Source organism: Schistosoma haematobium, chromosome 4 (genome assembly GCF_000699445.3).
Source record: "Schistosoma haematobium chromosome 4, whole genome shotgun sequence".
NCBI classification, from domain to species: domain Eukaryota; kingdom Metazoa; phylum Platyhelminthes; class Trematoda; order Strigeidida; family Schistosomatidae; genus Schistosoma; species Schistosoma haematobium.
This window is the reverse complement of record NC_067199.1, coordinates 35,116,329-35,188,417: the sequence shown is the minus strand read 5'-3', so window position 1 is coordinate 35,188,417 and position 72,089 is coordinate 35,116,329. Positions and strand designations below refer to the sequence as shown.

Genomic DNA, 72,089 nt, shown 5'->3' with positions numbered 1-72,089 from the left:
ATTGAAATTGATTTGTGCCAAAATAGATTCGAACACGGAAATAGTGATTAATTTTCAGTCAAGATACATATATATAATTACGAGTATTCAATGTCCACTATTTAATAAACCGAGATAAACAATGAACAGTTAACTAAATTCTCAGTTGAATTATTACTTTTTCTTATTTAAACAAACAAATAAATCAATCAAACCGGAATGTATACTACATTAATATTTAGTAATCTGTATAATACTTGAATATGGCACGTGTTTCTTTTCCATATTTTTTTTAAAGAAAAAAGAAAGAATAAATAATATACCGTACTGTATTTAGTTATGGAAAACAGAAAAGAAACAAGAGAGAAAGAGGAAAAAAAAGAAACCCAATCACTAATAGATACTTTTAATAAATAAAACGTGCTTGATAAAGTAAACTTGATAGAAGAAAGAATTCTAAGAGAAAGGAAATGGGTATATACCAAAGATAAAATATAGTAAAGTATTATTATGTTTCTTATTTATTTGTATACAACATATCTCGGTAGGGTTTAAAGAGGTAAACACGCAACAAACAATACGATAGACTTTAGTAAACAGTATTTACAATATACTTACATTTTAAAAAGAAAATCATTGTTTACATTTATATTGTAGTTTAGACTCCATGTTCTTTTTGTTGTCTAAATCAACTATGTCAACATACTTTTTCGACCCCCCCGCGCCCCCAACCCCCGAACAAGATAAATCTAATTCATGAGAGTTGTATTCTATTTCAGATTGTGGAAGTTGTTTTTTTTTCTTTCGAAACTGCTACTCATTTAAATGTAGCTAATTTTTAGAAAAGAAAAAAAAGAAGGGAAAATGAGCATAAAGACAAGTAACAGAAAATAAGAAATTGGAAAAAGAAAGCAACAACAACAATAAACGAACTTAAATTTCAACAATAACAGACGACTCAAGGAATAAAGTTTGCACCTAATAGAATCCTGTCAATCAGAGAATAAATAATGATAATGATAATAATTTTCGGTCTACTTTAATTTATACCAGAAAAATAACTCCAGAACATATTCCTTTTTTTCTAAAAATAAAAACCCATAAAAGTAGAGTAACATAATTCATATTAAAATCATGAACCAGACTAAGTTAGATGATCATTGAAAACCTGAAAGCACTAGACGGCCGTTTTGTTTTAGTGTGGGATTCTTCAGCAATGAGCATTCAAGACTGCACCATAGAGAATCGGACTCAGTACCTTTGGCTTCGTGTATGAACAGTTAATCTCTGTACCTACGAGCTGGCAGTCAGTGGTACCGATATTTACTTCCAATCTACAATATTACGCAACCATCTTCCATTTTCTACCATGGATCACTTTTCACATCCGACACAGTTAAACTTTATCCTGAAGCTAACCACTAGTGATCACATTGTAGCAGTAAATAAATCCCCAAAATAAATAGCTCTGTAAGTTTTCGACATTGGATGCTGACCACATTAGTTTTAATGGACTCACCTAGCTGAAGGCGCTCGGTCATGCATCCGCACCAGATCACGTGTGGGAACGCCATGCTCAACATCTACTGCAATCGCTAGCCAGATTAGATCAGAGAATTCCGATATATTGGTTATCGCCAAATACACTGTTCCGATCTCCTCGATTCTGTCTTTTGATTTCTCTTGGTGGGTACGAGTTATATTAGGTGTTACTGGTAAAAGTGTTGTCAAACACTGAATACCTGTGCCATCTTCAACATAATAATTATCATCATAGGGTTGTAGAGATTGTTGATTTTATCTACAAGACGGTTATTTTTTTATTTGTTATTGCCATCGCCAATTCATTTTGCTTTTATTATAGTATTTAATACAAAATTTCGAATCTGTAAACTATTGGTAATTGTTGAGATACTTTAATTTATACAAAATAGATCCCATCTATCCGAACACTAAATAACCAATCAGCTTATTTGTATTCAAAAATACCATTAATTTACATCAATCATTTTACTTCAGGTAAATTCGATAAAAAAGAGCTTTCATATATATGCTATTCAAAATGATGATGGTATTTATATTCTATGACATCTATATTGTATCATGTAATCATTGGATTGGAATCCTAATGATCTCCTTCAACCATCATTTATTTGTTCTTCTGATTTGAAAGACTTAGTTGGAATAGCAGAGTTTATTTTAATACTATGGAGGTATGATAAATTCACGAACTGGCACTAGGATGAAATAGATGTCCAGTACTTTCTGGTTTAACTAAGATTGATCCACGATACGAACTAGGGAATCTTTTTTTAATTAACTAGCTAATAAACACTCATATTACTGACCAGTTAAGTCACTTTAATAGAAAATTAATTAATAATAATTATAATAGTTGATATAATGAGTCAGTTAAAGCTAGACCGTCATGGAAAACCCAGGAGCACTGGACGGCCGTTTCGTGCTATTGTGGGACTCCTGAACAATACACATCCACGATCCCACCTCGCGAGGTTCGAACCCAGGACCTGTCAGTCTCGCTCGCGAACGCCTAACCTCTAGACCACTGAGCCGGCATCCAATTGACTCATGATCTCAGTTATAAAAATTACTATAATATCCACAAAACCCGCGTCTGGTATTAATAATAATTAATTTGTACATCAGTTACTATGTTCAATTTGCAAAGACTGTTTAGATGAATAAGATTGTACATTTGGTGAGAACTTCCCATTATGAACCATTGAAAATTGAAGGATCGTGGAGTTGTGAATATTCTGGATTCGATTCCATATGAAACGCATAATAATATCTGAAGAAACTCAAACTAGATTATAATAACGTCTAAGTACTTCATTTTTTTCAGTAGTTCTTTAGATTATGTCAATTAATGGTAAAAATCAATTTCAAAGTGTAATTTATTTAAAGCAATCACTTTCAATGTATGTTTGTGTATTTATAAACAGTTGTCTACTCAAGATACTCAATATCCGTTGGCCGGATACCATCAGTAGCAGTCTACGTAGGAGAAAAACAAACCAGGTTCCATCTGAAGAGAAAATTAGGAAAAGACGTTGGAAGTGGTTAGGACATACATTACGGAAATCATCAAACTGCATCACGAGGCGAGCACTTACTTGGAAACCTGAAAGGAAACAGAAAAGAGGAAGGCCGAAGAACATACTACGTCGTCAATTGGAAGCAGACATGAAAAGGATAAATAACAACTGGAAAGAACTGGAAACGATTGCCCACCACATAGTTGGATGGTTAGTGGCCTATGTTCCACCAAGAGGGATAACAAGCATAAGTAAGTAAGTTTTTGACTAAGGTTAAGTGAAACATCCTTATTTTCATCTAATAAAAGTATCCATCTGATTAAACTAGTATTTAAATTTTAAGAAATGTTCATAAGCTTATTTGATTAAAAGAAAGAAGACAAACACTACCCTTTTCAAATTTTTATACCAAGAATTTTCAATGATTTAAAATTTTCGGAATAATCTTTTCTCTCTCCTGTAAATAAGTCTGTTTATGTGAATATCCTTTCCTCTTCTTCTTCTACTTCTCTTTCTTTTTCCTCTTCTTCTGTTGTTGTTGAAAGGGATTATTGACTTTAGTTAAATAAATTCTATCGTATTATTTACAATAATAAAATGATGAGGGTATTTAAACAAACATCATACATGTACACGCAAACATAGAATGAAATTAAACAAGATTTATGCCCTATACTACTCAAAATGGACAATTTTAGTCTTAAAAGGGAAAAACAGGAGAAAAAACAGAAAGAGAGAGAAAAGACCACAATAAACAAGAATTGAATTCAATAAAACAGAACATTAAAAAGAATTCTGCTAATATTGCTACTTTAGAATAGAATAGAAAAGTGTGTATTTACTCTATGGTAGTCTGTAAAAAGGACCCAACTAATAACTGTCAATCATAATATACTACTTAATTAATTTTATCTTTATTATCTTCTTACCTATTTAAAATGTGTTATTTACAAAGAATAATTTTGTATAAAACATTTCTTTTTCTCATTTTTTTAATTGTTCTTTTCTTTGTTTTGTATTTTGGATAGTTGAAATACATGATGAACAAAATTGAAGGAGTAGGTTCCGTTTATTCAGTCAAATTGATGATGGTAAGCAGTAACATACATATATGGATACAGATTTCAAACAATAAACATGTTAACGGAGGTTATTTTCTTCAAATTATTGATTAATTATTTAACAAGTAGTATTGTAGTGAACAAGAACACGAGGGGGGGATGCAATCGAATGTAATTGAACATGAGATAACAAAATATCTCACTAAAATCTGAGACTCATACAGTAAATACTTAATTTGCAAAATACCAATCCATTATCTCAAACCCGATTGTTTCTTTTGCAAATATCAGTTCATCGTCTCAGATTTCATTGTTTCTACATTTTCATACCAACTGTTTCCCATTCTCTTTCTTTCCTTCTCAATCTTCTATTGAAATACATTCAGTTCTTGACTATCGTTATATACTACTTATGTGGATATAAGTAGTGCACATCACAGTATGACTAACTTATTCTTTCTATACATTTGTCATTTATGTAGTATGACAGAAGTATGTACTTAAAGGTTTATATTAAAGTAAATGTTTTCAGTGTTAATATCATAGTGAAGATATTGAATATCTGAACTTAATAGATAATACAATGACGTATTAAAGAGGAATGTACTGAGTTCAAGTTCAAATATGAATATTAATAGATTATGATAGATGAGTTCCAAACCAAATAGAATGCTCATTTTGGACTTAATTTTGAGTGATAGTTTAATTTTAATCAGATAAATATCTTGCCTTAATAAAAGTAAAATAAAAAATAGACGGGTCCAAGTTAATAGACTTAAGTAAATTGATTCTTAGAAGAATTACTATTGATGTAGATTCAATATGATGCTGTGACTTGTGGAATCAAACAGGTAATCATGAAATAGTAAGTTATCAATGAAATTCTATAGGGATCGTACTACAACACAAATTGACTAGGATTGAAAATGTTTAGTTCTGAACTTCATTTGAGTGATTTAAATGGTATCTTGCTTATAATTAAAGTTAAAGGTTTTTTTTAACGTTTAATTTCATCTAAGTTAATGTGTGCATAACCATTGGGAAATTTCAAACTAGAATGGTATACACCTATTCTGTGGTTTTTTTCTCAATGATTATATTGAATATTTATCGTGAATAGTTATAGGCAATTTACGGTAGATCACAATTATTGATTTTATTCATGATGGATTTCGTCAGAATGAGAGTTTTGTAAGGACTAATATCCGTCAGATGGCTCAAACCTAAATAAACTTAAGTCACAAATATAGGTGTTGTCACTGAACTTTTCTGTTCTTGATTAATCTTTTCTAAGATTGAAATATCAACATTATTTGATTATTAAGTAATAAACAATATTATATTATATATATTTTATCAATCACTGAATGGTGACCAATATCATGTTTGTTTAGATCTTTATTTATGATCGAATTTTATCAGTTAGCAAGTTTCAATATGACCACTAGTTAAAGTCATTGAACATCGCATATACTATGTTAAATGATGTAAGGTGGTGACTAGAGGTAATCGATATGAAACCCACATACTAGATTTCATGCTAGTTAGCACACTCAACTAGGACGTATCTGTTATCTTGAGGCCACATTATAACTTGAAAGACAGAATTTGATAAAAATTAAGAGGTCCGACAAACATGACGTTATTTAATACTCAATGTCCAATCAACGTAAATATTCCAGTCTTACATGAGGTCAGTCTTGACTTGGGTAGTCCAGTGGTAATTTTCGAAACTGTGAAGCCGAATGATACAGGTCTAATCTCTGCAAAGAGCATTAATTCCCTCTAGATTACAGTTACATCTTGTTAATAAGGATATCGTATCGTATTTTCCAGTCTTTTATAATAACCAATTTCTACTAATCATACATTAATACTCATTAAGCTAAATGATTCAATATAACGGTAAACTTTGTAAACTACACAACAAATTTATGATCAAATCATACATTTTTTCTTACTATGTTTCCTAATATTTGCTTATAATTAATAATAAATTTTTAGGTATCAATACCAAGGTTAGACTTGATAGTTTCAAATTCATTGAGCATTGGGTCAATAACATTGAGTCAATAACAAAAATATATTTTCAGTTTAAGGGTTGTGGAGATTGTTAAGTTTTTGCTTGAGATCATGAACCGATTGATGTTAGACCACCACTGAAAACCTGGAAGCACTGAACGGCCGTTTCGTCCTATTGTGGGACTCCTCAGCAGTGCGCACCCATGATCCTGTACGCGTGCTTCCAGGTCTTTCAGGTTTTCAATGGTGGTCTAACATCAGTCGGTTCATGATCCCAATCAAAAAATATATTTGTTGTTAACTATTAATAGGAAATTTTTTTTGAAAAAACTGCATTTTCCTTCCCGTTAAATGGAATCATTTCTTAGTTAACGTGATTACTTTATTTCATTTGATTCATAATGACACTGAATGTACTTTTTTCAGCAAATAATTTATACAGTTCAGTTCATAAATCGATTAAACCTAAACGACCTTGGAAAACATGGAAGCAGTAAATGGCCGTTTCCTTCTAATACGGGACTCCTCATCAATGCGCATTCACGATATTAACACTGTTGGATGTTGGTTCAGTGGTCTAGAGGTTAAGCGTTCATGAATGAGACTGAAGGCTTTGAGATGGAATCTCATGTACAGGACTGTGAAAACTCACTGCTAAGGAGTCTCATACTATGACGAAATGGCCGTCCAATGCTTCCAGGTTTTCCATGGTGCTCGAGGTTTAACCGACTCATGAATTAAACTATTAAATTACAACAATCTTCACAAAATCACTTTCTGAAAATAATTTAAATACCTCTTAATCAATCACTAAATTATAAAGTTATATATGATACACTTCATTCAAATGACAGTTGTCTGGTTTAATGATTAAGAACAGAGAAACAAATTTGTTTTCCGTAAAAAGTAAACCAACACAAAAATGATAAGTGTCTTATGAACATATGACATAATTTGTCAATTTGATGACATAATTGTTCATAATTTAAATAAGTAACTATAAAACTGTTGATAAAGCTGTTGCTAATGGCTACATTTCTGTATCTGGCGTTAATCTTAAAATAGTTGTAACTGAAACAAAAGCTTTTCATGATATCCATACTTCTTTTTGTAAAAAAAAGGACTTGAAAATGTCATCAACTATAATTTCTATGTAATAGACACACTTTTCAGATATCCATATATATATTCAGTAAAAGAACACTATTCACAATTGTTGACAGATATCAAGTTAATTTTCAAGTTGAAAAATACATTTCTTTCTATTTTATTTTTAGATAGAAACAAGTGGCACACACGTTACCTTCTCTCTTTTCTTAACTATACAAGCATAAGTGTGAAATGGATTATCTAAAAAAAAGGAAAAAAAAATCACCAATAGTCATAATGGTAACAGATGAATATATAGTTTTAAAACATAGTTGGGGATGGGATCTGTAATTTAGTCAATAAGACATTTAGTCTAGCAACATAGACAATTGAATTCACTTACTATTATTTACTTGAATTTTCCCATTGATGCTTAGGACTGAAATTGGTCCATCTCTTATTGGCATATGTGCATACTGTGTGGATTGCCTCGATATTGCCTGAAGTCACAATATTTTTAAGCAAAGATGGATAGTGGCTAGCAGTGGAATGCAAGATGTGCGTTTCGTCTTATTCGGGACTCGTCAGCTAGATGTACCTGAATCTGAGTTGATGTTCACTCTGGTACTCGAACCTAGTACCGTTCGCTTCAAACACCATCGCGTTATCTGTTTAATTGTTTTGAATTTGAAAGTAAACCACAATATTTTTTTTCGTTCCGATGAGAAACACTCGAGACGTCATTTCATATACGTGTTGCGAATGATACAAGTATACCTTTTGAAACTAAATCATATTTGTGTTAGTTTGAGAAATGATTAAGTTTAGAAAAGTATGCCGTTCGATTCCAACTAGATGATTCGATTTATGGAAGTTCCTAGTTTGATCTCATTTGTGGTCGCAGGTGTTAACCGATGAGATCTACTAAACTAAGATGAAATTGCTATCAATCAGTTCATGGTTCTTAATTATTCTCTGTCTACACATCAAAAGGTATAGTTATATAGTTTATTATAACTTTTAGATAGCCTGTTGTACTTGACTCCACTTCGCAACAACGAATATCGAGACCAGATACAATAATATACATCTGCGATCTGTTAGGTGGTTGATTTGAAATACATTGGAACCCTCGATATAGGTTTCCTTTTTAGTTTCCGCTCATCAAGAAGGCATGTTTGCAATGTTGAGGGAAGTGGAAGTTAACCACACATCAACCAGCGTCTCAGTCGGATACACTATTATTGGACTATTCGTTCTTAAACTGACCTCCTGTAGGACTGATTCTTAGACTAACTGATCCCTCAACAGTAATATTGGGACGTTATCGACAGAATTCGATCATCAAAAACGATTATATAGTATAATATTGATACAAATACCTAAGATCTATCCATAAAAATATTTGTTGAATGATTATCATATGGATAATCCAACTTCGGGTTGTTTAGAACATCTGTTTTGATCGGTTACCATTACCTGCGGAAAAGGAATAGCCAGTTTTAATAACTTAGTCTTTAGAAATTGGACACTCAACAACAAAATAAGTTCGTAGTTCTGATAATCAATCATTTTGAATTTGGGCTAAAGATCACAGACTTTCGTTACATATGATATAATTTGTAAGCAGTCTCTATAGAATATAAACCTTGTGTAGTCAAATTCAACATAATTCATATCTGGGATGTGAAAATTACTAGAAGTAGTAACAAAACTGATCAGCTCCAAGTCCACTGTTATTTCATGTATTTCATCAGAAACACTCATTTATCTTTCTGACTCGTTCACAAGACTAAGTCATGTAAGCGTGATATTTTTACGATGATAATTGCTTTGTAAATAATTTCGCAATACAATGCATGTGCTCACTAGTGACTGGCTTCAAGAGGTATATCCTGGAGTTCTAGTGAGAAGCAGTGACCAGTGGAGTTCAAACAGGATAGTAACTCATTGAAAAGAGTGGTGGACGGTGGCACAATTTCGTCGATTGGGTGAAGTTAGACATTAACACCGTTGGATGCCTGCTCAGCAGTCTGGAAATTAAGCGTTCTCCGGCGAGACCTTTAGGTCCTGTGTTAGAATCCCGCAGTCTGGATCAAGGATGCGCACTACTGAGGAGTCCCGTACTGGTATGAAACAGCCGTCCACTGCTTCCAGGTTTTCAAAGGTGGTCTAGCTTTAATCAACTCAGGAAATCAATTATTAAATTACTAAAATCTTCATAAAACACCCTTCTGATAACAATTTATTACCTTCATGTGTGTCCATGATATTTTACTTTATTAGTACTGATGATGCCACAGGTATTCGGAGTTTGACAACGCTTTAACCAGTAACACCTTCTATTATGAATCGTACTCACCAAGTGAATTCAAAAGACAGAAGCGAAAAGTTTCAAAGGTATATTTGATAAGCTATCAATATATCGTGAATCGACTGATCTAATCTGGCTAGCGATTGCAGGGGTTGTTGAGCACGGCGTTCCCACACGTGATCTGGTGCGGATGCATGACCGAGCGCCTTCAGCTAGGTGAGTCCATTAAAACTAATGTGGTCAGCATCCAATGTCGAAAACTTACAGAGCTATTTATTTTGGGGATTTATTTACCGCTACAGCACGTTAGTCCGTTCTTAGATACTAGAGTGTATTCTGGACAGATTGGGTAATTTCTTTTGTAGGCATTATACTCAACACCACTACCTATTTTTATTTACTATTCATCTCTTGCTCAAAATATAACATCCTGAAAAAAAAATTTAGTGAAAAATTTCAAAAAAATATATTAACTTTCACAGTTATTTTACAATTTATCCCTTTGATGGTGGTTGGAGGTATCCGACAGGAAACTCTGGACCCGGGTTTCGTGTTACTTGGCACTCGTCAGCAAGGTGTACCTGTAATCTTGCGGGAACTGGTGCTCAATGGATCGATAGCATTCGATCTGCACTAATAATAAGGACTTAACACACATGGCACTGGTCACCACCCAGTGATCAATGAATTGTGATAATCTATCCCTATTCTAACAATCTCTATATTTTCCACTCATTGAGTCCTTTTAAACTGATTAAGTGAAGTAGGCACTTCACAATACCACAAGGTCAAGGTTACTTAAACCATGACTAATCTTACTATTAATTAAATGGATTAAGTTACACTTATCATACTCTCAAGTTCGTAACTTATCTTATTGAGACATCTTAAATATACAACAACAACAACAAAAAAAAGTCACGCCAATCCTCATAATGGATAAATAATCACAAGTTAATAGTACAAATCAAAATTAAGAAGTCTCATTTGTTTTCAATATAAAATGTTAATCAGAGCAAGACTATAATAAAATAACCTTTATCTTCATTTACCATAATGATAATGTTTATTGTTAAGTATTAAAATAAAGAAAAGAAAGAAACAAAAAGAGAAAAAAGGGTGGGGAAATAATCATACAAATTAATATAGATGAGAAGATAAACAATAGATGGATATAAAATCTAAGAAATGTTAATACATTAATTTATTCCTTATTAAGCCTAATTAATTGAATAATGATGAACTCATTAGTATATAATATACACTTGTCTAATCAATTAATTAATTAATTATTGATTAAATAAAGATTCTATCAGATCATTATTCGAAATATGCACATGATACTATCAAGCTTGTAGAAATGCAAGTACCATTATTATTATTATTATTATTATTATTATTATTATTATTAAACAGTAGATTGGGTGACTCTATTCAGATAAAAGTTTGCTGATAATAGGAAAGGGAAATACGAAAGTTTTTTTCTTTTTGATGTTTGTCAAATGTAAGCAAATGTATTAGAAGAAATAGATTTGATCACTTCAATAGGAATGTTTTCTTTATTTATCTAAATTGACTCTTGTCAATAATTATCAAAATATATTTAATTAAAAGAGATAATTATTCTATTTTCTATCAAAATAATATTGTAAATGATATACAACAGATGGAAATCACCCCTCTAAAATCATCTTTTAAAGGAATATACTAACAGGTTTATAAATGATGAAATAAATAGTGAACTATTATCACAATTGATTGATCACTGGGTGGTAGCAAATGTCATGTGTATCAAGTCCTTATTATTAGTGCAGATCGAATGCTATCGACCATGATGCAATGTGGCCACCAGTCTAGGTGACTCGACACTGCGTGCACTATTGTGAGATTATGTGGTGGGAAACCCTGGACCCGGATTTCGTGCTACTTGGTATTCGTCAGCAAGGTGTACCTGTAATCTTGAGGGAACTGGTGCTCCCTGACGGTGAACTATTAATTTGTAATTAACACTTTATTATTCAAGAAGCTAATTCAAGTTGAAGATGGTTGTTCATAGAGTAGAATTCCACTCAAACGGGTAGTTTACTTATATTAATCTATATTATTTTTTCATTTTAAGATGTTCAAGCGCCGGATATTCACTTTTCGTCCTCTCAATTTTCTAAATAACACCCCTGCTGCGAGAAGGCAGTGAGTAGGACTTCCCTGACAGTGGCTGTATGTACGTGGCCATGTGAGAGCATTTCGAGAAGGAAAGCTACCTCTCTGTACTCTTGGCCCTACCGGGGCATTCGAGGGCGTAAAATTCATATAATCTTCATCAGTTTGTTTTGTTTTGTTTAAAAGAGAACTATTTTACGAGTATATAGTGGATAATGTATTACTGAATTTAGTGTGTTAGCATTTGACCTAATAACTACTGCGTTCTAGTCTTACTGGGATTATTAACACTGAGATAAAAATATCTTCGAATGATTAGCACCGTATAGTACAAAGTTCATATTTTTTATTCAGCTGGTGGCTATAATCAAAAACATGCATAAACTTATTTTTAAGGTTTGACATAATGAATACACATTCTTATTTTACAACAAAGAATGATTTTCTAATAACGATTTATAGTAGAATCATATAGTTTTATAAACAGTTAAGTATTTGATATCATAAAGGGGTTTTTTTTGTGGATATTCTAGTAATTTGATAGTTAAGATCATCAGTCAATTGAAACTTGACCACCATAGAAAACCTGGAAGCACTGGACGGCCGTTCCGTCCTATTGTAGGACTCATCAGCAGTGATTATCTTTTGAGTTAAGTATTTCTTGAAACTTATGTCGATGAATTATAATGAAAGATGTATTTCGATTATAATTTGATCAGATAAAATGAAATTCATTAGAAAAGGAATAATGAATAAGGTCAAGATAATATCTGATTCATGAAAGAATTGAGACCGTCCTCATTCCGTATCAGTTGAAAGAATATAAAGTTATTGGAAGTATCTGAATTTCACTTTAAATGATAAAGTATTTATCAAATCATTGTATGAAAAAAAATATATTACTAGCCAAATAAAAAGATTCGATCATCTTAATTTCCGTTGAAGTAGTTCTCATCACAGTTGATATCAGGAGACCAGGAATATACATATATAATGGCCGGTAAGAGTAGAGGATATTCGTAGGTTACTAGTATTCGATCATAGATATCTTCAAAGCATTGCTCGTATATCTTGGGACCATCGAGTAAGTAACGCAGTTGTTAGGAAACTGGTACTAGGTAAGGATGGTAAATCAATTGATGAAGTTTCACTACTTCCTCAATTGAGATGGCTGGGACACGTGTTGCGTATACCAAACCACCGACCGCCCCAACGTGCGATGTTTTATGGTGTAGAAGTAGGTTGGATGAAAGATCCATGAAGTCACTAACAAGTGGACTGAGCCATGTTAGTAGGTGTAGACTACCTGGTTGGGATCCGCGAGACGATAGCAACCGATGGTTAGAGACCTTGAATGACATGGCTCAAAATCGTTTGCAATGGCTCAAGTGCATCTACTCTTTGTGTTCTCCCAAATTCTAATCTTCTGAATTCTCCTTGTCTCCTTTTTTCCCTTTCCAAATCTATTTCACTGTATTATACTCCTTGAATAACATCTTCAAACCCTAATCTCTCCGATTACTGCTTATACTCTTACTACTTCTACCACTACGGGATTTAAATCGACAACTGCATCTCTGTTGTAATGTGGTACATACGTACGAAGTTCTATGTTGTTACCGACTGACTGATATATATACTATAAACTGATTCTAAATAATTTAGCCGTTTTGATTAGAATTCATTAATGTTGATATAAGTTTTCATACGAATGAAAACATGATTTGAAAATCAATATTGCAAAAATATTCATTGTTTACTCCTAACTTGTACATTCCTCCATGTTAATTTGATCATATGATATAATTTCATCAGCTCATTTTTGAAGATTTATAACGTGTTTCAGAAGAGATTAATAAGCGTGGGGTTTGTCTATCATAAGGATTATTTTCATAGAGAACTAATGTATGGGGTAATATTCTGTGTAATGTCACCAATGTATTTGATAAGCAATTTTAAATGACAACAAAACAAATTACATTGATATTAATTCATGATAATAATTACTTTTATCAGAAGGGGTTTGTGACGATTTTAGAAATTTCACAGATTGAAATCATGAGTCGATTGAAGCTAGACCAGCATGGAAAACCTGGAAGAACTGGACGGCCACTTCGTCTTAGTATGGGACTCCTCAGCAGTGCACATCCACGATCCCGCACCTCGCGAGATTCAAACCCAGGACCTACCAGTTTCGCGCCAGGCGCTTAATCAACTAGACCACTGAGCTGGCATCCAATGGTGTTAATGTCTAACTTCAACTAATCCACGAAGATGCGCCACCGTACACCATTGTCTTCAGTGAGTTGATATCTCACAACAGACCTGGTTGAACTCCACTGGTAACGGCTTCTCACTAGAACTCCAGGAGTATCTCTTGAAGTCAGTCACTAGTGAGCAGATGATTAATTACTTTTCCAAAATGAATCTTCCTATGATGATAACAATAATCTTTAGTTATATACTTAAAAAAAGAATCTATTTCAATTCAGTTTCTAGTTTGCATCATTTATTGTGTTGCTTTAAGATGTTTACCCAGACTAAGATATACATATTCTAGTATATGATGATATTATCTATACTAGAAGAGTTTAATTGAATGATACCCCTTTCTTTTCTACACCCTTTTTAATATGATAATAATAATCATTACAATATTACTTGAAATCATTTTCATGCTTAATGAAGTGTAACAGATTGTTTTCATTGAATAAAATTAAACACCATTGAACAATTTAATAATCTTTATTTATTCATTTATTTGTAATTCTACACTTATATTTGTTGATTATTTAAAATTAAAGTAAATTATCTCATTCTAACCATAAATAAGTCATAATTATTTTCTATAATGCTATAAAAGAAAAAGAAAAGATATATTAATGATGACTATGATGCCGAAGGCAGTAATAGTTTTAAAAACTTGTTTCTTCTTCTTCTTCTCCTTTCTCTTCTTCTTCTTCTTCTTCTTTTTGAAAACACCAGATGTTAAGTGTATTAACTCTTTGATAATTTTTGATGATGTAATATCATTTTTGTTTTTGTTTATGGAAGTACAAAAAACACATCTTTCATTCCATTTTCTTATAGACCATTGATTTAAATGATAAGAACAAATAATAATTAAGGTAAAGAGTCACGCAAATCATACATTGCTCATTTAATCATTTATATATTTTTAACATTAAAAGATAATATGATTAATATTATATGTAATACATAGAAAAAAAGAAAGAAAAAAGAGAGAAAGAAAGAAGGAAAGAAAGAAAATACATACATAAACACACACACATACACATACACACACATGCATAAATAACCCAACTGTAAAGTGTTCATACTCTTGATTTATCCACTTCAACAATTATGATGATTAGTTTATTTGAATCAAATTTAACTTGGCATTTAATAACTTCCATTCTCTGTTTTCATTTGATTTTCATATAAATGTTTGTTTTATTTTTAAATAATACAAAAAAAATTCATAACAAAAATGATATTTTTTATGTGAAAGTTTATTCATTTCATGTTTCATTAGAAATTTATTTCAATTGAATTTAATGAAGCTAATTAATGCGAAATACTTGTTAGCAGCTTTATCTACTTATGAGTAGGTTAATAAATTAAGCTAAAAATTTAAATTTGCCTAATGTTATTTACCATCATCTTCCCACTGTTGTTTAGGACTGTGATTGATCAGTCTGTTATTGGCATATGTGCATACTGTGCGGATTGGCTTGATATTGTCTTGATTTACAAGTATTATGAGCAAAGATGGACTCAGTAAGACAATGAATAACGCGATGGTGTTTGAAGCGAACAGCACTGGGTTCGAGCACCGAAGTGAACATCAACTCTGAGATGCAGGTGCATCTAACTGAGGAGTCCCAAATAGAAAAAATGCCCAACTTGCATTCCACTGCTAGCCACCATCCATCTTTGCTTATAATGCTTGTGACTTCAAGCAATATCGAGGCAATCCACACAGTATGCACATATGCCAATAAGAAACTGATCAATTTCAGTCCTAAGCATCAATGGGAAAATTCAAGTAAATAATAGTAAGTGAATTTAAACTAAAACTTGTTTCCTTTTTATGATTACTCAAACAGACGATCTCTAATCAAAATAATGGTTATGTCGTTTTCGATCTTTGCTTTGAAACCACTAAGTGAGGATACAACGGTCGTGTAGTAAAATGAATGACTAAAGTTGGAAGTGTGGTAGTAAATACGATATCAAGATTCAGTAGTTAGTGGGCAATATTGGAAAGTGAAAAACGTAGGATAAAATTCATGCACTTTATTCATGATTGTATCTTATTCTTTAAATTCCGTGTCTGATAATGCTTTAATAACATTGTCTTATTACCTTAATTTCGTCATTATAGATTTTTCACTGGGAATTAGTTTCGTTACCTTAGTTTTGGTCTGTTTACTCAGGAACTTATTTCCATTCGTGTTGTATATATGCATGCTTTTTTTGTTGTTGAAAATACCGTTCTAATTTATTTCATATGTATTCTAATAATCTTGTTTGCCTGCTAACATTAATGTATTTCTTATGGTTATTTTAAATATATAGCAGCGCTTAAATGGTATCAAATATATTGAGTTCCTATCTTACCTTCATCTTTAAGATGCCTATTCGTTGTGACGAGGAGGATAAGAAAAGATAAGAAAATATGGGTGCTATTTTTTGGATGTCTGTAATCTGATTTCTTAATATGTAATTAATAAAGCTTATTTCATGCAATTTTTACATTCGCCGGATTTCAAATTTTTGTATGATTTATCAATTTTTCTTACACTTTCTCCCGTTCGTTACTTATTATAGATTGATCACAAGCCTAGCATTTCACTTTTGCATCCCGAGTAACCTACTGTGGCACACATCGTAATTTCTGATTTATGGTGCTTTTTGGTCCCGTAATTCATGCATTTTTTATGTAAATTTTTGAGTCATAAATGCACAGGTTAGACCACCCATCAGATTTTTGTTTTCCCACTGGGTCTTTAAAGAAGGGGAATTCTGCTTGGCCAACCAACAGAATTACCCAAGAGGTCAAACCCAATCGTCAGAGATCCTCTTTGATTTGGTAAGGCCGAAAACAGTCCCCTAGCACAAATAAAAAAATTTGTTTATGTTCAGTTGTCTCGAAGGAGATGAGAAGATATTGGATATAGGGTTAGAAATACAATACAAAGACGTTAGGCAAAAGTCCCTGATTTTACCTGATGTTCCAGTGTCCAACAGTAACTTATCAGAAAGCAGGGCAGCCTTTGATAAAGACATTCGGATAAATACTGAACAATTCTGAGAAATGGTACCACCCCACCCAGACCATGCCACCTGTATCAGAGCCGAAATATGGCGGGCTGCAAATCCCTCCCATTGAGCGCAACTTTATATTCAACACTCGTCACAGAAAGTTTACTGACACCCAAGAGGTCATCGGCTGAGCTATCTGGTCAAATCTAAGTACGACTCGAAAAAATGTGACCTGTAAGAGATGCCACCAGAAGATTAGTAAACACCCAAGAATCAACCAGTGTGGTGGTTCACGGGGGGTCTGAGTTAATCTGTGTTTGTTGGGATGTTGTTATGATGCGACGAGTCAGAATAGACAATTATATACTTCCACGTAAGATCTTATAGATTTGGCAGTAACATCATGACGAATCTAAAATTTTAGGATTAGGTCTATTGTTATAGTAGTACTGATAAGAAACTAGATCATAATTCCACAAACCTACTGGGACAGTAAGAGACCCATTTATACATTGTTATTCGATTTAATAAAAGCCTTTGACACAGTACCTCATGTATCTTTTCTAACGAAGGTTTTAAAGATGAGCTTTACTGACTCAATTTTATTCTGGCTCTGAAACTATCTAGAGAACACGGTGGTACGCGTAGAGGTCAATATAGTGCACACTAGTTCGAGGGTATGAACACCAGGAAATCTTTGGCGTCCCATATTTAGAATGATGTGATGTGTATCGGAGAGAGCGACTGAAACAGCTCGGTTTGGTAATGTGTGACTCAATATTTAGAATAGAACATTAATTTCGGAAAAAAGTCTGTTTATGAGAAGAACACCAAAGAGGTATGTGGTTGACGTTAACAATAAGTAGCGAAGTAAACTTGTACCATATCTGATTGAGTACACTGTCACTTGAAAACAGTATTGAGTAGTTTGTCGTTTACGGATATGGCAGCTGGATAAACAGTGAAGATATGTAATGTAGAATATAACAGAAATTGGTCTGTGGTGCTGGCACAATATTGAGGCAAAGAATAAAGAAATATGAACATGTCCTAATAAGCCGCATTAGAGTAAATAACGTCTGTCAGCCAATAATGGATTGTTACTTACATGGGATAGAGTTTCTGCTTGTAGGATAAGATCAGTCAAGCCGTAAGATGTTAACTGCCTCGATGAATGATATTCATTGCTATACTGCAGTTGATAATAATCATAAAGTGCGAAGTCAGTATACGTTGTCATTCGGGTTATAACCAGATGCATCAAGTTATCGTTGAACATGTATTAGTAGAATGACCAGAGGAACAGAGTAGTGACTGTGGAGACGAGATATACATAGTCGTATTCCTGTTAGGTCGTAAAGCCTAGCGTGGTTTATTTCGCTTGATGGAGATGCGTCCGACCTCGTTTTTTTATGTAACCATACTAAGGCATAATAAAATCGCCAATACATATGATTGTGCACAACGGGAGAGTGAAGCTGACTTTTATGTGGCGAACAGGAGTGTGCCCTTGAGAAACCAGCTCTGAACTATGTTCTGATAAATAATGCGACGAGAACAGAATAATAACTGCAGTTATCAGCTACTGTTTTTGGGTAATAAGTAATGCAGCACGCAGTTATACGTGTAGACGAACAGATAGGATGAACGTAGTCATTACTAACCATACAGTAGTCAAAGGCGTCCTTAGACATGATAGAAGACGATATAAAAATGGAAAATCTGTGGCACGATAACGCAACAATAATCTGAACTACGTGAACGGGTGCAATAATGGAGCCAAAATCATACGAAAAAATGGGACAAACTAACGTTAAGCAGGAAAATGTTACGCATCGGATCAGAGATTGAGTCGTTTGGCTTGCTCGTTGGTTAGTTAAGCCATTTAGTTTGTTTACTGGATGCGTAGAGTTCGAGATGTTCATCGCATGCGTAGTTTTACAGGTTGCGTTAGGTTCGTAGAACATTGGTGGCCCAATATCTGACTCCTATTAGATCGTATGCTGATTGTAATCGAAATATGCATGCTGCCAACCCTCATGCACATTTACCAACTTAACTGTTGTTAGAGAATAACGGAGTGAAATAAGCCAAATACGAGAATATGGTTTGAATATGTGTATCTCATACACACATTGATCTGGGCGGATAATCTGAGAAACGAAACAGTTTGATCCGCAGCGGAGAAGACGAGTGGGGCAGCCCGTTTTGGTAAAGCGTGACTCAGCGTTTATATTCAAACAAAAATAAACTGCAAACACATAATGAATAGGGTGAGCAATTAGCACACATAAGATTACATCAAAATGATCAGGGTTAATACGTGAGTAATTGACAAGATCAAAATGTGTCTTGGGAAGAATAGATAAAGCAGACTATCCAGAAGTTAGAATAACCCACATGGGCCTGACATGATTTTAGATATTACAGCTTCATAATAAACAATCTTAGGTTCACTTTTGTTTCTGATCCTTATGGACGACCCATTACATAAAGTTAGCTTGGTTGAACTGATCTGTGGAAATGACACATAGATCCGGAGATTTATAAAAAGCGAAAAGGGTTCATTTGAGCTTTAAAACAACTTAAAAATTCCACTATGTATTAACTGCCACTGTTGAGGATGCTGTGACTGACCTTACAACAATAAAAGAGTGAGCAACAAACACTGGGTTGAAAACTGACCCATAGAAATGTCAGATCACAAACATTCTGGCCTATTCGAAACAAAGAACTTGTATACACCATGGAAATCCGACCCCGATTGTCTCCTCAGAGTGTGACCACGGGCCAGTAACCACAGAGAACTTGGACACAAGTTAAATCTATGCAGAGGATGAAGGCAATGTAAACGTGACTCTTCGCTTTGACTGAAGACAACTCGACACAGTCATCCCAGAGTTGTTCTTAACCCTCTTCAAAACATACGGCTCTACCTTGAAGTCCACAATTTTTTTGCACCTTTCCTTCTTCAAGAGACATTAATTTCTTTGACCGAATATAGAGACAGGGAACTAAATGGGTGGCCGGTCTAAAACAAATCTTACGAAGACCGACTCCAACACCTGGGATTATTTTCGTTGAGCTATAGGAGAATAAGTAGCCATTTGATAACAGCATATATACTACAAGTCATCCCAACACGAGCATTCTACAAGAATATCTTCACTACTTTCCACGAGGCAACCCCCCTCCGAAAGTGCATGTCAAAGGGCAAAAACCCAGGTACACTCTCATTTTTTCCCATCAGTAGTTGCCTCCATTTAGAATGCTTTCCTAGCCGGAGTGTACACAGCCACCTTTAAAAGAAGATTTAACAAATACTAGCCCACCGGTGAGTTACCATCTCCCTCATGGACCAGCTGTGTTCGATATATGTTTCATAAATCACCACGGTTATTACCACCGAATATCAGTGACCCCTTTCCATCACTGTAATTGTCTTATTATTCGTCTTCATACAAAATAATTATTAACTTCATAATTTTCAAATTTCGCCAGGACAACCTCCTGTCTGTTGATATGAAAGCTAGTGGTATTCAGAGTTCAGGTTACTCTGAAACCAATGCACTCACTCAAAATAGAAAATAAAAACATCTACAAATGACTATCAGACTGATTATTATGCAGTTTCAGTTTGGTAAGGACAGGAGGCTTGATGGCCTATGTTAGTCCTGGCAATGGTGGTCTCTCAGTTGATCCAACTTTCTTTTGAAAGAGTCGATGGATGGAGCCTCAACCACGTGCTGGGGTAGTGAATTCCACTCGTTGATGATTCGATGGGAAAGTCGATAGTCAGCTGACAAGTAATTTGTTCTCGGCTTGTGAACTTTTTTGGAGTGTCCTCGTAAATTCTCTGTTTTGGAAGACAAGAAAAATGAGGACATGTTAGGTGCAAATTTATCACTAAGCAATTTGTAGACTGTAATCAAGTCGCCTCTAGTTCTGCGATATGACAACGGGAAAAGGTTCAGCTTGGCCAGTCGAGATTCATACGGAAGCTTCGCTATTCCGGGAACCAGCTTAGTCGCCGTTCTCTGAAACTTTTCCAGAAGCTCACTGTCTTTTTTAAAGCAGGGGCTAGCCGCTTGTATGCAGTACTCAAGTTTAGGAAGAACGAACACTGTATACAAAGTCAAAAACGTCTTAGCGTCGACATGACTAAAGGCCCTACGTATTGACCATAACGTTCTAAAACTTTTGGCGGCTATTGCACGGCAGTGTGCAGTAGTCTTTAAGTCTTGACTAACGATAACTCCTAAGTCATTATATGTCTGGACGACAGGTAGCTCAGTGTTATTCATCGTGTATGTATCTGTGCCTTGATGACCGATATGCATCACAACACACTTGGAAGTATTTATCGGCAACTGCCGTGTTTGAGACCATTCAGATAACTTCTTCAGGTCATTTTGAAGTTCTAAGCTATCACTCTTACATCATATCGTTCTCCATACTTTGACACCGTCAGCATATAGCAAGACCGATGATGATAGGAGACAAGGAAGGTCATTTACATACAAGAGGAATAGCACTGGCCCCAAAACTGTACCCTGGGGCACTCCACTAAGCACAGTTTCCCAGCTAGATAACTTTGAGTTCACCCGAACTCTTTGTTGACGCCCAACTAAGAAGTCTTTTATCCACATCAATAAATTGCCTCCAATCCCGACTTTTCTTAACTTGTATAACAGCCGGTTGTGCGGAACTTTGTCAAAAGCTTTACTGAAATCAATGAAGGCTACGTCCACAGGTAACTTTTGGTCCTTAAGAGCGCACCAGCTTTCACGAGCCACTAGTAAGTTAGTGAGACAAGAATAACCTATTCTGAAGCCGTGCTGCTTCTCCGAAAGGATCCGGTTTTTATCGAGATACTTAAACAGCTCATTCCGAATAATCTTTTCTAAGATTTTAACAACCACACTAGTTAGGCTAACGGGGCGGTAGTTCTCAGGTTTGTGTTTCGTACCTGTTTTGAAGACAGGACTTACTATGGCGTTTTTCCAGTCTTTTGGTAAACGACCCTGCGTAACGGATAGGTTAAAGCATGTACTTAAAGGGCTTGCAACGAAGTTAGATAATTCCTTCAGTAGCCTAGGATGTAATTCATAGGGCATCGTGGATTTACTTATGTCAAGCTTATTTAGCAGACCAAAGACATCGAGTTCTTTAATGGTCACGCTATCCAGTGTATGTATGGGGGGGATCTGTATACGCTGACGGGAAGGGCGCTTCTATGGTATATACGTTGCTAAAGTAGTTCGAGAACACTTGAGCCTTACCAAAGTCGTCCTCCACTAATGATGAAGCAGTACTGTCTCTCCATAGAGCAGGAATATTTCCTTTTCTCCTTGTCCTTTGGTTTATATAGGAATACAAGCGTTTAGGACATTCTATGGATTCCTTAACAAGTTTTCCTTCGTAAAATTTTCTAGACTTACGGAGGGTCGAGGCACAAGTATTCCGAGCCTTTCGATACTGAGATTTTGACTCATCAGTCCCCAGTAACCTAAATCTATCCCACATTTTCCTTTTCTTACGGAGAAGGATACGGACCTCCCTACTGAACCATAGTGGTGAGTTTTTCGGCCCCTTTGGTACAGTCCAAGGGATGTGAGGTGTGGCAACTTTTAAGTATGAATTTCGAAATGCGTCCCAGGCCGTTTCAATTGAGGACTATGGGTCTATTTTCCAATCTATTAACGATGCTGAGTGCATGATGTCTGGTATGTTTGCTTTCCAGACGTTCGGTCTGGACTGGACTGACGCGTGCTCGTGACTGGCAGTTATATGGAAGTCGAAAGTTAAAACTGCGTGATCACTTTTACCTAGGGGTGGCATATGATGGAGTGAGTCAGCATAAGATCTAATAAGGATGATTTAGTGTCCGGATCGTACATTGTCGCTTCTTTCACATATTACACTAGGGCGCATGTGATAACCCCATCAACTAGTTCCTGCTCGAAAGAATTCTCCGACGATTTAGTTCGCAGATTTTCCCAGTCTACCATAGGTGCATTAAAGTCCCCTAGGATTAGACATCGACCACTTTGGGACCAAGTATTGAGACTGCTTAACAGGATCTCATTTGCCTCACAGCTTGGACTGCGATGGACCAAACCAATCAACAGCTCTTGTCCCTTGCATTTCAAGCGGCAACTAACTAATTCACACGTCCCACTCTCATAGGATACACTATCGATAATGGCAAATGGGATAGCATTCCTAATGAATAGAGCTACTCCTCCTCCTTTGCGCTTTTGTGTTCTGTCGGCCCTTACTAACGTAAAACCCTCGAAATCAAGTTCCATACTATCTATAGCCTGTGTCAGCCAGGTTTCTGTAACTGCGATTGTGTCTGGCTTTGTAGAGTCAATCTGTACACCTAGTTCCGATCGCTTATTAAGTAAGCTTCATGCATTGGTGTAACAGATCCGAAGCCTGTTTAAGTGACTTCGTGCTTCACCCAGAGTGGCTTCGGCATCATTCTCTGTCGAAGTCTTACAACCCGAAAATTTACAATTTTCAGGTCCTTTTCGCCAGCGTCTAACCTTAGTTGTAGTTCTTTCTCGGCTTCCCGTCTTTTAACACGGTCTGCCAACGGTAGGTCCTTTCGGATAAAGACTCCTGAACCCTTTAATTTGTGTCCATTCTGTAAAATTAGGTCACGTTTGTTCGAAGAGCTGAATACTACTTTAAGCAGTTTGGAATGATTCGGTTTCGAGTCCGCTAGACACCCTAGACTGTACACCTTTAGCAAGGTGACCCCGGTCATATTTTGAGGCATGACTTGATTAAGCAGCTGTCTAATCAGTACAGTGTCATGTTGTAAGGAAGAAAAGTAGGGACATAAAAGGGAACCCTGCCTCCGTAAAAGTAGTTGAAAAATCGAAAGCTGATCATAGCGACAGATCAGCTATTTTTCATAGAATCAAGGAGAGCGAAAGCTCTGAACCTAAAGCTCGTTTTGAGCATGACATTGTACTGATTAGGCAGCTGCTTAATCAACTCATGCCTCAAAATATGACCGGGGTCACCTTGCTAAAGGTGTACAGTCTAGGGTGTCTAGCGGACTCGAAACCGAATCATTCCAAACTGCTTAAAGTAGTATTCAGCTCTTCGAACAAACGTGACCTAATTTTACAGAATGGACACAAATTAAAGGGTTCAGGAGTCTTTATCCGAAAGGACCTACCGTTGGCAGACCGTGTTAAAAGACGGGAAGCCGAGAAAGAACTACAACTTATGTTAGACGCTAGGACCAAAAGTACTAACAGATATAGTTGAAAAAGAGGTACTTGTGGTGGACCAAACAATATATAAACGCAAAAGTATCAACAAAGTTAATAGCAATCAATAGTAATATTAATATTTACAAGTTAAATGTTACAAATGCAATAACAAATTAGGGACGTTACTTAAATCGGCTAGTCGTTGCGTGTTCTGTTGAGTTTTGGTCTCAAAATCCACAATTATAAATGCATAATAATTCCACAGAGGTAAATATGACGCCAATAAGTTTCTTTGATGTAGGATATAAAGGGAATGACACTGCAGTCTGAAATGAGGATAATATCCAGTTTAGAACGCAATTGACTTGGTAACGAGCGAGAATAGAACAATGGGTATGTGCGTAATAGTGTATTTGTGAACAACCGAAAATGTGTGTCACGCTATGTTAGAATTACAACGGAAAAAGTGTTCAAGGTCGTTGACTAAAACAACACGTACAGTCATTTAATGATAAATGTACATACAGTGAAAAATTGACAAAACAAATAGAAATAACATTGAAAACTATTTACAAAATAAGGTTGTCAGGTCTATCTCCACATAGCTACCCCCAGAGTGTCCGGAGGTAACACTGGTTACAATGACAATAATAAAAATTTTATACCAAAAAAATATTTACAATAATAACCAATTAACAATGTGGAGATGCGTATGACATGTACGTTAACAATATACAGTGTGTTATTGCGTGAAAATAGCGGTGATGTGGCATAGCATGACAAACAAAAGTAATGAGAATACCGTCATTTAAAAGCTTGGTTTGCTAACAATGATAATAATGTGCAGACTGTTACTGACCCCCAAAAAAATGAACTGCTTATTTTTTTTGTGTGTGTGTGTGTACAACAAATGAATAATTAAATAGAGTTTACTCGTTTATTATTGTAACAAATTTTTTTCTATGAAAAAAAATGTGACAAAACGAATAATTGAGGGAAAAAAATATGGTTAATTATGTACACTGTAAAAAAAAGGGAAAAAAAATCATGGATTTTGTTGGGAAAAATCGGGTGAGTATAATCGTATAGTACATCAGTAATTGTTTGTTTAGATTTTTTTTATTCGGCGAAATGTACATAGCGTTTGGGTTTTTTCTACGGCTCTGCCTGAGCGCGTTAAACAAGTAGGTTTGATACTCAGTTTTTCTTCCCTGTCTGCTGTAGTGGTGGTTGCTGGACGGGGTTGGTTCAGTGAAATAGTATGTTCTTTGTCAAGTTGTGCTTCGTAGAAAGCAGGCTTTATTCTATCGATAGCGATAGTCTCTTTCTTTCCACACTTGTTGATTATGAAGTGTTTGGTCGTTCTTTTAATTACTTGATATGGTCCTTCATAAGGTTGTTTCAATGGCTTTTTAACAGCATCAACTCGAACAAAGACAAACTTGCATGTTTCTAGATTTCTGTTGAGTTGTATTCGATTGTTATGTTCACGAGGCGGTATAGCTTTGATTCGTTGCATAGTTTGCAGCAGTTGGCTAGCAAAACGGCTTGGGTCCGTTGGTGTTAAAGTGTTTGGGTCCACTAGTTGACCTGGTAATGTAAGGGTTGTACCGTAAACTAGCTCAGCGGCTGTACAACCTATATCTTCCTTTATAGTTGAACGGATACCCAGGAGTACAAGTGGTAATGCGTCACTCCATTTTGTCGTATCATCTTGTGCCATCAGCGAGCTTTTCAATTGGCGGTGAAATCTTTCGACCAAGCCGTTAGCTGCTGGGTGGTAGGCTGTTGTTTTGATGTGGTTCACGCCCAGAAGTCTTGTGAATTCCTGAAATAAGATAGACTGAAACTGAGGACCACGGTCGGTAGTGACGATAGAAGGTACTCCGTAATTTGCTATCCAACGGTCAAGGAATACGCCGGCTACTGTTTCTGCAGAAGTATCAGCAATAGGGCATGCTATGGCCCATCTTGTGAACCTGTCCACCGCAGTGAGAATGTGCGTGAATGAATTAGATGGTGGCAATGGACCAACTATGTCTAAGTGGATATGCTGAAAACGTTTTTCCGGCAGGGGATACTTGCCAACTGGACTGATCGTGTGCTTCTGAATCTTGCTGCGTTGACATTGTAGGCAGCTTCGCGTCCATCGTTTTATATCTGAATTGATTTTTGGCCACACAAAACGCTCAGTAACCAATTTGATTGTGGCTCTGATTCCTGAGTGAGAAAGGTCATGCAGTTGATGAAATACCTGTCGACGACATGCTAGAGGTACAAAAGGGCGATTGTTACCCGTTGAAACATCGCAAATGATAGATGTATTTGAGAAAGGAATGGGTACTGGTCTAAGGTTCAAGTTAGACTTCTCCTGGCAGGCCTTCAAATCTGCATCGTCTACTTGTAGTTTTGCGATGGTTTCTAGATCGATGTCTTGTTTACGTAACAGGGTATTTACGTCCTTACGTGACAATGCGTCAGCTACGACGTTGGTGTGTCCTTTGACAAATTGGATATCTGTCGTAAACTGGGAGATGTAATCCAGTTGTCGTGCTTCGCGAGGTGAATGTCGGTCGTACGATGTGTGGAATGAGTAACATAAAGGTTTGCGATCGGTCATGATGGTAAAAGTTCGTCCTTGTAGTAAAAAGTTAAAGTGTTTAACGGCTAAGTAGATAGCAAGTAACTCCCGTCCAAAGGTACTATAGCGTTCATGGGCTGGTGACAATCTTTTGGAGAAAAACGCTATGGAGGTAGTCATATTGTTTACCTGTTGTTGTAATACTGCCCCGACGGCTTTTTGAGATGCATCGGTACACAGAATTAAGTGGGTTGTGGGGTCAGTATTTAGATATTGTAGCATGGTGGCATTAGCTATCATCAACTTTGCTTTTTCAAACGCTGTTTTGGCATCAAGAGATAGGTTGAATGTTTGATTCTTCTCTCTCTTCGTACCTTTTTTGTCGGCTTTCAACAGATCGGTTAATGGCTGTAATACTTCAGCACAATGTGGCAAGAAACGGCGGTAAAAATTACACATACCGAGGAAGCGTCGTAATGACTTCACCGAGGTTGGTTCGGGATAATTGGTAATAGCTTCAACCTTTTCTGGGAGTGGTTTGATGCTTTGAGAGTCAATGTAATGTCCTAAAAACTCTAAGGCTGGGACTGCGAATATGCATTTCGAAGGATTGATGACGACGCCATGTTTTTTAAAACGATGAAAAAGGGTCTGGACATGTTGGATATGCTCTTCTAAAGATGAGCTTGCAATAAGAACATCGTCGATGTAGGCAAACACGAAATCAAGGCCTCTTGTTACGTTATCCATGAAGCGTTGGAATGTCTGCGCAGCGTTTTTTAATCCGAATGGCATCCTTAGAAACTCAAACAAACCAAAAGGTGTTATTATGGCTGTTTTCTCAATGTCTTCCGGTGCCATTGGAATTTGGTGATATGCTCGCACTAGGTCGAGCTTCGAGAAGATGCATTTACCATGTAAATTTAACGCGAAGTCATGTATATGTGGAATAGGATACCTATCCGGGATGGTTTGATTGTTTAATCGTCGACAGTCACCACACGGACGCCAATCTTGGTCCTTCTTTGGTACCATGTGTGACGGCGAGGCCCAGGGGCTGTTGGATGGTCTGATAATACCAAGTTGCATCATATGTTCGAATTCTCTTTTAGCTACTTGCAACTTGTTTGGTGGTAATCTCCTCGCCCTGGCGCTAATAGGTGGTCCGGTGGTAGTGATATGGTGTTGTACCAGCTGTGGGTTACCTTCCTTTTGGTAATCTGATTTCGTAATGCACTGGTATTCTGTTAGAATGTCGTTGAAGTTGTTGTTCACAGGTTTCATTATTCGAACACCATGGATCTTGTAGAATTATGGTCTACTATGATATTAGTACTGCTCTAATAATAGACCTAATCCTAAATTTGTAGATTTGTCATGATATAACTGCCTAATCTATAAGATCTTACGTGGAAGTCACACCATCGACTACACCAACTCACTGTATCGTATCAATTACCAATACATGATGTAGAACAAGGTTAGGCTAGAGAAAGAACAATATATTTAATATGAATAGAAGATATAAAGTAACATTGAGATGGACCACGCCTGCATGGACGAGCCATGCCATCCGATCAAACCCAGTCCATTCAATTCCTTCTCCGCGCCTTCTCCATTGTTAGGTATTTCTCCGTGCTAAATATTGAATATCTATTTTCTGAGTAGTCTTGTGTTCAGCTTTGAAGATTGTGTGGTTATGGTCCAATGCCACTACACTACTCTCCCACCAGAATCAACGTGATGTTGGTTCGATACCAAATTGGATGGGATCGTCGCGCGCTGGAGGTTACCAAGGATAATAAGAATCCTCCGGGTATTGGTAAGCTGAAAGATGAATCAAAAAGAAAGCAGCAGCATCTGGTCGGGAAATACATGTAATAATTTTAAAATATCTGCCTTCATGCTTAACATGCTTGAAATGAAAATTTGGGTGAAGATTATTTGAGCTATCAAAAATGGGGTTACAATAATAATAATAATAATAATAATAATAATAATAATAATAATAATAATAATAATAAAACGATGCGTGTTAATAGCCGTTGGTTAATAACTTAACGTATAGGTAGTAAGTATTTTGTGTTTAGAAATAGTAAAGTGATGAATATTGTAGAAATGTTAATATTGGTATTAGTTTTGGTTTAAATTATGAAATCAAATAACGATTATGCCGGTAAGTTGTCCATATGAGTTGAATTCCAATTGCATTTGTATTAGTAGGCTAACTGAAGGAACAGAAGTATACCGTGGAGAAGAATTCCAACTAGTGTTCCAGTTAGTTTGATACGGTTTATTTAGTTACGGGGAGATTTTCTCAACCTCATTTTTACTTGGCCGTGATAGGATTTAGTAATACTACTAATACACATGAATGTTCATCAAAACAAAATTTAAATACGTGAGTGATGATTATATGAATTTTGGACAGATAGCTAGGAACAAATCGTTAAACATGAGTGTATTCGTAAGAGACATGCTCTAGACTCAATGTTCTGATCTGCGATAGACTATTTATTTGTATTTATACTTGCCGGCTGATTGGGCATACAAGTTAGTTGCAAGTATGCAATTTATCATAAGGCGGAATACGGTTTAATTGAGATATAGTGGTTATAGGTTATTGAAATCAGTCAAGCCTATGTGTCATATTACGAAGTGATGTGGTGCTGCAAGATGTATTTAGCTAAATAAGTTTTTACAAGATGATTAATAGTGAGTGATGCTTATGTGATTATCAGGGAGTACATAAGTTGTAACCAAGGGGAGTACACTCCCAACTCATGTCTATGATAATGGCTTGAACCTTAGTCAGTGTTGTGGTAAATTCGACATTGACGTTTTCAGTTTGCAGGAGATTTGCTCGACTGCTTATACTGATTATTTGCATGCATGATTGTGTCGCTAAACCATCAATTAGACTGACAAGGTTTTGAGATATTTACTGAATGAACAACTGATAGAGAAACATACTGTAATCATCTGTGATGGATGAAGATAAAAGAAAAACAACACTAGTGATAATTATAAGTCAATTTGCTGATCGATTTTGTTAATAGTTTCATTAATTTTATCAATCATATTACGTGATTGTCAAGTCATGACAATGCTTTATGACGATATCCTGAAACTATTATGTTTAACTAGTTATAGTGTTGAATGAGGATTAGTCAGTGGAAAAATAGGTATTGTTGCTTTAGGTGATTCGAAATTATCAGAAATTTGTAACGTTAAAGAATCCGAGACGCCTAATTTAATTATAAATTTTATATCAGAAAGATTCGTTTAGTGTTAATTCTAGTAGGCTACGGAGTTTTGATTTTAAACGTTTATTTAGCCAACAGCTACCTAGGGATTTAGTTATTTTACTAGTGCAGTTGATAGTACCTAAGTTTTTAATCTTATTATCTAAACTATGTTTGCATTTTAGGCTGCTAATATGATAAACCAATCCATAAACCCAAATACGATTAGCAACAACGACTATGATGGGTTTATTGATAAATGTTAAAGGCGATTCAGATGATTTCTAAATTCAAAAGATATGAAGATATAGTGTAACGTATGTACGGGCCAGGTTAACATGCAGGTTGTTGACGTATATAAAAATTTAAAAATAATGAACATGACCAGGAAAAGTAATTTTAAAGTCAAGACTGCTTATGAAACTTCAGGCAAGAATGTAACGCGTTATAAACATTCCATAAGAAGTTACTGCATTTAGCCTAGGGACACTTACAAATATGTGGCAAAAGCAACTGGAAAGCATATACATGTTAAGTACAAAAAATCGTTAAGTAAAATAGTTGAACTCGCCTGGATTATTTTTGAAAATTATATTATCCAGTGGACGACATATATATAACGCCATTCGTGAGTAGTAATGATCCAAAAGTATCCAGAATAAAACATGCAGTATGGCAATTAATTCCATAGTCCTTGATGTTGTTGACGTTTTTGCCACTCGCTCGGATCAGAACAACCGGATGAATCCAGATAATTGTGCGGTCACCATTGAACGAGCCATCTAAAATGACCTTATGATTGCAGAAAACTTATGGCTGAAACTCACCGTATGTTTTTAGAGAAGTGTCATCCTTGTTGTTTGGCAATGGAACTCGAAAATTTGAAATTAGGCAGGCAGTGGTCGGAAGAAAAGATATTACAGGATAGTGCATAGTTTGAAACAGGATGAGGTGATAAGATAAGGAACACTGAATATTAGATCCAGGTAACTATTTAGTTCTTGCTACATTGTTAGTCAATGTATATTTGCGTTATTTACAGGTCATATTTGCTAGAGCTTGGTGCTTAAACAAGTCTATGTCGCTGAAGCATGTAAATGCTATTAAAGCTTGTTAACGAACCATCAAAGCTAATTAGTTAATATAGACGACCAGTTTTTATTGTCGATTGAGCTAGTATGTCATGAGAACTAATCAATATAACATTACCATAATACATGTGAGCATTAATCAGGACTGTTAGAATATTGGGGTAACATAAATACAAAATAGATCAAGAATTTAGAATGGAAGTAAGATTAACAATATTAGGTTGCGTTTCTCTAGTCGGGCTTACCAATGTAGAATTATGGTCTACTATGATATTAGTACTGCTCTAATAATAGACCTAATCCTAAATTTGTAGATTTGTCATGATATAACTGCCTAATCTATAAGATCTTACGTGGAAGTCACACCATCGACTACACCAACTCACTGTATCGTATCAATTACCAATACATGATGTAGAACAAGGTTAGGCTAGAGAAAGAACAATATATTTAATATGAATAGAAGATATAAAGTAACATTGAGATGGACCACGCCTGCATGGACGAGCCATGCCATCCGATCAAACCCAGTCCATTCAATTCCTTCTCCGCGCCTTCTCCATTGTTAGGTATTTCTCCGTGCTAAATATTGAATATCTATTTTCTGAGTAGTCTTGTGTTCAGCTTTGAAGATTGTGTGGTTATGGTCCAATGCCACTACAATCTCGTTGTCGTTGGAGAGTGTACCATTTACCTGTAAACGTGTGTTTACGTCGATTAATCTCTTGTTGGTCATATCAACTAACAGGTTGTACGCACTAAGAAAATCGGCCCCGAGGATGGGTCGTTTGACTTGAGCAACTATGAATACCCATGTGAATCTTCTACGGAGCCCGAGATCTAATATAAGAGATTGTTCTCCATAAGTTTTGATAACTGATTCGTTAGCCGCTACCAAGGACAATTTAGTGCTTGTCGTATGTTGTCTGCGTGAGAGATGGAGTGGGATGATGCTGATTTCTGCTCCCGTATCGACTAAAAAGTCTGAGCCAGAAATACGATCCCTGATGTGGAAGAGGCGGCTGACATGTTGGCCAGTAACAGCTGCCGCTATTACTGTCTGGCCACTTCGTTTCCCTGATGGTCTGGCTTGCTTGCCGTGAAGTTGCACGGTTTTGTGCAACGACGTGCTTTCTCACCATAATTCGAATGATACCAACAAATTCCGGCTGCCCGCTTAGGTGACCTAAGACGATGTCTGGATACTGATCTCCTTCTGGACCTAGATCTGGGGCGTCGAGAATGGATGGTGGAGATAGTCGTCTGCAGTGATGCTAGCTGCCGTGTTAAGTGTGCCATTTGTTGCTGCATGTCAAGAGTAGGGTTCATAGCATCTCTACTAGCGGGTTGTACAGCGTTAATTCCCCGACTATCGGAATATATTTCTATTATCTTATCGGCCATGTCTGCTAAATCATCAAGACTGACAGAGGCTCCTGGTACGCTGAGAATTTGTCTGACGCTATAAGGTAACCTTTGTGACCACATCTGCTTAAGTAATGCTTCGTCTAACTTGCATGAACCTGCTAGTTGTCTCATATGTCTAAGCAACTGTGAAGGTCTTTTGTCCCCTAACTCGCATGCGGTGAGTAGTTGCTGTAAGCGTTTTTCATCAGACTGCGAAGTACGGTGGATTACTGCGGCTTTTATTTTGTCATATGGGTCCGCTTCTGGTACGTTATCTATCAGGTCTCCGACTTCTGCTGCCACTTCTATGGGTAATGCTCCAACGATGTATGCATATTTTGTCGCTTGCGAGCGTATACCTCTCGACAAAAATAATGCCTCAACCTGTGCAAACCAGATCCTGGGATTATTAACACCGTACGTTGGTAATCTTAGTTCCGAGATAGCGTTGATTGAGTTTAAAACATTATCCTCTGGTTGTGGAGAGTTTAGAAGGTTGGTCGGTAAACTATCAATATCAATAAGTTTACCCGGAGAGTTCATAATGACAAAAACAAAAATATGGTGTCGTGCCGATTAATAATAATAAAAAAATTATGTAGATATATATAGTAAATGTCTATAAAAAAATAATCGAGGCTCACCGAATAATTGTGGTGGACCAAACAATATATAAACGCAAAAGTATCAACAAAGTTAATAGCAATCAATAGTAATATTAATATTTACAAGTTAAATGTTACAAATGCAATAACAAATTAGGGACGTTACTTAAATCGGCTAGTCGTTGCGTGTTCTGTTGAGTTTTGGTCTCAAAAATCCACAATTATAAATGCATAATAATTCCACAGAGGTAAATATGACGCCAATAAGTTTCTTTGATGTAGGATATAAAGGGAATGACACTGCAGTCTGAAATGAGGATAATATCCAGTTTAGAACGCAATTGACTTGGTAACGAGCGAGAATAGAACAATGGGTATGTGCGTAATAGTGTATTTGTGAACAACCGAAAATGTGTGTCACGCTATGTTAGAATTACAACGGAAAAAGTGTTCAAGGTCGTTGACTAAAACAACACGTACAGTCATTTAATGATAAATGTACATACAGTGAAAAATTGACAAAACAAATAGAAATAACATTGAAAACTATTTACAAAATAAGGTTGTCAGGTCTATCTCCACATACTCAAGAGTACCAATGACAAAATTAATTGAGAGAACAGTAAAAACGATACTCTAGTCGAATACTTTAACTGAAATAAATTCAATTAAAGTGAAAACAGTAGTCTTGATACGTAATAAACGATCAAAACAAAGAAATTTACTCAGCGAGGAAAAATACAACTGTCATTTTTAAATAGAGCGCGTTAGTGCAGTCGAGTGGCTAAACTAACATCCATTGGAAATTACTGAATACATGGAACGGTACTGAAACAACAGGAAGGGAGTGTAAGGAAATCAACTGGTTTTTACAAGCTCGTGACAAAGATATTGGAGAATACACTACCGCTGGAACAAGCGCAATTTTCGTAACCAGTGTAACTTAGATATAAGCAAGGTATTGGATGCATAACTTCCCATAGTTGAACATTGCAACCTCTCTAGGATATATCTAGAGTAAATAAGTATTTTTGTATTTTCAGAGGTTTCACGGTGAAAACATAATTTATGGATAACCTATGAACGACGCTAAAGTGGCCTTGAGAATGTCCACCTACTGATTAGGGATAAAGAGGATTTTAAACCTGTGTGAAGGATAAGGATTGTGTTTTATGGTTGACGGTTATGGATAGAGATTAGATCCAAGGTTTCCATCACGAACTGACACCAGCTAAAGTGCCAAGACGCTATTTAGCCAAAAGGATAAAGAATTCCGCGCGGAAATCGCAAATCTGATTGGTTCGTCTATTAATCATAGTCTCGTCGCACACAATCTCCCTTCTACGTTTCTCGAAAAGATAGATGAAACTGGTTTTATGTAGGGGCTATCAGCATTGAAAAAGCTGTGTTTCCTTTTAAATTGTTCATTTGGTTCATTTTCAGACTTTTCAAAGTACGTTGAATATCCCGTTGATTATGTATTGGCTATTATCATCATGCGTTGTGCCTGTTTGCTCGTATCTGCTTATAATACATAGTGGGTCTATCAAAATAATGATGTAGAATACAACCGGAAACTTGGCGAAAGTGCGTTTCATTATGTAGAGGAAGAGATTAGTTATCTTCCTTTATCTAAGGCATCCCCTAGACATACCTTTACCGAACATTTTGACTTCGTTGGTGTCCGTGGGTTATGGTTTAGAGTTAGTAGCATTGAACTGAGGAATCTAGCATAAAAAGCAAGAATCTTAGCGAACAATGTTTTTCATATAAGCATTAGAGAAGTTAATAAGTTTGCTGATTTTCGTTTTATGATAGAGTTATCATCTTACCAGGCATCTCAACTTTTTGCAACACGCTAAATAAGTAAGGTTTCACATACTCGGCTTTGGGCTGTGTTTAGTGTAGAAACCTGTGATAACATACAGATATTGAAGCTGGATCTAAACTACGGTCTACGATGCAAACTTTAAACGACTGAGATAGCTGTCTTTCCAAACCAACTCACTGACAGACGTCGCTTTTTCAGAAAAACGTCACCCAGATTCATCCTTAGTATAATCCATCTGTTATTAATCGTGGCATTAATAAACATTGCTAGCAAGTCACTTCATCGTAAACTGTTAATTAAAAATAAGTCGAACTGAGTAGGAAATTGACATTGGGTTGTTTTTAGGAACATGTATTCTCCCGAATATGACTTACCTCATTGTTGTTTATTTACTCAAATTGATTTAACATACAACAAATGTTTCAGGAATGCTATTAGTTCATTAACGATAGGCCTGAATTTTTATAAATTACCATGTTAAATACACCTTGGCGTCTCAAGCTACGCCGAAGACCAGCCAAATTTAAATCCAAATAAAACAGTTAAAGCCGATTTTCATAACTTAGATTATGGGATTTCAAATAGTTCATTAAAAAGTACATCGCTAAAACTACGAGGATATAACTTTATCATCCCGAAGTGCGTTCTTAAGAAATCATAACGTGAAATTTCATTCTATGGAGAATCGGCTTATACCAACTTCTCTCTAGCTTCTTTCAAAACACGGGCTTTGTGTTTGATGTTAGTGATTGTACGTTTTTTCCTGTGATATCAATGATAACCCTTTGAATCTGCAAATAATCATCTCTGACCTTCGGTCTTTTGCTACATACAAGCGTTTTTTATATGCACCAACAAAGATAACTGAATGTTTTGTTGAGTTTTCTATTTTTAAGTCGCTCTGAGTAAAAATCTCAATGTAAAGGTTATCAGCTTGTGTGGATCTCGCGTATTTTCTTCTTAGGATGTCAGCAGAAATTCAACAAGCCGAAGAAAAATCGATACGAGAACTTCTCTCTGAGCGTTATAAGGACTACTTAAACCTTTCAGATGCGGATCGAATTCGCTACGTTAATTTTTCAAAAGAACTGAACGCTGCATTACATGGTGATGATCCATCATCCTTAAAAAGGACGATTGGTAATCACATCTTTTCTGATCCTGAAAAGTTGATTCGCATGAAATTACTAACTTTTCCTTTGCCACCAAATGAAGAATTAATGGTGCGCCGGGTAATGGACAGTTGTCCATTTAAAGCTCTGTTAAGCTGCTTTGGAGGTTCATTCAACTTCAAATAACCACTAAATAAATATATAGGTTTTGTTTTGGGCGGTATCTTTGGGTTGTTTTCGGCCAGTGTGGACCCAATGAGCACAGTACATGGTGCGGAAATTCCAACTACTCGTCAAGTTATGAAGGAAATGTATTCCCGTTCATTATCACATGCCAAGAGTTTTGCTGTGATTGGGACACTTTTCGCTGGTACTGAATGTGCTCTTGAGAGTGTAAGCTATGTTATGGCTTTGTGACATTGGTTTTTTAGTACCGTGGCAAGAGTGATCTTCTGAACAGTACATTGTCGGGTGCAATCGTCGGTGGTGGGATAGGTTTTCGAGGTAATTTTGTGTATATGTGATACTCATTTAAATTTTACTAGCTGGTTTACAAGCTGGTCTTTTGGGAGCTGCCGGTTTCTCAATATTTTCTACTGCCATCGATTACTATTTTAGACACAAAAACTAGTCGTTCTTGACTCAGTACTTGTACAGTTGTAGTAAAATATAATGAAATATTGCACAGAGTTTCTTTTCATTTCGCCCTGTTTATCCCGTTCGTTTATCAAGTGTTTGTTTTCAGATAAATCACGGTCGTTTGTCGGAGATGAGTCATAAAATTAAGTCGGAAGTCAGCTCATATTACAAACACGATAAGGTTACTGTAAATCGCCGCAGAAGTTCTAGCATTGATAGTAACGATGATAAAATGTCTTACGTCAGTCGGTCGTCTAATCATAAACATAGCAAGACTAAGTCTCATAGTTCGATTAAGTCAACAACCCATTCAGAACATAAGACATCCCACCATTCTTCCAAAAAGAAAAGAAAAAAGCATAGGAGGTCATCATCTAACTCATTGTCCTCTTCATCATCATCGTCGTCATATGACAATCGCTCTGATAATGGAACCACGAAGAAACATACATCATCAGCCGCTGTTCCCAAGGAATTGTTATCTCTTTCACTGGAAGAAATACAAAAGATTAGTGAGGAAAGGCGACAAAAGAAGGTAGGCAGTTACCATACATTTCTACAAAATTTTTCTCATTAGTAAAATTGACTAAGGCTATATATATATTCAGTTGATTAATGTCATTCTTAGTAGTTAGCTAGGCAGTATAGATCACTTATTCCCCGATACTACTTGAATACATGGTGAATTAAAAACTATCACGATTCATAACTTCATAATGTATGCAGAAATGAAGCACAAATATTTCAAGGAATATGTACAGTTTGATCACAACAAAAACAATGAGCGTAGCAGAATATATGAATTCATTTTATCTTGTAGTTTCTCTTCAGCCGCTTACAACCTCATATCATAATATCGGAAAATATTTCGTCAGTAGAGAACGACAAAATGAGCAATAATTCATTCGCACTTATTGCTCTTTTCATTCCGACCACAAAATACTTCCTGCAAAAATAAGATGTTTACGCTAGTTTTTTAATGCATCTACCAAAACTAATTTGCTCTTGTGAAGGTTGAGAGTGTAGATCTTTCACCTTCGTCGCCAATTGTTATGTTCTTTTGGCCTGTTAATTATCAAGTTATTTTACCAGATACGGGTTGTTTTAATGAGCCATATGTTTTTGATGACATTTCTTATAAATATGAGAACAATGTGTCGAATGAATCAATCCGTGATCGAAAATCTGATGCGATTTTGGTAGATGCTGGTTTTTCTAATGATTAATTATTCAGCAATCAGATTCTTAATAAGATTGAGGAAAATATTTCAGAACAATCAAATTCTGATGTTGTCATATTGAATGTTATTTGTCAGCATAATGTATTTGTTTCTGGTGGGAAACTTGCTCAACGTGAAGCGCGATTCCTAAATGAGCTCGAACTTAATTACAGTTCGGATGATTTCATATCATCCGTCGTTTATTCTTCTAATGCAGTCAGTTCTAGTGGATTCTTTAGTAAATGTAAGAAATATGCTTCAAATAAAGCTACCTCATTTCTTACTTGGGTTTATGAAGATCTAACATTGTTTCATGGGGGAGGATAATGTCGGAAAATCAGAATTACCTATTTTGATCAGGATATGATTTTACGTGGAAACAGGCAAAACCATGTGAACACCCCCATTTTTAATGCTTCAAAAAAGGGGAGGTGTTATATCCAGACGGAGAATAGGTGGATAGTAACCGCTGGGATCTATTTGTGGACTATTGTTATATTTATATTCTTGTTGTATAACTATTAAGTAACTATATTATATGCATATTCATATTCCTTTTATTATGAGCTTTTATTTAACCTACTGACTGTTATTATAAGATTTAATATTCTTAAGATATTTCCGATTTATTGGTAACAGTCTCTCACAATCACAGCCACTTTTTGGCCTGATCCTGTATAATTGTTATTTTTCATTTTATGGTTTAATGCGATGTGGTTTGTTTGCATAATAACCCAGTATGTCTGAAATATATGATTCGTATGGCGGAGGCTGATGTTGGCGTTCTGGACTGAGTCGGCTGGATTAGGAGAGAAGCTACTATTTCGGAGGACCAATAGAAACTCTAGGCTGCTCGTACTAGTTTATGCGTCATTATTCTGGTCTTATAATTCGAGTCTAATTGGCGATCTTATCAATTGATATACTAACCGGACATAAGAACATAACAAGGTGGTTTAGTAGTTAAAACATTAGGCTAGCCGGTTCAGAACTTGTTCCATCTGTTTATGTTTAGGGGATTTGATAGTGTCGATGGTTCCTACAGTGATTGTGTGGCTCCAAGCTGTGTATTTAATCTTGCACTTGGTAGCTATGTTTCAGACTTTAATATATGATATTTCAATTGTTTACGGAGGTATACCTTTTCTTGAACTGCGGATACGAAGGTTAAATTCAAAATTATAACCACTGACATCTAAGACCAAAATATACTGTATTCTGTGTTAGCGCTTCAGTCGACTCTTGTTACATATCAATGAACTGTCCAGCTTTCTTTAGATTCGCTCGTTTCTACCCTTCTATTTTTCTGTATTAGTACGGAAATAAGGTATACTTTATTGTGGCATGCATGATTTTGTACACACTTTTACTGGTTAATTTTACTAAAACGACTACGGTCAGTGAACGGTGTTGCAAGCATTATCTATTAAAAATACTACTACCATATTATTATATGCTACAATGAATGAACAAAAAATGCATTAAAAACCCAGTGTAAATATCTTATTTTTGCAGGAGGTATTTTGTGGTCGGAATGAAAAGAGCAATAACTGCCTTTCTTCACTGACGAAACATTTCCTGATATTATGATATGAATATGTAAGCTTTTCGGACTGCAAATGGTTTGTTTTTAAATGGGATAAGTTCGAAATTATTAGTCTTTGAGAACACAGGTTGAATGTTTACTAGTGAATATTAAGCGTATGATATATGCGTTGGACTTATATTAAGCTTTTGTTTCGTAACAGCTCTGTTAGTTTACAGAATATTTAGTCCGTTCTTGTTTAGACCTCAACACCTATCCTAATCACTAGTAATCTGGGTGTACATCTTTGCATTTTATTTACCTTATTTTCTAATGATAGTAATTAGATCATTTCAGAAATGTTCTATAAGAAACGCATATTATCATTGGTTTTAATTGTTTGTGAACATAAGGTTATAAGAATCTATGTTGGGAGTCACATTGCATTCATCACTAGAAGTCAGACAACTTGCTCTCAGATCCTAACCCTGTTCCATGTATTTCGGTTTATATAACTGATTAGTATCGTTAGCTCTCACAATTAGTGTGACTCGGGGCCAAGTACATGAATCTGTACCTGTTAAATAAAGAAAATAAAATGAGAACCGAAGACCGTGGCTCTACAAGCTTAACTCTTAAACAACAATCTTGCAAACTATCTTTCATAGTTTTTCTGTATTTAATAAATCTCACAGCTTTGTACATAACTCTGTGGATTGTCTAAAAAGTTAGTCTTATTTGTGGATAATAGTTTAACTTATTTTATTCGATCAGTATAGCGTGACAAAAGCGGTCTGTAGACAAAAATTATAAGTCTGTTGCATTTGAAGATTATTTCCTTGTTACTAATTATTTTTTTTCGTTAAATGTTCTAAGGCTTTGATGAAAATCCTGGAAACACCAGAAGAGAAACGAGCTAGACGTTTAGCTAAAAAGGAAGCTAAAGAACGTTGGAGACGTGAACGAATGGGATGGGATAAAGAGTATTTAGGTTATACAAATGAAGATAATCCATTCGGTGATCATCATCTTTCTGAATCATTTGTCTGGAAACGGAAATTAGAACGACAAGGATTGTCACATTTATCCAAAGAGGAGGTAGGTTTTAAACTTCCTGTTCTTTAGAGATGGTAGTTTTTTAAACAGCTTTATTCTATTCGCGCTGATTACCTCTCGATAGTTAATTAAATATTGTTTCTCAGCCAATTCGAACTTTACATCAGTTAACCATAAACGACTTTAGCGTAAATTTGCATTTACACAAATTGACAGAATTCACATGAATATAATGAGAAATTAGGAAGAAAATCATGAGTCAAAATAATAATATTTATAACAAAATAATGGTATGAGCTAAACATAGAGAATATGGTTTGATAATATCGAACAAAATCACGGGATAAGAAGCATAAAATGATATTAAAATCCAGCGTGTAATAGAAGATAAGAAGAAAATGTATACAACCATGTCACTGCAATTGATTTTGAGCCATTTTACTCACGGTCCTCAACTGTTAACTGAAATTGCTGCACCCACTCGGACCAGGAAGTTTGCATCTTACCATATAGCTCAATCCAACAATCAATGGTCTTATGGAATAATCTCATGTTATTATTCAGTCATCTCTAAACATCTTTCAGTCTCAGTCCGTTAGTCATAAGCAACACAGAGTCTGGTATATATACGTAATACATTTATCAACCACTTTAGCTGTTAAAGATCCTTTCACCCTACTAATATCCCACCGACTATTATATATTTATTGAAAAAGAAGTGTAAATCAGTGACTTATTAAGATGCTTTTATTAAGATATAGGTCCTGTTGATTTTTCATATATCACACGATAAAGCACCGGTAAAGATTCTCGTTGACACATTTTGGAATAGTCTAAACCCAACTATTAGTGTGATCTATTTATTCTTAAACTACATCACATCGTCTTATTAAAAACCCATTGTGTGTAACCCATCTACCATATCCATGTTCATACTTAAGATCTATGTCTAAAGTATGAACTCTAATGATACTATCTGTTCATTTAGATTTCTACATAAGGTGCGGTTATGAAGAACAGGTGACTGAACCATATATTTGCCTTGATTTGCCTTGATCAATTGAAAAGCCTAGAATTCCGGTTTCTGCTTGTTAACACGGAAAACTGTTCTTTTTCAGCTATTCAAACCCAGTTTATTGAACATCATGGTTAGGGAGATTATTTCTATTTTTCTTAGATGATCGTACCACGTATGATACTTACTCTAATGTAACCACGCAAACCTATAATTTTCATTATTTTTGTTAAATGTTTAAGTATTTTTTCTGTTTCTTCATTTACAATCACTCAATTGTTTTTCAATACCAACCTAAACCTAGCTTCAAGTCTTACAAAAAAAGAAAATGCAAGAGAATAAAATGGAATTGGAAGCTGTTCGACGTAGACGTATTGAAAGAGAACGAGAACGTGAACAGCATGAAAAAGAAATGGAAATGATGCAACGAGATAAAGAAGCAGAATATTATCGATCATGGGAACAACAAGAAGACCATTTCCATTTACAACAAGTATATTATATGCTTATATTTTAAATAAGTAGTTATTTGATCCACTGCAAAAATATGTATATAGATATATTCTCTTATTTTTACGTACAATGGTTTCTGTAGTATTATGCTTCTGGGATACATTTAATGAATCCAGTCGTGTATTCTGTTTTAATGTGTAGCGATTTAAATGTATGTTGATGATTATTTTTCATACTTGACTAACTTTATTGCATGATTTTTTACTGAGTGATAAACTAAAATTGGCGTGTCAAATATTTATCTTGTTTTAGTTATCTAAGATATCTTAGTGCTCAACAACCTTTTTTTAATTTGCTGGACTAAGATGGTAGCAAATAATCCGAGCATACCATCAGTGTTGTATATGTTAATCACTAATCCTTTGTAAGACAATAAAACCTAATGTTCATTATTTTGTGTATAGATAAAATCATTCCTACTCTAGTATCATATGTCTCAGCAGTGCACATCTACAGTCCCTATAGGGAGAAACCGCCAGGCCTTCATTTTTCATAGTGAGTATGTAGTATGTGAGGTCACTAAACTGGAATCATATGACCTATAACTGCGACCAGTTCTTAATAATACGGCACAATAATCATTTATGGGTCACGATGATGGGTAAATTCCTCACTCTTGGTATTGATATTAAACTTTACTAGTTTTTATGATCGCTTACTACAAATTCGGGAATCCATGTCGGAGCCAGTTGGTTAGCGTGAGCACACAATGACTTGCTAATTGGTGTCAATGCATGATAAAAATAATCTTCCCATTAGGTTTAAACATCGTAAACCTCTCAATCAAGCATAATTAGTTTTTTGGGCGGTCGGAGGTAGTCAGCAGGGAATTCAAGATCCAGGTCTCATACTAGTCGGACACGGTTAACAAGAATTATCTAAAATCTTAAGGGAACTGGTACTCCCTGTTGTATTCGGACTCGCATAACCCAGGCTCACAAACTTAGACATCACCACTGAGAGTTATTTGGGCCTCAACCAACTTTCCGTGGGACTGAAATCTTTAAAATTTATTCACCACTGATATTGTGTTTGTCTAGTCGTTTAGTACTGGTCGAATTCTATCAATCAAGTTGCAATGTGGCAATTAGTCTAAGTGACTTAGCATCACCTGCAGTATGTTGATATGTTAGGTAGTTGAAACTAGCCGATAGGATACTCTGAACCTAGGTTTGGTTCTAGTTGGCATTCCTCAACAAAGCATACCTGCAAAAATTAATTTCTGTTCGCTTTCTTGCTAAAATAGAATGGAACAAGATCTTATATTCATTTGGTTTCTAAAACGTAAACACATTATTACTTTAAGAAACTAATCAATTCTAAATTAATTTCAGAGACTTCAGCGGTTCTATATTTGTGTATTGAGATTCTTAATACCTTGACCTTAAAAATCATTGGTTAATTTTATTTTGATTATATAACTTGTTTTTTGGTATGATTGTCTTTGAATTCTTTCTATGATTGGATGGATCAGTTTATGTGGTCATCTATAATAACAGTATGCTAGGCTTCATAAATCTTGTTTTGTAAATGATAGATATTTTTAAATTATGAAGTGATTGTTAAGAGTTACTTAGCAGCAGTTATTCGGGAAAATCTTTAGAACTCAAGAAAAATACTGAAAAGAACTTTGAACAAGTAATATCTTTTTGAAAACTTACAGAATAAAGGTAGATACTGACACATTAAACCTAGCTATTTCTAATTAGTTAATTATCAGTCATTATAAATTTTATTACATTTTCCTGAAGATTCTGAACCTAAAACTGTCCTAAACATATTATAATCTTTGAAGTACAGCTCCTTCTACACGTATCAGTAATCCACGTTTGTAGTAAATTTACTAGTCCTCAAGGTGGAATTGTGGTTTATTGGTTAAATCGTTAAGTTCTTAATTATTGAGTATTAGGTTCGAGACTGTCATCACGTTCTTTTCCACCATTGACTTAACCAGTGCTATGAATCCAGTGTTCATCTTGCTGTGCTAATGCGGTATGGCGATTTGGACCGGTGCATATATGTGCCTGGTCCTACGTTGTAGCTGACTGACCGACTGCATGTTCTTTTCAGGATTGTGTTGGAGCGCTCTGATTGGATATTTCTTACTCAGTTAGCGCTAGCGGATAATCGGCGGAGACTAGAATATTCTCGTGCAAAATTATAAATATACTAACGTTTTTCTTGCTGTGAATCCTACTCCCATATAACCTTGTTTATTTGGAATATAATTTTGCTCCTTATTAACCGTGTTCTAATTTGGGGACTAGTTGAGTGAAGTAAAGTGTCCGAAGAATACTAACCAATAAGAGTAGCTTGGTCGTATAAAGAGAAATATTAACAAATTCCTCCTATTAAATTTGATTTAAACACCTAAGAAACACCATTCTTACTCCATACAAAAAGTATAATATAAAGCTGACTACATATATGTGTACTTAGTAAATGTGTTACATAAAAAGGTTTTAAAGAAAACCTACTCCACTTACTTCATTTTAGGCAGCTACACAGTTCCGTCACCATGTCTCACATAAAAAATACATAACTGAAAGCCAAATACATAGACTTTTATTTTTTAAATGAATTAGGTGAAATAATTAATCAAATATTTAAATTAAATAACTGATTAGTCTTATCAAGGTTTTATATCAAATTTTCTTTTTATCACTTATGGTTTACATCATGAACTGACTTTAGTTTGAAAACTACTAAGAACCAGGATCCATTGGGCAGCTACTATTCCTTAACAATACTCATCCGCTACCCCACCTGGGGTCAAACCTAAGATTTTAGGGGAACCTATAGAAGACCACTGAGTTGTCTGACCAAGGTCAGTTCGTGGTATTAGCTTTGAAGTTCAATAGTCTCTACAAACCTATTACATTAATTTTAACATTTAGTTATGGCATTAATAATAAGATATTTGTTCTAGGATATTGAAGTGTACAGTTTTTATTTTTGAGATTTTTCAAAATGAAATAATTTAACATCAAATTAGTACTTACGCCTGTTACTCCCAATGGAGCATAGGCCGCCGACCAGCATTCTCCAACCCACTCTGTTCTGGGCCTTCCTTTCTAGTTCTGTCCAATTGTTGTTCATTTTTCTCATGTCTGTCTCCATTTCTCGGTGTAATGTGTTCTTTGTTCTTCCTCTCCTCCTTTAGCCTTGAGGATTCCATGTGAGGGCTTGTCTTGTGATGCAGTTGAGTGCTTTCCTCGATGTGTGTCCTATCCACTTCCAGTGCTTCTTTCTGACTTCTTTCTCCGCTGGAGTCTGGTTTGTTCTCTCCCACAGTAGGTTGTTAATCGTATCTGGCCAACGGATCCGAAGTATTTTACGTAGACAACTGTTAATAAACACCTGTATCTTCTGGATGATGGCTTTCGTAGTTCTCCAAGTTTCCGCCCCATACAGTAGAACTGTCTTGACATTTGTACTGAAAATTCTGACCTTGATGTTGGTTGACAGTTGTTTTGAGTTCCAGATGTTCTTCAGTTGTAAATATGCTTCTCTTGCTTTGCCGATCCGCGCCTTTACATCCGCATCAGATCCACCGTGACATCAAATTAGTAAAGTCACCGTATATTAGATTCTATTTATGTACTTGTTAGTAGTTAACTATCACTTCGTCTATGTTTGTATTGATTATGAGATTGATGGAACATTAATTATACATGACTACTTTTATAAACCACTTCAATTCTCAATATTTGACAAGGGTAGACGAGTCGTAACGGAAGGAGTGGTAGTTTAATTGAAGTAATAACTTATTATTATATGAAAATAGTTATGAACAATGAGTAGTTCAAGTAAGATTTTCTGAAGTTATATTTCTTTCCTTGTTATTACCATCAATATTCTAGCTGAATATTTGGATGTACACAAGATAAATTTTAATAACCTTGTCAATATCTTACTTAATATAATATGATATTTGTTTTTTTTACTATTGTAAATATTAGGCTAAATTACGTTCTCGTATTCGTATTGCTGATGGACGTGCTAAACCAATTGATTTGTTAGCAAAATATATAGCTGACCAAGAGGAAGATCCAATGGAATTTGATATATCAGGTGTAGTAGAAATTTTGGAACCGACACAATTTCTTGTTGGCTTAGGTATAGAAGATTTAGAAGATTTACTTGAAGATATTAAGGTCTGGTTGTATATTATTATTATTATTATTATATTTTCTTCTTTATTACCATGTTATTCATTATGATGTCTTTTAAACTCTTGATTTCAACAAATGAATTGTTTTATTTACGGTGAAAGATGCCTATTCATCAACCAAAGAACGAGTACCCTGTGCAGCTGTTTCCATTGTATTACTATGTAGCTATAAAACATGGTCTATAAAAAGAGAAGACATGTGTAGGCTGAAAGTTTTTAAACATAAGTATCTTCGAGTCAGTGGTTGCCCATCATGAAACAACTAAGTGAGCAATACTGATGTTAGGGATTCGTACTAGGTAGAAACAGTAAATCGGTTGATTAGATTGTGGATCTTCATCGATTGTGGTGGTTGAAACATGTATTACATTTGCTTAACCATTCCCTACTTTGTCGCGCGATGTTGGTTGGTGCGAGAGTAAGCTGGAAAAAGAACAGGAGCGCCCAAATCAAGACGTAACATCAGTCTATAAGTCGTTGAATGTTGGTATGAAGCACGTTGGTAAGTGCAGAATGCCTGTTTTGAGATAGCGCGATCAATGATTGGAGATGTTGGATGACATAGTTCAGAATCGACTACCATGGCGCGAGTGCCCTTACTTTTTATCTCCTAGTTTCTGAATCCCAGTTACCCTTCATACATATTTTTTCGTCCTGTCTTTTAAACCATAGTTTCGTTGTTCAGTGTTCCTTATTTTCATTATTACTGCAATTATTTCGACCCCTTTGCTATTCATCTTATTAATGTCATCTCACCATGATAATGCGGTATGGTAACTTATTTTTTTGTACAAACCTATATGATAATTATGACTGACCGCTTGAGCACTGAAATGAGAGATTTGTGGAGATTATTTGATTTGCAAATAGTGTGTTACCTTTAGACCACTGGGGCTCGATACGCGATTGTCTACATTTCTAACTCCAGCCAATGCGATATTCCTCGACCATCATCCATTATCCTCAGTTATAGTTACTATCTCACTCTTGATATAGTTGGACCCACTAGTAAAAGTTCCTCGCTGTTACTCCTAGTCTTATTTAAGAATTACAGACACTCATGGGCAGTTATATTAGGATTGAGATCAGTTATCTTAAATGTCAATATCCTATGTACTACTAACTAAACAACTTTGCTGTTTCAACACTCATCTATCCACTTTTTCTACTGACTTTTCTTGGAATACTTTTTTGAACTATAGGTAGTGTATATGGAATTAGAAAAAGGTTGTAATGCAGAATATTGGCGTGATATTACAACTGTTGTTGAAGATGAATTAAATAAATTGCGTCGATTAGAAGAAAATAGTGGAGTAGCTGGTGCATGCGGTGCCGATACCAGAGGTCGTAGTTCGGCTACTATTAGTCAGTCTGTTATGCAAAGTGTTGCTGAAACATTAAAGGGTAAAACATACAATCAATTAAGTGCATTAGAAAAACAAGTAAGTTTTTCATTATTTTAAAGGTTATATAGATGAAGTCTGATTATTTATTTTGTTCATGTTAAAATGATAATTGAAGCGATATTTTCGATAATGTTGAATTCTCTGAGTTGAATAATTTCTAATTGTTAAGTTTTCTCTGTCATTTTCTGGACAAAATCATTGGTGCTTACTTCAGATAAAAGCTCTGACATTGATCTCCAGAACAACAACGAAAGCTTTCGCAATTGAAAAGAAACTATCCAGCTTAGAGCATTTAAGATTATTGAAAATTAGTTCATGTGGTAAAGCACGACTGTTGATAACCTAGTAAAACTTCACTCTCCTTTCGTCAATTCAGATAAAAGAGTAGTATTATTAGCCTATATAATTAGAGAGAGCGGCTCCAAGTACCTAATGAATTAGTTTATTTAAATTTGTTTTTAAATTAGTAAAAATGTCAGCATATGCCTTATATTGGTTTGTATTACAATTAACAACACTACCTTCCGTATTAGTCTAACTGATACTGTCAGGCGTTGGGATACCCTCTCGTTGTCTTTTTTTATTCGTATATATGTTGATTACCAATTGCCTCGAATTGATCCATTAATTTTGGCTTTAAAGTCATGTTGAATTGAGAAGCATATTCTGATCGCTGATATAAAATGTGATTTACTACAATCTTACCTTGTCAATTTTGCTAATTAACAGAATCATCGTTGTAATTCAAAATTACTGACATTTATTCACTTTGGGACACAAATACAATGTTAACGCTATCAACTACCACTGGAGTACTAATGGGTTTAAAAAGTTACTATTTTATAGAATTGTATTTGCATCAACTACACTTTTGATGACGTTTGTGTTTGACAAAAGTAAATAACTCAAAATCATTATTGATTTAAAGATATTTGTCTAAATGACTTATTGAAGAAGGAACTAACTCTACCTATGTTATAGCATAGTGATATGCCCACTAGTGTTCAGTTAATCTATGTACCAATAACTCAGTAGTCATATCACTCTAATCTCAAACAGCGGATTTCACATTCAAACCCAACGACACCCCCACCGATTTCGGTAGCTGTCTAGTATAATTTGCAATGGGAGTTGAGTACATAAACCACTTGTACTTGCGAAATGACTTGATACTAGAATTTTCTGTTAAAACGGTAGTGTCATTAAAAGTATAACAATCATTTGAGTTTATTTCATCACTTAATTTATTTTCAGTTACATTCCATTAATTTTCTTATGTTCAGACCAAAGATTTGACTATTTAAGCAGCTACATATTGTTTGTCTGTATACATAAAATTAAGTGTTTTAGTTTGTGGATAGTTTCGCATCACCCAAGTTAATTACTGATTAGAGCTTATAATTATTATTAATCTGTCTACTATCGAGTCTTTAATAATATTGAATTGTTGGTTAGTAGTTATATGTACCCAGTGTCATGATTTTAAGCAGTCTCAGTTACACCCTGAATATAACCAATTAGTGTTTATTGTTTCAACAGTTATTGATTACTGCGTTTATAATTGTTTCTGTTATAAATTAAAATTAAAGACTAATATTGCAACATCATAAATGATGTCATGTTTCCAACAATCCACGTAACTGGATGTTATGTTTTCGTGTTCAATATATTATGAAACGTAATGAGTTTATATAACTGTATTTAGGATAGTGTACATTCATCTAGTAAGTCATTTGCTACGATTAGTTTAAATAGGATGTTGATCGATTAACTATTCGAATGTTAATGAATGATGTAATAAATTATGAGAGGATCAAAGTAACTCACTTGAATAAACTGTTGTCTAGTTTGTAGAAACTACGCAACCTACACTTTTGACACTGATCTTTGTAGTCCAAGACCATTTATACTAGTCAACGGTAGTTTAAAATTAAGGCATAATAGTGTTGATATCCTTGTTTTTTTTTCTTGCTAAAAGTGTATTCTCGAATTGTAATAAATTAATTATCTGACCTATGTAGCCACTTTATCTTTTAGTGTTTTTACATGTACTTCTAATTCTCATTATAAAACGATAGAGTTCTCTTCATTTTGTACATTATGTCCACAGGCATTCATATAACGCAGACAAGATAAGATAAATTTGATTTGCAAAGGTGAACAAGATAGTTTTCAACACAAATCGACACTAGATAAGTAACTTCTAAAAACGAACAAACGATTGTTTCTTGAAAAAAAGTTATCTAAGAATACAAATCAATAGTTTCCCTCCGTCGATTACTTATTTATATAAGTTGCTTAGGACAAAGAAGTATTGGAAGTTGTTTGGTTCTCAGTATTTAAAGTAAAGGGTAGAGTGTTAGAGATAAGTCTTTATACAAATTGTCTATCCATACATTCTAAAGTGTTGACTGGTTAGAGCTTTTTTTTATTAATTCTCTGACGTTAAATGGTTCGAGGTAGTTGATCGGCAAAAACTCTTAACTCAAATTTCATGCTAGTTGGAACTCGTCAGTTCTGGAAGATTTAGAATCTTTCACGTACCTGGACAGCATCATCGATGAACTAGGAGGATCGGATTCAGACGTAAAGGCGAGGATTGGCAAAGCAAGGGCAGCATTCTTACAACTGAAGAACATATGGAACTCAAAACAACTGTCAACCAATATCAAAGTAAGAATCTTCAATACAAACGTCGAGGCAGTTCTACTGTACAGAGCTGGAACGTGGAGAACTACTACAACCGTCATCAAGAAGGTACAAGTATTTATAAACAGTTTCCTGTTCAAGATACTGAATGTCCGTCGACCAGAAACCATTCGCAACAATCTACTGTGGAAGAAAACAAACCAGGTCCCAGCTGAGGAGGAAATTAGGAAAAGACAATGGAAGTGGATAGGACATACGTTACGGAAATAACCAAACTGCATCACGTGGCAAGCGCTTACGTGAAGGAAAACGGAAAAGAGGAAGTTCGGAGAACACACTACGTCGGAAATTGGGAGCAGACATGAAAATGATGAATAACAACTGGGAAGGATTGCCCAGGACGGTGTTGGATGGAGAATGCTGCTGAGCGACCTATTCTCCTTCACGAGGAGTAACAGGCGTAAGTAATGAAACTGGTCGGTAGGATATACCTGCTATATTAAGACTTACGTCATGCAGATTTACAGTCTCTGAAATGGCAATTTCGTATTCGTTAACAACTTAGATTTTAGTGAATTTGTTTTATTCCGTTACTTTCATTATACAAACATATAATTGTTGTCACTAAGTTTACCAAAACATAAGTTGAAACTTCCTCGTTTTTCACATGTTCTTTTGTTTGCTCTTATAGATTGCTCCAAAGCTACGTGGTGGTGAAGGTGTAGATGTAACTTATTGGGAGACATTAGCTCAATTTGTTCGTGCTCAAATGGCCCGTACTCGTCTACGTGATATGCATCAAGACAATCTTAAACGTAAATTAGAATGTTTACGTCAAGCTCAAGGTATTGTCTCAGAACCATTGTTTCCTAGTGCTGTTGTTGCTAAACAGCCAAATGATCATGTCGAATTGGACATTGAACAACCTGCTCAATCTATTGAAGATGAAAATGATCCTGAAAATTTCATCCCACCTCCTTTACCTCCGATTGAATTGAACAGAGACGTAAGAGGACTCGGTTTGTAATAATTTAATGTTCATTTACTCATCTAAATTTCATAGAAGCAAAGAATAGAGATATTGGAAGTGTTACCTCTGGGGAGAGAACTGCTTAGCTGACTTAATTTTGACACTGAAACTCTGAATCCGACGATGGGTAGTTAGAACACAAAGATTGGTTGATATGGATTTACTTGACCCTTGGAAGTAGATCAGTAAGTAAAAAGGAATGTCAGGCAACACAATCGTAATTGATTAATGGACAGAACGGTGTTGCACAACTTTTGGGTCTTGAATTTCTCCAAACATCCACTTATTGTTATAAGTTCTTTTGTTTTCGATTTGTCCTAATTAACTAATTTTATCTGTCAATTGTGTGTACTTGCACGGCTTTGTAAAATATTCACAATCTACCACGTATCTAATTACTGAGAAACTCAAGAACCGCCAGTATGATGACTCATATATTTCCCTTCTCTTCTGTCTTTTTGTGAAACAAGAGACGATTAATATCGAATTTATACATTAAAAATATATTTGGCAATGAAGAAAAATGTCCATATGGGCAATAAGTTTGATCTTTAACATTTATAGATGAGTATGATCGGGAGCGACTATTATTATTACTTCAAGTCGAAAAGAAACCTATGACCAAATTTGGTTGTAATTTAACTAGAAAGAACTATTGATGTTACCCTACAATAATCATTTTTCTAAAAGTCCATCTATCAACCAATGGCTTATTGATGAATTGATCAACTTCATGTGTAATTTTGCCTGTTATTATGAACTAAAATTAAAATAAAGGTTAACCGCTCGTCATGAGACTTGAAGGTCCTGGGTTCAATTTGTGGTGGGGTTGTGAAAATAAACACTGTTGAGGAATCCCATACATGGATGAAACAACTTTCGAATGCTTCCTAGTTCCTATTGATTGTCTAACTTAGGTTGGTTCGTGATCTCAATAATATCCAATAATCTTCACAAACCCCCTTATACTGAATCATATGTTTTTTGTAATGGGAAAAGTACACACCTATACTGTGTCGCTCATTAAAACAAATTTTCTCCCTCTCTCATATTCTCGCTTTAGGGTAATCCAGTTAGTAATAATGCTATTGAAGACTTACATAGCGCTGAAGCTATCAAAGCTGTTCGTGCAGCTGAACTACAAGCGGCTGCTTTGATTGAAGAAGAATCGTATAATCCGTCGATTTATTCACCACCACGTATTAATCCGGATGATTTAGAATTGGATGCCGTTATTTATAATCCAGAAGATGACCAAGCGAAAATTGAATATCAGGTTAGTCAAATACTGTTAAAGACCATTTATTTAATTTAAGCTCATCTCTTTTTTGAAAAAAATTAAACATTTTAGCAATGTGTAAATTTCAAACATGATTTATTTTATACGTTAATAAAGGTGGTTATATTTGAGTTCGGTTAATGGTAATACATTAATGTTTAAAGTGAGAGATAGTAGGCTCGAGTCTCATTATTTAGGATTCGAGTATATCCAACTGACGAGTCCTAAACAGGACGAAGCATTGGTCTAGACCAACTAGCCTTAATAAAATGAACCAGCTAAAAACACAGTCAAGTACCAGCGCCATTCTAATATCTCACATATCATGTCACTAGTATACTTCCCACACCCAGCTGAATAGGTTATATGATTCTCCTACGGTCTCCTCATTAATATACGGTTGTGTCCAAAATAGTTTTTTTGTTCTTCATTAGCGGTGATTAACTAGATTTTGGTATACCAATGTGTTAGGAATTTAGTATCGGTGTTATCGTAGTATGTTTTACTTCTAACTGAGATGCTAAGTGTTTAAAGGTAGTCACCAGGAGATTTGAGACCTATGTTTCGTGCTAGTTGACATTCATCAGCAAGTAATTTCGATGAAACCAATGCTCCGTGTGGGATCCGAACCCTTGTCGCTCGCCCTCAAAATCCGACACGTTACTACTGAGCTATAAGAATGAGATATCTGCACTAATTGATCACTGAGTAGTAAAGTGACCAATTTCATATTTGTTTTGTCATGCTGTTTGAAATCTATCTACCAAGTTACACTGTGCCCTCAAGATTTCAGGAATACCTTTTTGATGAGTACCAACTGATACATAACCTATTTTCAGGGTCTTCTGCTGACTACTTCCAACAAAGTGCATATGATATCAGGTTACTTTGAATGGGTGGTCACAATGCAAGTTGGCTGATAAAATTCAATAAGCATTAAACGACTAGAGAAGTACGATACTGAACATTATTCAATGATCAATCAATTGCTATTTTATTCTTCTAAGTATGCCTTATTTCTCAAATTAATGGCTGTTACAGCTATAAATGTTTTCACATAAGTAATAAGTTCTACATAAAAAGTATACTTATGTACGCACTGTTTTTCATTATCAGTGATAAGTGATAATCTCATACTTCGCACTCTAATTTAAAGTGTTGTAGTAATCTATTAAACTGTTTACAATATTTGTGTTTATTAATATTAGTTGTCCATATCATTTTACTTACAATCTTGCCTTTTTATTGAGATCATGAACTGATCAATCTTAGACCACCATTGAAAACCTGGAAGCACAAGACGGCTGTTCCGTGGATGTGCATTACTGAGGAGTCCCATACTAGGGCAAAAAGATCATTCAGGGCTTCCAGATTTTCAATGATGGTCTAACACTGATCAATCCATGATCTCAATAAAAACTCAACAATCTCCACAATCCTTATATTGATAATCTTGCATTTTACAAAAATATTACAACTTATCTATTAGGCACATGCTCTTATGTAATTGGCTTTAAACTACAGTTTTATATGGCAACTACCCAAAGTTTGAGAGGCAGCGTTCGAGCCTGAGATGTGATAGTTAGCAATCAGGTGGTTTAAACTAAACTATTTGTCTCACAACCATTTAACGAAATACATTCATAATATATAATCATGTTTTACGTTTAATTTCTCAATAACTATAATTCTTTGTTTTTTTGTTTTTTTTAAATAATAGCGTCAAGAAGTCTTACGTACAGGAACGATGCAAGCTACTGAAGAAGAAGAGCTTATAAGGCGAGCTAGAGAAGGCATGGAAGATGGTGAAGATGCACAATTCTCAGTTATGGTAAGCATGACTATATCGTTGTATTGAATAAATAGAATATGGTCAGTGGGATCCAGGACACGCATCTCGTCCTGCTTGGGACTCGTCAAGTGAATGTAGCTGCATTCTGAATTCTACTACTGGCTATATTTCATCTGTTCTATACGTAAACTTGTGTCATAATGGTTATTTCGAGGGAATCCGCACTGGATGCACACACGACAACTAAGACTGATCAAGGTCCAGTCAAAATATCAAAAAATTAAATAATTCTAATCAACACAAATTAAATTATATTGTTGTTTCGTGAAGATATTTTAAAAGGGTAATGAATGCCTAACAATAATTTCGTGAATTATTTAAAATCAGAACTTAGTTTTTGATCATCCATAGAAATTATGATGTGAACCGGTATACGTGTAAGTGTATTCAATGATCCGTAGTTAATCATTGATTAAACGATTATTTCATTCACTGACCAACATTGCTCAAAGGATAATAAAAATAGTAGAAGGCATCAGGCAGATAGATACCTTATCATTTACGAGAGGGACACACCGTTACCGAGTCGAAAGACGTGTTTTCACTCAGTTTATTTTAAATATGCTTGGAGTATTGAAATGATGGGGAAGACTGGTAGCTTAGAGGAATGTTTTCGGTTATGTTGTGTTCTTTTATCTGGGGTGCTCTAATTGTAAAGCTCTCCTTGTCGTTCTGATCAACGTCATCAGCACTTATTTCATTCAACCCAAGGAACGTAACACATTCCAAAGTCGAACTATTATTGGATAACATCAGTGAGTGTCCACTATCAAATCCAACTTGATTTTATAGGTTTTTTTTAATGAGAAGACATCTATCTATTACAGAATATCCTTGATTTAAATACATTTAGTATTGTTTTAATTTAATCTTCCCATTGATGTTTTAGGACTGAAATTGATCAGTCTCTTATTGGCTATATGTGCATACTGTGTGTATGCCTCGATATTGCCTTAATTTACAAGCATTATAAGCAAAGATGGATAGTGGCTAGCAGTGGAATCCAGGACGCGCGTCTCGTCCTATTTGGGACTCGTCAGCTGGACGTACCTGCATCTCAGAGTTGATGTTCACTCTGGGACTCGAACTCAGTACCCCTCGCTTCAAACGTCATCGCGTTATCCACTTAGCTACTGAGTCCTGATAGCCACTTGCTTGTGCAATGGGGTGAAGTTTAATTCACTTAGTATTGTTTTACTTGAATCTTCCCATTGACGTTTTAGGACTGAAATTGCACAAGCAAGTGGCTATCAGGACTCAGTAGCTAAGTGGATAACGCGATGGCGTTTGAAGCAAGAGGTACTGAGTTCGAGTCCCAGAGTGAACATCAACTCTGAGATGCAGGTACATCCAGCTGACGAGTCCCAAACAGGACGAGTCGGTCAGTCAGTCAGCTACAACGTAGGACCAGGCACATATGTGCATCGGTCCAGGTTGCCATACCGCCACAGTTTCTGAGACTATTAAAATGAACCAGGTAGCGACTTTCCCACAAAATAATCACCTAATTAATGTGTGATATACATTCAGGTTGATTGTAATTAATTAGGTACTTGTATTCGGTGAATATAATTTTAAGGAATGATCCACCTTTATCCTGATACATACACTAGGAATCGATTGTTATGAATGCCTTTTGTTTATGATCACACAAATTATTTTGTATCATATAGTATACTCATTAATGACTAACTTGAAGAATTTCTGAAGTTCTAGTAAAAATCTGTGATCATTGAAGTTCATATGTGTCAGTTGTCTTCGATGGTAATGGTTGGGTTATGTTGCAAATTAGCATTTTAGAAGTATGAAGCATTGGTCGAAAACTAATTAGTTGAAGGTTAACGCATTGGGCATAAGGTCTTGGATTCTGTGGCTGGAAGCGCCTCGACTACTCAGCACCTACCACAAAGAAATTTTGTACTAGAAGAAAATAATTGTCCAATGTTCTTTGGGAGGATGTAGTGATTGTTTAACTGAAATCAGCTTATGATCTAAACCACAACATGTCTTTATTTCACCCATGATGCGTATTATAAATTTATCTATTGTTTCATTCTCATTTTGTCGTCTAGATTCCAGTTGAAGATCAATCTTTCCTTTGGTCCGATAAATATAGACCAAGAAAACCACGTTTCTTTAATCGTGTTCATACTGGTTTTGTATGGAACAAATATAATCAAACACATTATGATCTAGATAATCCACCGCCTAAAATTGTTCAAGGCTATAAATTCAATGTTTTTTATCCGGATTTAATTGACAAAACTAAAACACCAACTTATACATTAACATCATGCGGTGAAGCAGAGAAAGATTTTGCTATTCTACGTTTTATCGCTGGACCACCATATGAAGATATTGCATTTAAAATTGTTAATCGTGAATGGGAATATTCGTATAAACATGGATTTCGATGTCAATTTCAAAACAATATCTTTCAATTATGGTTTCATTTTAAACGATTTCGTTATCGTCGATAATAGAGATGAAAATTACTTTATACTACTTAAACTTTTCAAAAACTTGTATATTCTGTATTTTCACATTTGTTATTTAATAGAATGTATATTTTGAACTTTTTTTAATATTTTGAATTCATATATATTGCATTCAAACTTGATCAATATAGTAACGCGGTTTTGTGAATTTTTCTGTTATCACATACATGTACTGACAACTACATTCTATCCGTTTAACGATAATGCCCGTCGATTACTGAATATAAACAAAGCATGTTGTAAGCAAGTCGTGTGACTGATTCATCATCATTACATTGGTTCGTAATACATCACTTCATGCTTATTTCATTTAGTGGTACCTCTGAATACGTGAAATCCTATTTCAACACTGATGGTTAAACATCTTTGGTATTTTAATGTTGTCCATTGTTATTAGGAATGTTGATTAAATGTAAATTAGTAAGGAATTTACTATTCTGTCATAGATTCGAAGTGGTAAGGGACTGATTTTTTTGTATGTTGATAATCTGTTCTACTTATCAAGAAATGATATATGTTTCCATTGAGAACTTATTAACAAATCAAAACTAAGATGAGTGAATTCATATCTATATGTTGATCTGGTTGAAAAATTGTCAACAGTGAATTACAGTAGCCTGTTTTTTTCACTCACTGTCGCTTAGCCTTCGTTTGTAACGAAACAATATATCAAGACGTATGTCGATTTAGATAGTTGATCTGCATTTGTCAATAAATAAATTACATATAAAAAATTATTTTATTATTTATTTTAACACAGATATTGGTACAAGGAGGCACCAGATACATATGCGTCACATAGATCGCATTTGATATGTGTGAGGGCTGTGATACTGACCGGGTGCCCAAACCGAAGCAGGTGGTTTTCTTAGGGGGCCACACCCGCAGCCTTCGACCTGAATGTCTGATCCACAAGGCAGTGGAGTAACGTAAGGAGATGGATTCCCATAGTAGCCGGTGACCAACGATTGGTTCATACGCCATTTGTTCCTTCAGGACACTGGAGCCCATGTGCGCCATTGGTTCGAAATAAGAATTTTCCAACTCCCCTAGATATGGACTCTCCATGTCCACCAACCCGGTTAAAGCGCCGGACATTCGCTTTTCGTCCTCTCAATTTCGTAAACAACACCCCCGCCACGAGAAGACAGTGAGTAGGACTTCCCTGGCAGAGGCTATATGCGCGTGGCCATGTGAGAGCATTTCGAGAGGTAGGGCGGACTCCCCCTACTCTCGGCCGTACCAGAGCATTTGGGGGCATAACGAGGATGGCCCACCGGATATACAAAATAAGCTGATTAATGCTAGTTCATTAAAGCTATATTTGACTTCAAAGTTTCTATTACTATTGATGAATTACTATGACTTAAGAGAAACTTATCACTCTGTTATAGTTGTCTTATATTAGATTTCTCATTCCCATGGTTGAAATGCTAATATTGACAATTCAATTAGATTAATTACAATATACACTCTGCACGTGTCCTCAGTTCAGTTGAGCGATTTGAGGTAGTTTACGTAGTGAAATGGATCATGCAAATATAGTATCTTGTTGGATATAAGTTAGAAATTGATTTCCATTTCGCCATTTTCATTCCTTAACTGTCCATTTAATAACATGTTGTAAATCCACTTTTGGTTAACACTGAATTATAACGCAAGAACTATGCGTATATCACATCAAATAAATTTGCTTAGTGACATTGAGTTATTTTCACTGTAAGTGGGCGATGAATCACACGATACTGATCACATACTGGCTACAATATCGATGCCGTTATTTATTTAATAGTGGTAGTTTTGAAAGTGAACTGAAAATAGGTTTTCATTGATAGCTGAATTGTATACACGAACAGAAACATGATTCTCTGTGCACCGAATAGATTATCTTTTCAAGTAGATACAATTTGTAAGAATTTGCAAAAGCAGAAACATCAACATGATACCTGGAGGTCAAGTCAAGGAAAACTAACTTAATAATGAAACTATGACAGTAACAAGGTTTAAAAGTACCGATTAGTTTGCACATGAACCTTTGGTACATCGAGAGCTTAACCTACTTCACAAATGATCCATAAAATGATTATTCAGCTATTGAGTGTTCGAAAAAGGAAATTATGTTTACTGAGGTCTAAATCATATCTTACAGGCTAAATGATGGAAGAATATCTAATTTGAAGATACATGTGGTTCGCTACGTTCAATCTAGGCATTTGTTTCTTGCCATTGTATACCAAAGTTGTTATAATTTCTCTTATTACGACCCAGCTATTCCTATTGCTTAGTATTCTTAGACAACAATTCACTCGACAAGTTCCCAAATCAGAACACGGTTGGACAGGAACAGAATTTTCTTTTCAAATATCAAGGATATGCTTTAATTCAAGCATTGTCCCGCTAACAAAAGTAGAGCAGCATCTAATGACATGTTTCACAGAGGAAGTTATCACACATTAAGCTCTTAAAGAGAATATATCTGCAGGTCAAACGAAGGGAATGAGTAACTTGAACGACAGGGCTGATAACATGGAAAAAATAAATAACGCTAGTTGACAATGACAGAATTTACTGATATGCTATTAATTGGTTATAATCCATAAAGATTTTGAGCAAATGTTCTGAATACCAGCGGTGTAGATATTATATTTTTCTGAATGTATATCACAGGAATTACGAAATGGTAGGAATTTCAAATAAATAGTACTATAGAGAAAGCTAACTATACAGAAAATATCTACACGAAAACCACCAAACTTGAAAACTTAAAAAAAAGTAGAAACGAAATTATGTTGATGTTAATAATCCGGATAAAGCAAATCGGTTTTGAAATGATGGATATGGGCAAGTGAGTAGTGGAGTTTTAGTTGAATCCAAAAAACTGAATTTATCATTTTCTTTTTCAGTCTCTAAAGCTGAGGATTTGATAATTTCACGAAGTTCTATCCAGGAAACAATTAAATTAGAATCAAAATATGCATTATTAAAACAATTAGATGATGATTGATTTATTATCCGAGCGAAGGAATCACTTAATGAATAACCAAGTTGAGACTGAACATGTTCACTGAAAACTGAATCAATGGTAGAAAGTAAATCAGTTTCTGTAACTTGATCATATGTATTAGTATCACTGTCAAATTCATGATTACTTAGCATTTTAAAATGATTAGAATCAGAGAACAATGTTTCAACTTTGGATGCTTGTTCAACTTCATCTAATTGAGGCGCAAAACAACAATTCAAAGCACCAGGATCAATGGGATGAGCTTCTGTATTGAAAATGTAACCACCTGATTCTGGATAACATTGAAGTCCTGACGGTAAACGAGAACCTTCTAACGATGTTTTTTCACCTGGTAACTGATGTATGAAGTTATTTTCATCAAATAATAGGTATAAATATTTTGTTGTTTCCGCTAGAAAAAACGACTCCATTCTGTCTTCCAAAGTATGTTTTGTAACATCTGAAACCTAGAAGAACGGATACTGTATAAATATTCTTGTTTACATAATCAATTTAAGCATAATAAAAGAGATGTGTATTAATGTGAGGGCTAGCATAATACACAAGGGCAAAATAAAAGTAAATGGCTTTTTAAGGGGTTTCTCCATGAGCCATTTAACCTAGAAGTTTAATCTATAAAGCAGTCGAACGTTAGAATCCATCCCATGGTAGTTGATAACCAATTTCATAAATGAGTACATAATTGTTTACAAACGGCAAAGTTTGTAGTCAAATTTTTTAGCTGAGAGGTTTAAGTCAATAATCGAAAAATCTAAACCCTGAAATTGGAGGATCTGTGAAATAGAAGTGTTATCACAAGACAATCGTATAGACTTTCTTAAAAACTGGAAGATTATATGTCACTGAAGTGTTAGTTATCACATCAATATGAATTCTAGACTCAGTCAATTACAGGATGAATATCCTCAGTGAAGATATTTGAAATTCATTTTTTTCACTGTAAAAGGCAGTGATGATTCACTGAGTTAATGATATTAAATTATACTAGAAAACTAGAGTATCTTCAACAAACTACTAATGTTTATAAAAACAACAGTAAGCTGATCGCTTTTTACCGTAAATGAATATAACAATAAATAAACACGAAAATATTTACCGTCGCAAAACCACAAGGTGTACGCGCTGAGACTTCAATTGAAGTCAAAATGTCCACGCCCATATCAATCAGAGCAGGATCACGTGTCGCACGATATACGTAGAGAATGGATTCAATTAATTCTATTGAAAAGAATAAATCCATCTATTATTTTAACATTTTAATGAGAAAAATATTTCAAGAATGAAGGAAGAGCACAACCCAGAAAAGAGTGGCGAAAAACGAACACTTTAACCACTAAGTCTCAGGTTCAAACTCCGCTACACTTTGAGCAACTGGGTAGTGTCACCAACTTTAACAGCTTATACCTAAACTAATTTAAAACTATTTTATTTGGATAGCCTTTTATTAGTATGTAGGGTTTGTTTTTGACACATTTGTTTTAGATCCTACGAATTGTTACATCAGTAGTAAAAATAAAAAAACGACTTCTGAACTGAACAATATTTTTTTTACCTGGTCGTAATGGGTATGCCTCACGACCCTTGTAAGCCTTTTCATCAGATAAACTATAGAACTCCGGAAGAAATCCATATTTTCTCCATATTTCATGATAAGCAATCAAATGTCTGCGAGCACACTCAATATCACCTGTAAGTGCCTATAATGATTGTACAATCAAAGTGAATTTGTCTTATATTAAATATTTTAAATTACATTGTTAAATTTACTTGATAAGACTGCTAACACAAAAAACACTTAGAAACTTTAATTACTATAACTTCTTAATAAAGAAACTTAAATAAACTGAAAGTAAAAACATTTCATGGACACGTGCCATATGAGAACGTTGCCTGTCGCTTACTAATCGTCAATCATATTGAAGGTGGGTTCAAAGTAAACACTGAAGACTTTTAACCTTCACTTACCAAGTTCATAAGATAGTAGATTTTATTGTCAACTTTGTAAACATATGGGACTTACTAATATACGCCTCAACATCAAAGCTGAATAAGATTGGAAGATGACCAGTGTGTTAGTTATAATGTTTTAAAATAGTAAAAAAAAACATTTTATCCAATGTCACTTTACAGGGAATATATTCAACGTGTATTCTAATAATTTTGGATTGCAATAAACAATTTAAAGCGGTTCAGAAGACAGTTTACATATATTTAGGACAAGCACCAGTATTTAGAAAGAGTTGGTCAAAAAATCTGTTTAAAGTGATCTCTAAGGACACTATTCGTCTATATGAAAGATCGTGTATTCTAAATAGCCTCATTTAGTAGAAAGTAAATAACTGGTAAAGTAACTGTTTGTAATATAGAATCTGCGAAAGCCTATAGCATGGAATCCTCTTGTACTGGTAAAATATTTCAAGAACAATTTTGCAAGATGGCATAAATCGTTTTGTAGGAAATAAGTAGTGCCTTAATTCATTCACCTTTAGAGGCAACAGTACTGAATTTTATTTTTATTACAGGAGGCTTTGTAGAGATTATTGGATCTTCATGGTTTTGAATCATTAGTGGCCAGGTTCAAGATGAATATCCTGGAGCTTTAGTGATAAGTCATGACCAGTGGAGTTCAATCATGTTGAATCTAAGGTAGTTATCCACCAGAGACAATGGAAGATGGTCGCGCAATATTGTGAATTGATCGAAGTTAAACATGTACACCACTGAGTGTTAGCTCAGTGGCTAAATTGCTGAGCGTTCGAGGGCGATACCGTAGGTCCTGAATTCAATACCCGGTGACAGGGTTGTAGATGCGCACTGCCAAGGAGCTCCATACTAATGAGACGAAAAACCTGTCCAGTGCTTTCCGGTTTTTAATGATGGTCTAGCTAACATTAATTCGTAATTTAAAGCTGTGTATTTTATTTCACAAAAATGGTAAACACTCATTCAGAAGACAATTTTTGGTTCCAATGTTTCTGTGAAAATAAACTATAAATACTTTGAGAGGGATCAATCATTGTACAGGTAATATACTGCACAAATAACAATTTTTTATTGAGTATACGTATCCGGTGACTAAGTAAAGATATAAGAAAGTAGATGGAGATATATACCTTATGAGAAACTACAACATACAAATTTATTCTTGTCTTGCACTAAGCATAAAACTAGGAATGCTGACAATACAGGATAAGACTCACGATGCATGTGCTTGGGAAATCAGTCCGAATTGCATAAATCTCACTAATTTAATGCAATTCGTCTATCACGTACGACTTTAGGCCATAATTGAGTTTATCTAAGAACTAGTAATACTACTCGAGCGAAGATTAAAACTGGAATTCAATCGACTCAACAGAGAAGTCACCGTTTTATATATGTCGCAGAAGTCCTGAATAGTGCTTTTAAAAAAAAACAAAAGAATCAATGATGTAAGACAAAATCCAAATTAAACGAGCTTTTTAATACATAAACAGATATTTAAAAACAAACAAATGAATTACCAATAAACCAGGCCAAAATGCTTCAAGACTCTGAAATACTGCCATTGTAACTCCACCTTTATCCTTGTTTATCATTGGGTTCCAATCACCATGTCGAATATGCTTTTCTATTGCTAATCTGTACTCTACAGTTGTAAAGAAAAATAAGAACGGTGAACACAGTACGTTTATGGCTTACGTCGTAGACATTTTTTGACTGATTGTCTACCTAAGATCAGCTCGTTATGTTAACTCTAAAATCCAACAATATCCACAAAATTCTTATCCCAAGAACACAATTCTCCCTGTAGGATTATCAACGGGTAAAAATTTCACTAATGTTTAGTAATGAGAATAGCGAAATCTATTCATTTTAAGTTAGTACAATTATTGGCACATCAATGAATAATGACAACGAAATTTATCACTAGTAACTATTTCAGTCAACCAGTCAAGCATAACGTAGAACCTAAAGCTTGTGCACATCAGTTTACGTTTTTATACCCCATTAACGCAAAGAAATGAAATTGCTAAGGCGAATTCCAGGATAGTAAAGGTAGTTGCAGTATTATTTGTAATGGAAAAGACTAAGGATCAACTACACGATTCAAGAAAATGTGAAATAAACAAATTGCAACGAATCTAGGAACTTAGGATGTAGAAGACAAAAAGTGGATGCACTTGCGCCACTGCGAACGATTTTGAGCTATCTCATTCAAAGTACCTAACCATTAGTTACGATAATCACGTGGATCTCAACCAGGTAGTCTTCATCTATAAACATGAATCAGTTCAATCGCCAATGGCTTCAAAAACTAGAGCCATGTTTTAGCTCGGCCGCCCTTAGCTTTTTTTCAAGCTACCTCAGGCCAGAAAACACTGCTCATCGAAGTAGGCGGTGGTTAGGTGTACTTAACACATGTCCCGATCACCTTAGTTGGTGGAGATTTACTACTTCATAAGTCAACTTCCCATCTTTACTTGGTACCATATTCCTAACTTCGATGGTCCTAAAACACACGAGCAATGCTTCGAAGACACCTATGATCGAATACTAGTAAACTACCGATATCCTCTGTTTTTAATGACTATGCTTCAAGGCAAGAAAGTGGGACGGAGAGGATTGCTACGCGACAAAAACGTCCTTTGGTTGGTAAACGGACATCTCGCCTCTTACACAAGTGACTCAGGTTGACTATTTCATGATGTACCAAAAATTACTACTTTGTTCGGGATGTTTTCAATCTTTTAAATATTTCCATATTAAATAAAAATAATATTTAGGATGTAAAGTGCGTATCTAAAGAGTTGTATTTACTGCTATTGTAACAACTATTGTAAGGCCAATCAATTTCTCATTATATCATTCTTTAAATTAGTGAATAAATTATTCAACTACTTAATCGACGAGAGGAATTCTTTACGTAACAGCTACATGGACACACATATTACTACAAGTGGGTTGCGTATGCAAATTATCGAAAGCATTTTCAATTTAGAAGCTGAGATGAGTCACTTTCTAGGAGGGATAACGTTAATATCCGGGCTAGCGACGTCACTTTATCAACAAGAAGAGTCCAAATACAGTTTCCACTGGTTCGTTTTAATCGGAAACCATTTTGATTTTCGTAATGTGTAATAAAGATTCTAGAATGTTGTTCATTAGTTGTGATTTGAATTCTAACTCCTTACACATAGCCTCTCTCTTAGGAATGTACATCAACACAAAAGCGAACGTTTCACTTGCAAATATTTTCAGAAAGTGAAAGGTATTTTTTAAGAATGTCCCCAGTGTCCTGGTATGATCGGGGGTAAGGAAAGTCTGCTCTCCCTTTCGGAATGCTCTCACGTGGTCACGTGTATGCAGCCACTGTCAGGGAAGTCCTTCTCACTGACTTCTCGTGACGGGGGTGTTATTTACAAAATTGAGAGAACGAAAAGTGAATGTCCGGCGATTTAATCGGGTTGATGGATACGGAGGGTCCACCTAGGGGAGTTAGAAAAACTTGATTCCAAACTAATGGTGCACATAGGCTCCATGATCCTGAAGGGAAAAAAATGGTATATGGACGTATTTTTGGCCGCCGGCTACCGTGGGACTGCATCTCCTAACACTGTTCCATTGCTTCGTGAATCAGACCTGCAGGTCAAAGGCTTGAAGAGTGGTCCTTTGAGAAAATCACCTGCTACCGTTTGTGCTCCCGAGTGGTATCCCAACCCTCACACAAATCGAATGAAGTGTGGTGCATCCCTGTACAAATGTATGTGTTTAAATAAATAAATAGATAAATCTTCTTCGAATGATGAACAGAGAATGAGCACGACTGAGTTTTTGAGGCGCTTATTCAGGTTATCGTTGATTTACGGGTCTATTAGTTCCATCATGATTATTTATCTCCATGTCATAAAGTGAAGCATCCATCGCATTTAAATGTGATCATACCGCTTTGAAACCTTAAAATATCTTGAAAATTCATTTATGTTAAAATCTGTCGAATGTATTCATAAGAGGAGTTTTGAAGGTTATTTTTCTGCGTAGCCAGATAGTGAGTGTATCTCACTTTCCGAGACAGCATACGGAGCTTGATTGCAAAACTCATTTTCTACCATTTTAGTACGAAGTAGCATTTCCCAATGTATCTCACTTTTGATCACTCTCACATTTATATATAAATGACTTTGTGAGCCGTTTTTTCCACCCTAGCACTAGATACGTTCAAATCTGGCTCCCGATAACTGACACAAATAGCCTCAAACAGCTAAGTTATTTGAACACTGACACTACCAAAATAATGGTGGAAATAGTGAAAGTAAACCACTCCATTACGATTTAAAAACAACAGTTCTGCAAACCTCATACCTCGAAACATGGAATCCAGCTCAGGAAGGCGAAATAGTGCTGCACCTTTAACCAAATATTCGAAATAAGAATCGACTCCTGAACCAATAGTGGCATCGCGGGCTGTCCAACTTCCAGTGATAACATCAATATGGTTTCCCAGTAACCCAAGAGAAGATCTGTATTTCCACATAGCTTTAAGAGCACGTGTTGCAACAGCTTCGTACCTGGGATCTCCTAAATGGAAAATTTATGTTGTATGAGGATACTTACCGAAAACAAGAAAAGTGACACCTTAAAATTTTAGACTAAATTTTACAAGCACACAGTTCTCGATAAAAAAGTACAACCAGAGGAAGAAATTTCCTGGTTTTTCAGCCGTAGAAATAAGATTGCTGGCTTGCTTTTGCTCAGAATGCAGAAGTATGGTAACTTGAGGTGACAAAAATGGGCCAAAGGAAATACAACTTGATTTTTGGGAAAGTTAAAAAAGCATATAGTGGTAAAAGGGAAAGTACAGTGACGGAAAATCTGATTGAAAAGTCGGTCGGCGCATATTCTGTTTCATTGATTTACGTGAAGCAACCGACAACGGGGACTTGATATGCGGGTACATGAATGAAAATCCGCAAAATCTGAATCTTATTGGCACTCATGTGGAAAAAAACATAACATGGAAACAGTGTGGAAATCATACCAAGGAGTTGGTCATTTTAGATAAAAGCCTACTACATCGATAAAATGGATGTAGAGCGGTAGTCTAATGATTTAGGAACTGGGGTCTTAACCATATAGATGCCAAGCGTTCGCATCAGGCGTTATATATAAGCATACGCAGTAGTCATGAATGAACAGTGAGAGCTAAGCATAAGTATGCAAGTATATATGGGAAAATGTTAGACAAGAAGAGAAGAACAAATGTAGATTTCATGTACTGAATGTGAAAATATGTCCAAAAATAACGAAATATAACATGACTCAAACACTACCTGTAAGGCGAGATAGTGCCCCAAACTCCAAAATAAATGTACCAATGCCAGCAACACACGTGACTGTAGTCTCGCCTTTAGGAACGCCACCCAGTTCGAAGTTGACAGTACCGTATGGCATCCCGGTCGGGGTGTCGAAGGCAGGCAAAAGCTTAGAAGCAAACACTTCTGCTTGCCTAAGTAGTGGTCCAGAACACGGCCAAGATGGTTCTACTTCAAACCCGGCTCTGCGTGACAAAAGATGAGCCGAGATGAGCCCGCCGACAACTAAAGGGTATAAAATAGTCAGATTGAAATACCTCTGATGTTAGTTTCGAAAACGGAAGCGTTGACATTTTTTTCAGAATCTAAGTGATCAAGAAGAGCACGTGCAGCACGACGAAACTCAGTAACATTGCCCATTATAACAAGTGTATCAAGTGCATCTACTAGTGTCAGCGAGAAGCTCCCCCATGTATCATGCCCATCACATGAAAGCGGTCTTAACTCATCTAAGGGATATGCATACTTAAGGTAATTATCGTAAGCATGATAAAATATTTTTCTAACGCGGTCCCTTAATGATATGAACAAACTGAAAATGGGAATTACTTGAGGTTTTCCATATTACGTGCGAAACCAACTTCACTGTGAGTAACTGCTAACAGTAGGATCACAACACTAATCCGAAACATTCTGAAGATAAAAGAAGGAAAAAGCAACTTGTGAACCCCTTAGACACCTCTTCTTGATTTCACTAACCAATCAACTATTAACCTTGAGATTGAAAAGGATGACACACTAAATTCAATACCTGTTGGTTAGTCAATAAACTTTCCAATTATACTAGGTTGAACCGTTAGTACTTTTGGTCGTGTATTCAAATTCAAGAATATCATCGTTAGTATTTTGAAATTATGTAATCTGTTCTCACGCGTTGGACATTTGAAAAGGACATAACAGTTATTTATAATCATCGGAACACTTGATAAAAGACGCTCGAACTAATTTTCCACGATATTATAAGAGCCAAAAAAGTTTTTTATATCTCAATTACAAAGTAGTTATTCTTTCGACTCTAGGATCTGCAGTAATAAACGATCTTTGTCTGGCCCATTTGGGAACGGAGTAAGTGACGTCGTTTGCTCATCAGTTATTACTGGTCTGATACTAATGCCGATAATAATAGGTAAGCCGTCATGAAATAAACCTTGTTGGATTCCTTGATTTAAATTTGATGAGTCGTGACAGCTTATGCATACCGAGTTTTGTGTGGCATGTGTGAGTAGTTGACAGACTTATTCGGCAATTATTAACATTTTCTAGCAGCTAATACTAGTTTTCAAGGTCGTATAGGCTGTTTTCGCACCTTAATAGACCAATTTATTCATTCTTTACCGACCACATTCCAACCTTATCGCTTATTGGTTTATTAACCCTGGTTGTTTTTATGTGATCGTATGTGATAATAGCTCGCCCTGTTCATTGTGTGTCTGTAATTTATCTTTGATCTGGCTGTAAATATTGATTAGTGTTTGATTAAACTGAGTTGGCTTGCTCGCCTTCTCCATTGGGCGTCACTTCGTTTCGTTTCCTTCGCCTTGTTTCTCTGATTGTCTGTTCAAATCAATGAGTGCATGAAATATAGGTATTCAAAATCTATTCTCATATTAGTCGTATATAATTCCAATAATCATTAACTTAATAAAAATGCACGAGGATAGCTGGGACGTATATTTCAATAACAATCAGCAAGCGATCTAACTGGAGTCAGATAAAGGGTCTACTAAAGGCATTTTAAACTCGTACTGTACTTTAATTACTATTAATTCATGTTCCAAACGTACAAAAATAGTACATACGAGCAGTCTTAGCGGACACCCTACACGAAAAGCTATGAGGAGGACTTTTAGTCGTGAGAAGATACCAAAAAGGTCGATGGCTGATAATAGGACCAATTTCGCGGAAAAAATTTAACAGCTAGGTTGTGATATTGGATACCGTAATCTAGTTACAGCTCCACAATTACCTCAGTTTAGTGGATTAGCAGAGAAGTTCATTCGACTTTTAAAGCGTGCTATTACATCAGTGAATGAAAGTAATCTTGTGAAGCTACAAAATGCAACGATAACTTTTTGCTTCAATATCGAACATTCAAGAACTCACAGCAGTTCAGCTTATTTCTTAGATCTCGGACATTTCGAACGCATTTAAAGAACAAAATACTATGACAATAACAGTTTCGCCGAGTAAATGATGGTTGACGATTTACGGCGATTATGGTTTGGGGGATAGGTATTTGGATGAAAAAGATTCTTGATCTGAATTATTATTCAATTCACAACAGATATATGTGTAGCAGTGAGTTAATCTATCAAGCAAATAGTTCCGTGAGTCTTCGACTTTGATGCTGAACTAATTAGTTTTGCTGGACACACCCTTGCTGAAGGCTAGGGTGTACATAAACTTTTACATAGGACTCGTGTAACTTAACTTTACTCAAGATTTAGCCATATTTTGTTCTTGCATGATGCTGATCATTACCAATTAGGCCTTAGTTGGCTGAATATTAGGTGACAGCGTTTTTTTTGTTTTCTGCCGGAAACAGTTATTATTCCACCGATTGCTTGCAGACAAATTTAATCTTACTTTTTTGCAAAATTTTTGCTGAATTTCAGGTAATAAGTGGTTATATTTGCTAACTATTTTTCTCTGTACGTTTTTCTCTAGTAAGATAGCTGCTATCAGAAAAACATTTGCATGTATGGTAGAAGCAGTACTGCATCTTTCGGTATACTTTTTTTCACACAAGTACCGCCTAATTTAGGCGCAGTATCTTTGTTTTAGTAAAGCTGTTTAAAACAATTGAGTTAAAGAAGTCTCGTTCATCTTTAAAAGGAAATTCGTTCGTCATAATCAATTAAGCTATGGTTTGCTGATTGCCTAATTTTTCGAACATCTTGCTGAAATCTTGTAAGCTTGTTTCAACATACCGCTATCAGATATTAATGTCCGATTTATGCAGAAGATCAGATGGTTAGTATTAAATAATCCATTTAATCATAACAGAGAACCAGATCGATGGGTATGATGAAATGTATCCGTATATTTTTCAAAGAACTTTAATAGCAAAACAGTGATAAGTCCCTCTGTATTTGAAAACTTCAACAATTTTGTCATTTTATCAACTAGAATTGTCATTATGTTTGTCATTCAATCATGTCTGGACATTCTCTGATGTGACTGCAGGGAATCCAATCTGAGCCCATTGACTTGTTTAGAATAAAACTACTTGATTCAGAGATTTTAAAATTTCGTAAAGGTTACTGTCTAGAATTGGCAGTTTGCCGGCCCGGAATCTGACTCCAAGTAGACCGTATGAATTATTGTTATTGAAATATATATGTCGCCTATGTAATCATCGACATAAATTGCGTTAGTCAATAACAGAATTAAATACCTCAAATAACGAGAATGGACTTTTGAATACATATGTTTTGTATGTGAAGCGAATGGAATAGAGCGAAGCGAAATGACGCGCAATGGAGAAGGTATGTGAGCCAACTCCATTTAATCAAGCGTTAATCAATATTTATTGTCATACAAAAATATATTACGGACATGTGATGAAGGGGATAGGAAGGGCACATTCATATTCGTTCATATAAAAACAGTCAAGGTTGATAAGTGAATAATTAACAAAGCCAAATATGACTCAACTAGAATGAATGGATTGGCATATTCGAAAGCTAGAATAAAATATATGGGCTTAACATGCAAACCGACACTACAGTAGCAACCTGAGGTGTCGGCAATAAAATCAGGATCACGTAATCAGTAGGTAATCAACCTTAGTATTGTTGTGACGGACGGTGTCTAAAATCTGATACAGATACGCACTGTATTACACACTAACCCCTTTACAACCGACTATTGGAGTGAGGAAGTGCATTGAGACACCATATGAAATGCACAAGCAATCATTTATACATGTACATACCACTTTAATCTTTACAAAATTGATCCGTTTACTAGCCAATGAAGTGCACTTGTCCTTTAGGCCACTTCTGATTGCCACTGTTGTTAAGCTACATCTGATTGGCTCTACATATCAGTTATATATGTTCTCTCTAAGAAGACAGTTGAAATACGTGAGATGGATGGCATTTATTTATCTACAAGAAAGCGTTCAGTTTCGTCACCCCGTGCTTCTGAGTTTAATTAGACTTTGAGTAGTGTGCCGTTGGCTCAGTGAGTAGTGACACTGTAAGAAACTTAAAAGTAGGTAGTGGGAACGTGTATGCCTAACGATCGTAAAGACAAAGTCACTCCTTACAAATTAAGTTCATGTATCATTATTTCTGTAGCCATAGTTACTACCCTAAAATTGCAGTTGTTTAGTGACATCTAACATAGTCACATTGTTATTATTTTTAGAACGAAATGTTTAAGACAGAACGCTTCGGAGTAGAAATATTAAGGAGTGAACATGATCTTTATGAGCGGCTGGATCCAAAACGAATAATTTAGTACAAAATTTATAAGATCATAGTCGGAATCAGGATATCGCTGCCAACAGACTGTATGTTCCGACTACGTAATCCTAATAACTTTATGATCTAATCCACCTTATGATTAGACATAAGGTTCTTGCTAACATCCATTATCAAAGTATGGATAGTTGACAATCGAATATCCTCTGAGCTGGGCTTCTTAGTACAATAATAAGTATTTTGATGAGAAGTAAATCAGTACACTGATGGGGAACTTAGCATATTGGAAGCAATTAGTATTTCAATTTACATTAAAGATATTGAATGCACTCTAAATTTGAATCTATTAAAAATACAATAGTTACGA

At 35.4% G+C, this 72,089-nt stretch overlaps 2 protein-coding genes across 4 annotated transcripts; one reads left to right on the top strand and one right to left on the bottom strand.

The window, feature by feature from the left end:
- Nucleotides 1-33,851: 33,851 nt before the first annotated feature.
- TIMM22 (Mitochondrial import inner membrane translocase subunit Tim22) lies at nt 33,852-57,748 on the top strand. 2 transcript variants are annotated; one of them, XM_051216273.1, is made up of 13 exons: nt 33,852-34,074; nt 35,912-36,225; nt 36,265-36,452; nt 36,491-36,563; nt 36,605-37,233; nt 40,320-40,541; nt 41,819-42,007; nt 45,990-46,184; nt 47,404-47,643; nt 50,948-51,262; nt 52,350-52,562; nt 54,286-54,396; nt 56,490-57,748. In XM_051216273.1, exons 2-5 carry the CDS (start codon nt 35,913-35,915, stop codon nt 36,688-36,690), a joined length of 660 nt encoding a protein of 219 aa, XP_051066850.1. In that variant the 5' UTR covers nt 33,852-34,074; nt 35,912; the 3' UTR covers nt 36,691-37,233; nt 40,320-40,541; nt 41,819-42,007; nt 45,990-46,184; nt 47,404-47,643; nt 50,948-51,262; nt 52,350-52,562; nt 54,286-54,396; nt 56,490-57,748. The 2 variants fall into 2 exon arrangements, with proteins under 2 accessions (XP_051066850.1, XP_051066851.1); XM_051216274.1 differs by having other exon boundaries at nt 33,852-36,452; nt 36,491-36,554.
- A 361-nt stretch (nt 57,749-58,109) lies between these two features.
- Nucleotides 58,110-68,128, bottom strand: EDEM2_2 (ER degradation-enhancing alpha-mannosidase-like protein 2; the record flags this gene model as incomplete). 2 transcript variants are annotated; one of them, XM_035732906.2, is made up of 9 exons in its annotated part: nt 58,110-60,386; nt 61,037-61,158; nt 61,493-61,637; nt 63,444-63,568; nt 66,283-66,498; nt 67,251-67,517; nt 67,550-67,806; nt 67,842-67,925; nt 68,064-68,128. In XM_035732906.2, the coding sequence occupies 9 exons, from the start codon at nt 68,126-68,128 to the stop codon at nt 59,700-59,702; spliced, it is 1,968 nt and encodes a 655-aa protein (XP_035589892.1). In that variant the 3' UTR covers nt 58,110-59,699. The 2 variants fall into 2 exon arrangements, with proteins under 2 accessions (XP_035589892.1, XP_051066849.1); XM_051216272.1 differs by lacking the exon at nt 68,064-68,128 and having other exon boundaries at nt 61,037-63,568; nt 66,283-67,517; nt 67,550-68,024.
- Nucleotides 68,129-72,089: the final 3,961 nt, after the last annotated feature.

Coding starts and splice junctions, on each gene's coding strand:
- TIMM22 (XM_051216274.1), top strand. CDS start 36,829: ATGAGTCATAAAATTAAGTCGGAAGTCAGCTCATATTACAAACACGAT. Junction 37,234..40,319: donor AGGAAAGGCGACAAAAGAAG/GTAGGCAGTTAC, acceptor AAATGTTCTAAG/GCTTTGATGAAAATCCTGGA. Junction 42,008..45,989: donor ACCATTTCCATTTACAACAA/GTATATTATATG, acceptor TGTAAATATTAG/GCTAAATTACGTTCTCGTAT.